Below are 69,971 nucleotides of genomic sequence, written 5' to 3'. Positions count from 1 at the left end.
CTTCAAAGATGAAGTGCTTGTTGAGAGGGGCTAGTTTTTATCGGTCTAGTATGATTGCCAACTGTTTTCACTAGCTTTTATTGGACCGGTATGATAGCTGATTGTTTTTTCTTCTACAAGATATGCAAGGAGTATGAACGGTTTGGTAATATGCAGTTGGTTGCAGTGATGCATCCCATTATTTAAGACATGGCCATTTCGAAGTTGGGGATTGGATTTCATGGGATAGATTCATCCTTCTTCTAAACATCTCTTCTTCGTAGTGACTATAAATTACCTTACAAAGTGGGCCGAAGTCAGTGCCTTTGAAGAACATGACGCATGAGGTATTTGAATTTATTGCTGAACATAATATTCATATATTCAACACACTTCAAACTTTAACTACAAATCAATGTACTTCTTTTGTTTCGAAAGAGGTGCATCAATTTGTCAAATCCTCTAGAATTAAATTCCTCAATTTATCTCAAATATTATGCTCAGGCCAATGGTCAGGTTTTGAGGGAGATCTAGAAGGACAAAACTTGTGTTGCCAAATCTTTAAACAAAAAGGTAAGAAGCATATAGTTTCAAGTTGGTTATCTAGTTTTGAAGATTATTTTGTCTTTCAGGACAAAGAAAAACAAGCTCAGCAAGTGGTTTTTAAGTTGGAAAGGACCATACAAGATGATAAAGGTTGATAAAACTTGTAAACGATCTCCATTCAAGATGATAAAGGTTGATAAAACTTGCAAACGACCTCCTTGCAACGTCTCTCTATCATGTACGCTACTTTTTTTAAGTTATAGTGGATACAATCTCCAGATTGATTTGGACATTATCTCCAAGAATCCAACAGCGCGTGGGACTGTCTGAAAGAGTACACCTCCAATTTTAAATAAGAAAGATGATAAAATATGGCCACCATGACCATATCCCTGCCATTGTAAAAGCCATGTTTAATATAATCGTGTATACAACTCAATGTGAATGCGAACCCCTGTTCTTTACAGAATTCTTGCACGACATCAAAATTTCAAACATGCCACAACTACTCAAGTGAAAGTCGCTTTGTTTGACATTTCCACAAGTTCCTACAGTAGACCATTCTTGTTCCTACAAGAGACCATTGAGAAGTACAACGCCCAACAGTCACCACATCTGTTTCTGAAAAATCCCGCATCTGTTTATCACAAGTCAGCTGAGTTGTATTGTTGTAAAGTTGAAAGGTGGCAATGAGTCAAAACTTCAACATCTGTCTTGTCTCAGTCATTGTAGCTCTGTTTGTTTATCTCAGCGACTCAGCCAGAGTAACTTTTCAATGCCTTTTTGCAACAGCTCGGCTTGCCATTTCGTCCAAGACGTCTTTAGGAGAATTATGTGATGGTTCTCTCCATAATCAGTGGCCAATCATGGTGACAACTGACAAATCAGACTGAATACATATTCTGAAGGTGGTTTGTACATCGCACAGGATTATAGTGCAGTATTTCAAGGTTAAAAAACACTCACCACGACGCAGCAGACCTGAGACCTGTTTTAACCAAATTCAGAGTACATACAAATTTTGCACATGAAACGAAGGATGTTGATACCGGTCTTTATGGCTGATAAAAGAACAATCACCTCTTAAGCCAGTAACTTTGCTAGTTCATCTACTCTTAAGGTACCTTGAGGAACAACATCAGATAGAAACTCTTGTGCATGGTCATTTGTCTGCATTGCCGATCCTCCATTAGCGATACATTTCTTTTCAACATGACTGCTGGACAGTTTATTTTCTACAAGATGTTTTTTAATTCTTGCATGATTGTCTGGCCCATTTCTCCTGGCACTGGACTTCCTTTGAGTATGCTCGAAAATCAGTCTTCGCGGAATTGACTTTGTAAAAGCAACAGACTTTTCATAGATCAGATCTGAATCAACAAGCTCATCTTCACTCAGAACAAGTGCCCTGCCACTGTCAATGGCCTGCTCCAGAAGACATAATAATCCCTCTATATAGGATGGAACTTTAGAACCACTACCTTTTATACCATCGTTTCTTTTCCTCTTTGTCTCCAAATTATAAGCATCCGGACAATGTTCTGACTTCTCTACCAGACCTCTATTTTCACTGTTGTTTGTTGGGATACTTTGGCACTTCAGGGATGGATCCATAATATCACATACTGGCTTTAATGGTGAATATTCCAATGGAGTGTCTGCTGAGGGTTCAGAATGGAACAATGCAGGAACTTCCTTTGCAGAATTCAGTACCATATCACTGGCAATGGAATCTTTAAATTTTTCTTGACCTTCACCCAAGTTGCAGTTTTTGTGAGATGTTGCAACACTGACCAACTCAATCTGGGTCAGAACATTTCCTGAATGTGTAACCTTTTCATTAGATTCTTTGCCACTTAAACTTTCTTGCACCTTTGTCACCTCAAAACTATTTTCTTCTAATGGAGGAAGAGATGATTTCCAATCACTTCCTCTCCACATCAGTATATGCTCAAACTCAAAAGACAGTAAGATACAGGGAACTAGATCCTGTGAAGGTAGAGTTCATCAACTTCTGAACAAAATAATCCATGACTAAAGAACATTCTTCAAGATTTATCAAACCTTTAGTTTAGCTCCAATTTTTCTGCAATCACTTTTGTTAAGACCTGAGCAATCAACACGGACAAGATCACATGCTTCAAATGCTTCTCTGACTTGCTTCACAAGGTTGGCATAAACACCATTTTTCCCTATATAAAATTGGACAAGTTAATGAGTGTACAAAGAGTTGTAAAAGTACAATTACTGAACGACACATTGCATACAAATGTGCTATGTTGCAGTTGGATATAAATATAATATGCACAGCATGAAAGAACTTCAGAAAACCAGGAGGAACCAAGAGTACAGGACAGCTATCAAATGTTCACCGCTCTCTCTCAACATGACAGGGAGCCATTGGGGGCCACCTAGGTGGCAAATAGGCCAGTGCCAGGCACCCAAGTCCCCTAAAATATTGCCAGATCCCCATGTGTGCACAATTCAAGGGCCCACAAAAAACCAACAAAGGGAGGATGCTCTTGACAACCCTCCCCTCCCTAATTGGTCGCTGGTTGCCTCTCTCCACTACCACCAGGACTGCAGTAGCTGACAGGGAGTCAGCTGCAATTACTTTTATTTAATTGCAGCCCATGAGGATTTGAACTCAACACATCTCGCTGAGATACCATATTGAATTGTAGCCCACCAGGATTTGAACTCAACACATCTCGCTGAGATACCATATTGAATTGTATGCACCAACCAACTCAACCCAAAAACTTAAGCTGATAGGAAAAGATGGGCAATTCACTTATATTTCAACAGCTATCCTCGCCAATCCCTGCCACAACATGCCTCTCGGCCATCACAAAACCAATGCCAAATCTCTCCACCACCACCGGACTCTTAGAGTTGAATCACAAGCTCGGTGCATGCTGATCTGATTGTCCAGTGCTGCTTTTGGTTGAGTAGTGAGCGCTTTGCTGCAAACTGCAAGAATGCATCTAGCTATTTCTGTTGTAAGCGTGAAGGTCACATAGCTCGCAATTACATGCAGCCTCAGTCTTACACGTGCTAAGTTGAATGGCCAGTCGTGTCAGCAGGTCCTCCTCCCAGAGCACCCCAATCAGTCAGGCTGTAGTAGGTGTCATTGCTTGATTCCTCTCCATCTACAGTTCTGTCAGATGCTGTGCCTTCATCTCCATCCATCCATGAGGCATCTGCTTAATTGCGAGAACTGGAAATTGCCATCCGCGCTCCAGGGAAATGGAATGCAGGGATACTCTCTCGCAGGCTTCAGTCGCCATCACCGATTCTCCTGTCCTTCGCGCTGTTGGCATAGGTGCAACGAATTGTTGTTCAGTTTGAAGAAATTCCATCACTTGTGACCTCCTTGGTGCGAAGGATTTGTGATCTCACCTTGAAGCCATCAATGAATTTCCTCGTCAAGGTTGCCATGGCGGATGGATGGGATCTGAAGATCCTTGAAGCATCTACCTGTCCACCTCGGTTGGCAGTCAAGGATCCTAGTTGCCAGGCCACTTCCAATGGGATCTATCTCATATTGAGGTCAGTTGGAGTCATTGGTTTCCATGTAGGCATTGTGTTGGTCGAAGAGCCATGTAAGGTGGTGTTCGGTCTTTGTTTTGGTCAGGTAACATGTTGTCTGATGATCATTGCTTTGATTGTGTAAGGTGTTTGTCAAAAGCATGCTTTGGTCATGTAAGGTCATTGTACTTGATTATTTTGGTCTTTCTTTCTCTCTTAACACAAAATCTCCTGCGTGTTTAGAAAAAAAAAACATATCTGTATATTCCATTTTTTTTTAATCAGCACACATCGTGTATGATCATATGGTACTTTTAGGCTTTTAAGAAATGGTGCATCTGAACAAAAACATGTTTTAAATTTAGCCAAAATACTTGTCAATGAGTTAAGCATCAGTATAAGCCAAAATTTAGGTAGTGATTTCCCTGAAACAAGGGGGCGTATGAAATATGCTGTATATCCAAAATTCAGAACAGTTCAAAGGAACCAATACTCCGAAAAAAAGAAACTAGCCTTACCAAGTTTGCAAATTGGTGGTAACTGATGTCCTCTCGCGCGCATTTCTGTGGCCTCGTCTGGAGTTAAGCCACCTGGGACCTTCGTGACAAGGCGCGGGTACACAGGTGCAACGGGTTTCCAGAGCATAAGCGGAAAACATGGGCGGGTCCTGTAATTGTAGTTTCTACCACGAAAAAGAAATATGACACCCCCTTGGCGGTGTATTACTTTTCCTCCAACTTTTTCCTGTTGAAGTATATGACAAAGTTGTCAAAAGAGAGAAACATGCAGTCAAAAGAGAGAACATGCAACCACAGAAATAAGTTCAGTAGTTACTATATCTAACTAAGATGACTTCTAAAAGTATGAATGATGTATTTGTTTCAAGGAGCAAACACGAGCCTCTCAAAGTCTCAAGAATGAGAGAATGTTAGGTAGGTGTATGAGTTTTGCATGCCTCTCTGGGAATTTACTTGTATCTTATTTACTTGTTTTCACACCTTGATTGGATTACATTTTATTTGTGTACTGATATCATTATTGATGCAGCTCAACTAATAATAATCTAAGACGATTAAAAAAATACAATCTAAGAAGTAGATGTGTTCAACTGTGTGATCAATTTCGGTGGCCAAAGATGCGAATGGCATCATGAAAAAGGATTCAGAATTTCTGTATTGGCTGTACCCATCAACTCCAAATCCTATATCTTCCAGAGAAAAGGTATGACATGTGTTAGGCTTCTTGTAAAGAGCAATGCAGATATGCTAGTATAGTTAACTTTGGAAAGCTGAATGTTACTGGTAACCTTCTTAATCATAGAAAACTACTTGTTCTACTTTCATAACTCCAATGTTTATGGGGTAAGTCAGATGTTTGGCAGTAAGTGCAATATCATTTAGTTGTTGACCCTTCAGCTTGAAGTCCACCATATATTTCAGCATCATCAATTTCTTGGGCTCATATGTGCTTGATTGTCATGCAAAATTCTGATCTGGATGCCTCACGTCAACCCCACCTACCAGTTATGCAATATTTGCGTTAATCCCCTCACACACAGCTCCTAGAAATTTACTACTACTTCTTGAGTCCTCGCCGGTGACTTGCCAGTAATGTAAGCAAGTAAAACAAAACTTAAGGCTGATTTCGTACTAAAACATCAAAGAACTTTGGAAATTCAGAGAAAAAGGGTTGGGGCTATTGGTCTTAACTATCCTACGCCCGCCCCTATTAAATCATGAAATTTTGTTGATGCATGGACATGGTCATAAATGCACTACTCTGCTGAATCACCATAGACCTCCACTTTTTACTGTGCTCTTAAATGTGGAAGCCTGGAAAAAGAATTATGGTTTAAACTCGGACACCATGGTTCTCAGTTGAATACATCATCTAGTGCTAGTACGAGTTCAAGCCAGAAAGGTACTCGTTCATGAAAAGCGATTTTTATTTTCAAGAAAAGTTTAAAAAACAATTGTGCGGGGTTGTTAGCAAAAAATATCCATAGAAACATTTTCCTCAAAAGCTTTAAAACTTCTAGAAATTTGACTGCTACATAATCTTTTTATTAGCCAAAGCAATCTTTTCTTGGTGGTAGTTTGGAAGTTAGCCAGTGAATACCATATAATCCTATTTTCATGGATTGTTAGCACCTGTCCAAGAACCCTATTCACATCCCTACTCTCCAGCATTAACCTGGCAGCTTGCAACCAAAATGCCTAGCATGTAGCAACTAGCTAACTATGATCACAACTGTTGACCAAGACCAGGTAAACAGCGAGATAAGCTTCCTATGTAACCATCTGATCTGATACATTTGATTTGTGTATTGATAATCATTATTCCTGCAGCTGGACTAACACAAACAACTGAACCAAAAGGAAGGAGAAAGAAGCTAACTACCTCTAGTTGCTGGCAGATATTATCCATATCCACCGTGCAGACACCTTTGCACTTTATCTTGCAAACTCTTTTCCTCTTCCAATGTGAATGAATGTTCTCCAACATATTGTGTGTCAAACCATCCCTACCTGCAGCAAGCCAACATGTACCAACAATCCACATTTTAATCCGGCGACACAGTTGAATCCACAGCAAGAGAGGGAACCCACCCATATTGAGTTGCCGTTTGGACTTGAGGCTTCCTTTCACGAGTTCGGAGACCTCTTCCTTGGTGAGAGGCTCCCCGAGTATGCCCTCCCTGGACACCGATTGGTACCTCGGCTCCATACCGGCGAGGAACGGCCCCGGTGACTGCACGGGCTTCACCCCCTTCTTGCCCGGTGGTGGCAGCACGAACGAGTCAAACTCCGGAAGCTCCTTGCGGCTCTTTGGCAGCGGCTTCCTTCCCGTCCACGGGCGTGGCGTGGCCTCGGGCCCGAACGGCAGGAACGGGGCCTCACGGAGCGCTACGGGGCGTGCGCGTGGGGCCTCAGTGTAGCTATACTGAAACTCGAATGGCGCGCCATCGAGGCGGTAAGAGAGGCCACGATCGGTGACGCGGACTCCGGCGGCGGGCTCATCCGTGTCCGCGATGGGAATCTTCTTGGCACGACCCCGCGCGGCTGCAGAGAAGGCCGGATGCGAAGTGACGGCGCGTCGGGGGCGCTTGGGGCCGGTGGGAGGTTGCTTGTGGTGGGAGAGGCAGAGGCGGAGGGGCGCGGGAAGCCGTGGATGGGATTGCTGAGCTGGGGCCAGGAGGGAGCGAGAGGGCAAGGGTGCAGTCGCCATGGAATGTTGGCAGTGCAAGGGGACGGCAGCTTCCGTTTCGACGCAGGGATAAGGTAGCTCGACAGCCGAGCGCGTCATAAAATTAGAGGTCACAGTCGCAGCCAGACCCAGGCACCCTGCTCGCCGCCACCGCGCCCGCCCCCTGCTCGCGCCTCGCGCGGTCGGGGCCGCGCGGCGCCCCCGTCGCCGCTCGCGGGTCGCCCACGCCCGTGCCGCCGCGCCGGTCCGCCACTGCCTCGGCGCCTCCACCTCCCGTGCGGCGTCGCGCCGTCGCCGCTGGCCTGCCGGGTGAGCCGCGTTGCCGCCTCCTCCCAAGGATAGGGTTAGGGTTAGCTGGTGCCGTGCGGCGTGCCTGGGTGTATGCGTGAGGCCGTGAGGGGCTGAGGAGGGCTGGGTGTATGTTGGATTGGTGGGCCTGAACTGGTGGGCTGGATGGGGCGCTCGTTTGCCTGGGCGGCTATTTGGACTGCCGTCCAGGTCGATAGCCCCGAGCCGTTGGATGAATGGCAGCTGGCAGAGCAAAATCTCCGCTGATTTTTTGTCTGGCCTATCCCTTGCATATTTATTTACGGACCGTCTATTATAGAGCATCTCCAAAACTTCTCTATTTTTTTCTCCTAAAAACTTTAGTTTAGTAACTCCTAAAAAAATTTGGGGAGGAAAAAAAAAGGTCTCCAAGAGTTTCTAATAAACGACATTAAAAAATTAAATTTGCTGCTGCTTAAGGTGGTCGCCTCGTCCTTCCACGTCTCCACCTACTTCGGCAGGATCCAGGAAGCGCTCTTCAACCAGTACGTCATCGAGACCCTCTCCGGCCCGCCACTAGTGGACGAGAGCCGGATGATGGCTGAGGTGCAGCCAGAGCGCAGGAGCATCCATCCCCAGTGAGTCGAAGCGACAGCGATGCCGGGCAAGTCTGGGCCACCCAAAGAGTGGGCGCCTCACGACGGTCGCGTCTAAACGAGGAGGAGCAGGAGGGACCAGCAAGCAGAAAATGGGGCGTGCGGCCGATTCCGACCAAGAGGACTGCCACGAGTGTGTCCAAATGGAGCGCAAGGATGAGGCGGCCCTGGCTACGAAAGGAATCAGACAAAGGATGAGGCGGCGAATTTCACGGCGGGGCCAAGTGCGCGGACGTGAACGGCTGGGCGGTGTCGGCGGGTGCTGCGGACGCGTTCGCTAGAGATGACAACCTTGCCCTCGATGCCATCGCGCTCACTGGACGACGCCGTCGAAGGATACGCGTGAGGCTGCGGCGCATAAAGTTACGCGGACGAGAGGGGGTTTTCCAACTCCTAAAATATTAGGAAACTGTATTAGGAGTTGTTGGAGATGGATTTTCGTGGATCTTTCTAAAAACTTAGGATTAGGAGTAGGTTTAGGGAACTTTTGGAGATGCTCTTAGGTTTCTTCCTATGTACCGGTTTTTCCATCCGCGTATCTGTTTCCCGAGTCCCGACCGTCTACGTTTGTGTTTCTTGCGGTAAACCATCTCCGTTCTCGACATCAATCCTTTAATAATCAATCCAATAAAGGAAAAACACATATCACATCTACCCTGCACTATTTGCCACGGAGTTGTTATCAGATTCTAACTTATGTCTGACTCGCCGTCTACACTCGGTGATGGTGGCCTCGAGCTCGTCACACGGTAGACAAGGTCACGGGACAACGATAGTTCAGTTGGCTTTGGTGGAGATGGAGGCGCATCGAAGGTGCAACTAAGGTAAACTGGACGCGGATCCCATTTGGTGGCTGCAACAGAGCCGGGGCCCCCTGAAAGCTCTAATTTGGTTTTGGTGAATTGATGAAACCCTAAGTGCTAACCTAGTTTATCAAAGTGATTATGAGATAGGTAGCACTACTCGAAGTGGTGAAGCAAATGAAGATCGTGACATGATGATGGTGATGCCATGGTGATGATCAAGTGCTTGGACTTAGAAAAGAAGAAAGAGAAAAAATAAAAAGCTCAAGGCAAAGGTGAAATTGATAGAAACTTTCGGTTTGAGTGATAGAGACACTTAGCGAGTGTGATCACATTTAGGATCGATAGCCGTACTATTAAGAGGGATGAAACTCGTATCGAAATACGATTATCAAAGTGCCACTAGATGCTCTAACTCATTGCATATGCATTTAGGATCTAGTGGAGTGCTAACACCCTTGAAAACATTTGTGAAAATATGCTAACACATGTGCACAAGGTGATACACTTGGTGGTTGGCACATTTGATCAAGGGTGGTGAAGTTCAGGGTCAAAAGGAGAAGTTTCGTATTGACCGGACTCTGCCTTGGGCAGTGACCGGACTCTGACCCCACGTCCGGTCAGTGGCGCGTAGTGAAGGCCGCCATCGGTCCCTTGACCGGACGCTGAATAGAAAGAGAGACCAAACGCATAGGGGGTGCGTCCGGTCACCTAGTGACGTACGCTAACGCTAGCAACAGAGAGAGAATGAGTTGACCGGACGCAGGCCTAGGTCCAGTCATGAGCCACCGAACGCTTCCAGGCGTGAATTTCCGCCTCTAGAACCTTACTGAAAGTGACCGGACGCTAGACGACAGTGCATCCGGTCCTACATTGTAGTGCGTCCGGTCGCAACTTAACATGTGGCGTGAAGCTGACTAGCCGTTAAGATCGGGCGCTCAGCATTTGAGGCTGATGACACATAGCGAGCATCGGGCGACCGGACGCTAGGGTCCTATGTTCGGTCAACCTGACCAGGGCATCCGATCAGCCCGTGTTTCAGAGGACTGAGGAGCTAACTACTCTATTTCGTTGGGGGCTCTATTTAAAGGAGTGTGGCTGGCTCTAGCTCACTCTCTTGGCTATTTTCATTAACTTAGCAACCTTATGAGCATAGCCAAAGTCCTCCCACTCATCTCTATCATTGATTCATCATCTTTGTGAGATTGAGAGAGAATCCAAGTGTATGATGACGTTTAGTGACCGGACGCTGGGTGTGTCCGGTCGAACATGACCGGACGCATCCGGTCGTGATTTCTCGTTTCTGGATGCTTACTGGAAACGACCGGATGCTGAGGTCCAGCGTCCGGTCACTTTGAAGCAGCGTGTCCGGTCACCACTTAAGTGTACTAGTGACCGTTGAGATCGGGCGATCAGCATTTGAAATCGATGACACGTGGCAAGCATCAAGCAACCGGACGCTAGGGTCCTACGTCCGATCACATCGACCGGCGCATCCGGTCGCCCCGTGTTTAGTGCAGTAAGGAGCCCAACGACTCTATTTCGTGGGGGCTTCTATTTAAGCCTCATGGCCGGCTCAAGCTCACTCTCTTGGCCATTTGCACTGACATAGCAACCTTGTGAGCTTAGCCAAAGCCCTCCCACTCATCTCCATCATAGATTCAATATCTTTGTGAGATTGGGAGAGAATCCAAGTGCATTGCTTGAGTGTTTGCATCTAGAGGCACTTGGTGTTCGTGTTTCGCTATGGAATTCGCTTGTTACTCTTGGTGGTTGCCGCCACCTAGATAGCTTGGAGCAGCAAGGATCATCGAGCGGAGGTCGGTGATTGTCTCCGGCTCTGATTGTGGTGCTCCGGCGGAGAGCCAAAAGGTACTCTAGTGAATTGCTCATGGCTTGTGTGATCCTCATCTTGTGTTGGTTGTGCGGCACCCTATTAAGGGTTTGGCATGTGATGCCAATTAGCGCGTGAACCTTCAAGTGAGTGAATCGCCACAATGCAGAAAGATATTAGTTTGATTTTGTCGATGTTAAGGTTAATTATTTAGTTAGAAGTATGTTTACCATGTATATTTTTGTTGCTATAAGTGTTGGTTATATTATTTTTAGTTGCAATGCAAATGATTATATTCTACATTAATTTGAGTTGTTTTGATTGATGTTTAATTTGAACCGTTTTATTAGATGGAAGACATGTTTCGGGAGCAGTTGTAGCGAAAACGGGGTCGTCCTAGAGAATTGTACTCCGATGAGTCTAGCAAAGATGCCCCCGTCCCTCCTGACCTTCCTGTCCCTAACTGTGATTGTGGTCGTCCGGTCGACGTGTTTTAATCGAGACATCCGGACACAGCGGCTATGGAGAAGCACTTAGCCGCAGTTACACGACTCGAGGAACCTTCTCTGTGCGATTGCGGAGATCAAGCTATGATAAACCCTGAGAATACGTTGGAGTTTATGTATCCAAACAAGCATGAAGTAAGTGCAAAGTGTATATATTGAAATGTTGAGCTATATGTGTTCATGTACTAATGTCACCTTATTTAGGTGTTTTCAATGGTGAAGTGTCATTTCAAGAAGTGGTTGTATGGTCCTAAGATCCAATGGCCGGAAGAACCGCCAAAGGTTAAGGAAAAGAAGAAAGAAAGAGCAATTTACAAAGCACCTCCTGTCATGTGCGAATGTGGTGTGAAATCCAACTATGGCCTAGTCCCTTCGGAGCTTGGAATAGGCCATTATTGCGGCCATATGGTTGACTATGATGAGGTTGGTTATTTTTGTGGTAAACATGAAATCGTATTTTGTTTCTTTTGCTAAGACATATATGATATAATTTTTCGTTTGAACAGAGCACTAGGAAATACAGGTGGAAATGTTATGATGGTCAAGCTAAGTTCTTGGCTGAACTAAAGGGATGCAAGTAATTGCACGGAAGAGGAGATATGGACCTAACTACATCAACCTATTCGTTAAACATCACAAAGACAAGATGCATGAGTTTGCTAGACAGCGCGGTATTCGTAACCCGATCGATGTTGGGCTTGACAAATGGGGATTGGAGAGACGGAGGGTGTTAGAGGAGGAGAGAGCAAGCAAGGAGGCAAGGGAGGAAACAAAAGTACAGATGCAGGTTTTGAACGAGCATGTTGTTGCATTATGTGCCAGTGAGTGCTTGAAAGCCATTTTTTCGTTGCCTAATTTTAAATGTAATATAATCATGTTGCTAACTAATTGTATTTTATATATGAAGAGATTAGATGCAGCGAGGACCATGACGGAGAGGTGGCTCATGCAAGGTATGAGGAAAAGAAGTTAGATGAGCACAAAACGCGAGCTGGTCGCACCGTTCAATCATCGATTGTGTTGTCTGATGAGGGGGACGAGGATGAGGATGACACTGCCAGACTAAGCGAGCTCATCGCTCTAGCAGAGATGGGCTTGTAGGCGGAGGAGGCTGAAAACGACACTGGCAGACTCAGCGAGTTCATCGCTCTAGCAGAGGCGGGCTTACAGGCGAAGGAGGCTGAGGACGACACTGGCAAACTGAGCGAGCTCATCGCTCTAGCAAAGGCGGACTTGCAGGCGGAGGAGGATGACGATGCATTTGAAAGCGCTAGTTTGGTTTTGGTGAATTGATGAAACCCTAAGTGTTTACCTAGTTTATCAAAGTGATTATGAGATAGGTGGCACTACTCCAAGTGATGAAGCAATTGTGAAGATCATGATGATGGTGATGCCATAGTGATGAGCAAGCGCTTGGACTTGAAAAGAAAAAAGAGAAAAACAAAAGGCTTAAGGCAAAGGTATAAATGGTAGGATCTATTTTGTTTTGGTGATCAAGACACTTAGAGAGTATGATCACATTTAGGTTCGATAACCATACTATTAAGAGGGGTGAAACTTGTATCGAAATGCGGTTATCAAAGTGCCACTAGATGCTCTAACTCATTGCATATGCATTTAGAATCTAGTGGAGTGCTAACACCCTTGAAAATGTTTGTGAAAATATGCTAACACATGTGCACAAGGTGATACACTTGGTGGTTGGCACATTTGAGCAAGGGTAAGGAACTTCACCAGCGGAGTGTTCGCCCATAGAGTGCGGACAATCCGATGGTGCCACCGATGCTCTATACAGAAAAGACGGAGGTCACTGTAAGTGACCGGACGCTGGTCTCGGTTGGACTGGCGCGTTCGGTCAGTGGCAGCAGAGGGCACGTGGTTTTGGTCTCATGACCGGACGCTGGCGCAAAAACTGACTGAACGCTAAGGGCCTGAGTCCGGTCACATATGATGACGTTGAGTGACCGGACGCTGGGTGTGTCCGGTCGACCATGACCGGACGCGTCCGGTCGTGATTTCTCGTTTTTGGATGCTTACTGGAAATGATCGGACACTGAGGTCCAGCGTCCGGTCACTTTGAAGCAGCGCGTCCGGTCACCACTTAAGTGTACTAATGACCATTGAGATCGGGCGATCAACATTTGAAACCGATGACACGTGGCAAGCATCAAGCAACCGGACGCTGGGGTCCTATGTCCGATCACATCGACCGGCGCGTCCGGTTGCCCCGTGTTTAGTGCAGTAAGGAGCCCAACGACTCTATTTCGTGGGGGCTTCTATTTAAGCCCCATGGCCGGCTCAAGCTCACTCTCTTGGCCATTTGCACTAACATAGCAACCTTGTGAGCTTAGCCAAAGCCCTCCCACTCATCTCCATCATAGATTCAACATCTTTGTGAGATTGGGAGAGAATCCAAGTGCATTGCTTGAGTGTTTGCATCTAGAGGCACTTGGTGTTCGTGTTTCGCTACGGGATTCGCTTGTTACTCTTGGTGGTTGCTGCCACCTAGATAGCTTGGAGCAGCAAGGATCGTCGAGCGGAGGTCGGTGATTGTCTCTGGCTCTGATCGTGGTGCTCCGGCGGAGAGCCAAAAGATACTCTAGTGAATTGCTCATGGCTTGTGTGATCCTCATCTTGTGTTGGTTATGTGGCACCCTATTGAGGGTTTGGTGTGTGATGTCAATTAGCGCGTGAACCTCCAAGTGAGTGAATCGCCACGACGAGGACTAGCTTGCCGGCAAGCAAGTGAACCTTAGTAAAAAATTAGTGTGTCATCATTTGATTCTAAGGTGATTGGTCTTCATTGGTATTTTTTCTTGTGATTGATTGGTTCGCTCCTCGACTTGGCAGTATAACCATCTTGCTTACTCTCTTTATATTACCGTAAACTAGTTATCAAGCTCTTTAGTGTAGCTAGTTGTGAGAGCTTGTTAGTTTGGTTAGTGTGGCTCTTTAGTTAGCCTTTGAGAGCACACTAACTTAGTATAGTGACATAGCCATTGTGTGGTTAGAAACTATAGAAACTAGAATTATGGTAGGTGGCTTGTATTTTTAGTAGGCTAGCGCAACACTTGCTTCGCCTCATAATTGGCTAACCGGTTTGCTAAGTGTTGTTGTAGAAATTTTTAATAGGCTATTCACCTCCCCCTCTAGCCATTAGGACCTTTCAGCGTTCTTCACTCAGGCCGCAGAGGCGGTAGATGAAGCAAAGGCCGCTTACTACAGGTGACACGCAAGTCAGAGCAATACAAGTGAGCCTAGCCACATGAACGAGAAGGAAGAGAACGCGTTCTTGTCTCAGACCGCAGATGAAGCGGAGGTCGCTTACTACAGGCGAAAGGTAGATCAGGGCAATGCAGGTGACCTTAGCCACAGCAATAGGGTTGTAGTAGAGGATTAGTACTCGGACGACGAGTTGCTTACTCAGTATGTTTCTAACTGAGGGTTTTTTATTGCACCATCTGTTAATTCCATGCTTTATTAATGATCAATGTAGCTATGTACTTGAACTTTCATTGTGTTGCCTTGTTTTCCTTTTGAACTATTGGTGTATTGTACCCATATATCATGTACTCGGATTACCCATGGTCCATCTTAAGTGATCCCATCCATTTGTCACCCTCTGACCCATCCGTTTGTCGCTCTCCGATGCATCCAAGTTTTTTTAATAATAGCGAATGCGTTGAGAATTTCTAAAACAAACAAAATTGAGAGAAATTATTTCGAATACGGTTGGCTGGCATATATATTTTGCATGTGTCCCATGTATTTTAAAATAGTAGCGTGTAATTTATGTTATTAGCATCAGATCAATGTAAAATAACAAGGCCCACGGCGCGGTACGTTTGGCAGATCGATGTTCTCATTTGGCACGCAACCCTAAGCCTAGGTTCTATCGCGCCATAGCTCATGGCGTGGCACTAACGTGCCAAGGCCCATGGCACGGTAAGACCTAGACACAGATAGAAGCCGACAAGTCTCAATTCCAATTGAACGGGAGCTACTATCGGTGCTGTAAACAACTACAAGGGCTGTCGCGACGCATTGAAATGAATATGAAGCAAATAACATTTTCATTGGTTCATGAGTCTGCAAGTTTTGGATGACAATATTCGTTCGACATCAGTTTGACATAACCAACTAAGTCCTAGAAGTGTAAGGATCCCTCGGACGTCTCTATCTCTTTGGATTTGTAGGCAACACAGTGGGAGTGTAGCCAATGTCGGTGTGAGGCCTTCAAAGGAGGCAAGGGCACCTCTGCATCAGTGTCAGTCAAGAAGTATGCTCAGTGCGGGTCGTCGTACTCTACCTCAAGAACGGGGTACAACTGGTGCTACATGGGAGGGGCCATCCTATTACAAATTTATAAACAAAGGGTTAGAGTATTCAAATTAACAATATTTAAATTAACATTATGTAGCATTGAAAAATTTGAACTTCTATGTATGGTCCTGTTGCCCTCGTCTTCTATGCCTGCTAGCCTTATGACCAGGGTCTTTGCAAACGAAACAAAAATTCCTGCCACGGGTCTCGTTGAAGTCGCCCCCTCCGTACATGTCTTTGTCGTACCCTCTCATAGCGTCCATGTCCCCCTTGAGTCGCTTCTTCTTCCTCCTACCCTTCCCTACCTTCATTAGATCTGGATGCGGCACGTAGTCATAACCATTATAAGGTGGCCACTATGTCAGGTCAAGGTATGGCACGAAGCTCATCTCCCAAATACTAACGATGTTCGAACAGAGATGCAAGGGTGACATATATGGTAGATCCTCATAGTTGTACCCGTGAACCCTATAGGCCGTGATCATATGAGAGTAAGGGGCATGCATGATCTGAGGGACGTTGCAACTGCACTCTACCTTTTCAAGACCAACTTGGTATTTTCATCCACCATAACGCTCGCCACCCAAGCTTATGCCACCCTTGCCCTGTACACTAAAGATGTGGCAGCAGGGTCCATACGGCTCGACGGTGTGCTGCTTGGCCAATTCCTCGGCCTCCTTCAAATGTTCTGCTCCGGCCTTTCCAAAATGCCCCTGCTCAGCTATATTCCTTTGCGTAAGTTTCCACCTCTTAACAAAATATTTGTTGCACTTATGAAAGGAGAACTCAATAATTCCAGACACAGGCAACGATCGAACTTCGGTGAATACATGGTTGAAGGACTCCGAGGAGTTAGTGGTCATGATGCCATACCTAAAACCCCCTCATCATATGCTAACACCCACTGAGCCTTCCGTTCTATCTACGCCTCTAACTAGGCCTTTCCCGCTTCATTTACCATCTTGTCTAGTTCTCTCTTTGTCTCCTTGAACTGGTACTTTGTACGTACACAACATAGAGCCTTTACCTTGTCACATACCTTCTGCTTCCTCTAACGCCGCCAGAAATTAGCGGCAAAGTGTCTCATGCACCATCTATGCACTAGAGGTGGGAACCCATCTATATGCTCAGCTGCAACATTAAGAAGCCCTAGGTGACGGTCCAAGATCAAACATATAGTGCGAGATGGGCCAAGCACTTATACGTAGAAGCTACATGAACCATGACCATGATTCATTGTTCTCTCCCTCTGTCAAAGCAAATGCTATGGGTACTATCTGGTCCTCAGGATCAACAGCAGCAGCCATCATCAAGGTGCCTCTATACTTTCCTGTCAGAAAAGTGTCATCAACAAGTATGACTGGCCGACAAAACTAGAATGCATGTTCCGTTTGCGTGAACGACCAGAACACAGGATAGAGGACATGCCTCAACAGGTCCCGAAAACATATCCCTCTGGTGTCCACAAACCATTTCAAGCCAGGGTTGTAGTAATGCATTGCACAAAAGATGCGGGGCACCCTATTGTACGCTTCCTTCCAACTACCCTAATGAATCGCTAGGGCAATTTGCTTAGCACGCCAAGCCTTTCCATACTTTACATCGTACTTAACGAATCTAGATATGGACTGTTGTAAAGAAGACACTGAAATGTCGTTATTATCATCAACGAGCCCCAATATACGACGGGCAAGGTAACGTGTAGTGAGCTGCTGATGATTTTCCTTCCCCCTATTTGTTAGGTAAGTGTGGGGTTCGATAACTTTACTTATCCTCCACTTGCCATCACTCTGTCTCTTTCATGCATTTAACCTCCACATACAACCATTTTTGCATATCACGTGGTACCTCAACTCCTGGTCCGAATAAGTGACGTTGTACGGTCTATGGTGATACATAGCATAGTCCTGAAGAAAGAGCTTCATCTCTGACATTATATTAAATATCATCCCCTTCCTGAGGGTTTCTTTCTCATAGTTATACAATGATTTCCTACACATCTGGAGACCGGTGTCACAAACTGTCATATCCGTCATGCTGACATCCCTATAGTTTAGAACGTCTCTGAAAGGTACGTTCATCGACCTTAGTTGCTCAAGCTTAGTCGCTGTGTAAGGTGGTGGTGGAACATACTACTGCGCTTCGCTAATTCTGCCCCATAAATCATAGGGGGTATCATCTGCTGGCAAATCTATGACTAGTCTATCCTGAGTCTGCATAGCATGCAAAACCTCAGTCGGTACTGGTAATGGCATACCATGACAGGTAATGGCATGGCACTAACCGGTGTGGGTATAGCATGTCTATCTGTCTGGTCATCATCTGAATCGTCCGAATTAGTGCTAACTACAAGTACATCACCGATCCTGTCCTCCTCCACCTGCTTCACCTCTTCCAGTTCGAACTCGTTCACATCGAAATTATTGCTTATATAGCCTACTTGACTTGAATGAAACTGTTCCTGCATTAACTGACCGTCTAAATCCATGTTATCCTGAGCTGCTTCCCCTTCGATCCCCAATTCTTGCTCATTGCCCCCAACACCATCAATGGGCGGCCCATCCTGAACACCCCGCATCCTGTACCCATTCTCCACCACCACCTCAGCCATGGGCACATTGGAACCTTGGAGCACCCTAGTGTAGCGGGACCAGTGAGTAGGGTCACGCAAGGGCATGAGGTCATAGTGTGCGCTAGTCTTCCCAGTATCAAACATCCCCTTCAGTGTAAAATCACCGCCAAGCTTTGTATTCAAATGGACACAAAGGTCGTTGAAGCTAGGAGGTTCATCAAACCATTCCAATTCTTCTTCTATATCCTCAAACATACCATCTTCTCTCCTAACACTTCCTCCGTAAAAAACTCTAACACAACAATCCATCTACAAAAGCATTTTAAAAAACTTCATCAATTCATCGCAATTGTCGTACGTATTGTTCATAGTAATATTAATGGGGCTATTGTGTTCTTGCCCCTATTTTGAACCTCAATTGTGATTTTATTCTCATTTTCTTCCACTTTGTGTTTTTACCCCTGCTTCTCCAAAACGAAGGTTTAGTTTACCCCTACTCCATGAACAGCAGGTAACGGTGTTAAAAAAGTTGAAAGATGACATGTTTGCCCTTCTGAATATTGCGTTTTTACCCCTATTTCAAACCCCAATTGTGATTTTACCCCCACTTTCTTCCACTTTGTGTTTTTACCCTTACTTTTCCAAAACGAAGGCTCCGTTTATCACAATTCTTAACTCAGTTATCTACATCCGGATCAAAGCAATTAAAAATTAACAAAAGCCCTATGAAAAGATAAACGTACCCCTTATCTCTCGGTCGTCTCTCTCAGGGTCGTCCCTCTCAACGCTAGCAGACAGCGGGTGGCTAGGTGCGGCGGCGGTGGCGGCGGAAGGACAGCGTCGGGCCGTCGGGTGCACGTGGCTTAGCCTAACGTGGGCACGTAGCCAGGCACGCGGCTCTGCTTGGCGTGGGCGCGCGCGGCTTGGCCGGGGTCGCGAGCGCGCGTCTCGTGAAAGCAGCCGACCATGGAGCCGAAGACCCGCCTCTCTCTCTCAACTCTAGTGGATGGCTGGGTGCGGCGGCGGCGGAAGGCCAACAGCGGGCCTGTCGGGCGGTGTGCGGCGAGTGAGCGTGTGCGGCCAGGCAATGGAGCCGGAGACTAACAGGTCCAGAGCTATGATTTACCTGGACTTGTAAAATCACAACTGAGGTCTGAAATAGGAGGCAAAAACGTAATATTCGGAACGACAAACATGTCATCTTTTAACTTTTTTAGCACTGTTACCTGCTGTTCACGGAGTAGGGGTAAACTGAACATTCGTTTTGGAAAAGCAGGGATAAAAACACAAAATAAAAGAAAAATAAAGGCAAAATGGGTTCAAAACCGGAGCAATAACACGATAGCCCCCAATAAATAACGGATCGTCCTCAATGGCTTTTGCGCACGTGGAAACGTCTGGCGCACAACGGCACATGTCACGCAATCCAACTGTATTCCTATTCGAGTACACACGACACAAACCTCGCACGCACCGTTAATAACGCATGCGGCCGCCGCTGGGCTTCCACGAATAGAATAGGGATAGCAGGCACGGGCACCGCCGCGAGGCTCGCGGCGAACCGAACGAGGTGGAGGGGGAGCTTCTGACCCGCAGAGCAAGCAAAGACAACAAGCGCAGCCCAGCCCAGCGTCCCCGCGCACGCACGCGCCGAGCCCGAGGCGAGGTGGCCGTGGCCCCGCCGAACCCATGGGGGGCTGCTACTCCGCCTTCGCCTGCTCGCGGAAGCTGCGCGGCCGCATCTCCTTCGTCCTCCCCGTCACCGAGCGCGACCGCGACGACCGCTCCAGCGACGGCGGCGCCAGCTCCGTCGCCTCCACGTCCCCGTCCCCGCGCAAGAACGACGCTGACGCCGGGCCGCTGGTGGTCCGGACCACCGCGGCCGAGTTCGCGCGCCGCTACGTGCTAGGCCGGGAGCTGGGGCGCGGCGAGTTCGGTGTCACGCGCCGCTGCCGGGACGCCGCCACGGGGGAGGCACTCGCGTGCAAGACCATCCGGAGGCACCGCCGGCCCCGCGGCGGCGACGGCGGTGCCGGCGTCCGCCGCCCGCGGGCCGGGGCCGGGGCCGGGAACGCCGCCGGTCCCCACGGACCGGCCGGAGCGCCCCCGGCCGCGGCCGGGCAGCAGGACGCGGCGGCGGCGGCGCATGCGGCGGACGTGCAGCGGGAGGTGGCCATCATGCGGCGCATGTCGTCCCGCGGCGGCGCGGCCGTGGTGCGTCTCCGCGAGGCGTGCTGCGAGGACGCCGGCGGCGGCGCGGTGCACCTCGTCATGGAGCTCTGCGAGGGCGGGGAGCTGTTCGACCGCATCGTTGCGCGTGGCCACTACTCGGAGCGCGCCGCGGCGGGCGTGTTCGGCACCATCGTCGACGTCGTGCGGCTGTGCCACTCCAACGGGGTCATCCACAGGGACCTCAAGCCCGAGAACTTCCTGTTCGCCAACAAGTCGGAGGACTCCCCGCTCAAGGTCATCGACTTCGGCCTCTCCGTCTTCTTCAGCCCCGGCGATCGGTTCACGGAGGTGGTGGGGAGCGCGTACTACATGGCGCCGGAGGTGCTGAAGCGGAACTACGGGCCGGAGGTGGACATCTGGAGCGCCGGCGTCATCCTCTACATCCTCCTCTGCGGCGTCCCGCCATTCTGGGGAGGTAGGCCGTAGGCGGCGTGCATGCTTTCACTTCGTCCTCCGATCCGGTTCTGATCTGAACAATGCATGCCATGCATGCAGACAACGACGAGAAGATCGCGCAGGCGGTCCTCCGCGGCGTCATCGACTTCAACCGGGAGCCATGGCCGAGGGTGTCCGCCAACGCCAAGGACCTCATCCGCCGGATGCTCGACCCCGACCCCTCCACCCGCCTCACGGCGAGGCAGGTGCTTGGTAAGCCACCGATCGTCCTAGCCTCCGGTGAATGCAGAGAATGCGCGGCACTGATGCTGTTGGGGCGCTTGCAATTGCAATGGCATGCAGAGCACCCGTGGCTGAAGAACGCGGACACGGCGCCTAACGTGTCGCTGGGCGAGGCCGTGCGCGCCCGGCTGCAGCAGTTCTCCGCCATGAACAAGTTCAAGAAGAAGGCGCTGGGCGTGGTGGCGCGGAACCTGCCGGTGGAGGAGCTGGACAAGTACGTGCAGATGTTCCACCTCATGGACAAGGACCACAACGGCAACCTCACGCTGGAGGAGCTCATGGAGGGCCTCCACATCAACGGCCAGCCCGTCCCTGAGTCGGAGATCAGGATGCTCCTCGAGGCCGTGAGTGCTTTGCTTGGTCGCTTCCTTCCTTCCTTCCGACCGGATGATGGACATGCATCCCTGCAGGCCGACACGGACGGCAACGGCACGCTGGACTGCGACGAGTTCGTGACGGTGTCGCTGCACCTCAAGAAGATGAGCAACGACGAGTACCTGGCGTCGGCGTTCAGGTACTTCGACAAGGACGGCAGCGGCTTCATCGAGCCGGAGGAGCTGAGGGAGGAGCTGGGCCCCAACGACCAGGCCATCCTCGACATCATCCGCGACGTCGACACCGACCAGGACGGCCGCATCAGCTACCAGGAGTTCGAGCTCATGATGAAGTCCGGCACCGACTGGAGGAACGGCTCCCGCCAGTACTCCAGGGCCAACTTCAGCAGCCTCAGCCGCAAGCTCTGCAAGGACATGTCGTGACGATCGCGATTCGCAGATACTCTAGCCACCACCAACATCTACGATCCACGGGCTCGGCGCTTCTTGATTAGAACTGCGGTGCATAAGGGAAAAACGCGTGCATGTACGGCTGCTGCTGCCCATCTGACAGAAAATCATTTTCAATTCGTTGGGTAATTAGAACTGCATTTACAATTTCAAATTCAAAATTTACAAAAGAACGAGTGCACAACGGGCGCAGCGCACAATTTCGATTTCAGAAGCTGAAGCAAAGCTGAGAACGGATTTGCAAACTGAAACCTGTAGAAAACTTGTAAAACCGACCGACAACCGTTTCAGCGTTTCTTGATCATCATATCTAACGCCTGGTTTCCTACATCAAGCCCTTGTATGGTGGCCAACAGCCACTTTCAAACATTTCACCCCTAACCGATAAGCATACGAGTATATTCAAATGAATAACAACTTCAGCCAACTTTTCAAACAATTTCTCCCCAGCCTATGAGCAAGTTGAAATGAAATCCAAAGTTTCCTATTACTCCAGGAATGGATGGGTAAAAGAGGCGAGCATACGGTAGAGGTGACACCGTGACAGTATATGGGAAAACATATATCACGCGATGTTCGGCTTTGAAGTAATATTGACCAGCACTAGCAGATGGCAACTAACCATAGTATATAAGTCCTTGAATAATAGACAAAAGCCCTGCCCGCAATTACGAGGGGATAAACAGAGCTACCTCCCATCAGATTCGTGAAATTTAATTTCACAGATTGGTCAGATGCAAAACCCACCACATAACACACAGGTTACCACTTCACATCTAATATTTACAAGGTACAACAGAAACGAACTAGAAAACCAAATGAACCCCCGCCCCCCCCCCCCCCCCCCCCCCCCCCCCCCCCCACACACACACACACACATGTAACCATTTGTGCCTCCACCCCGTTTCCAACCATTTGAGGCCCTTAAATAACTCTCTGTACACCATTGCTGCTGCTGGAAGCTCAGCATCTGATGCTAGATCTAAAGCGCCCCTCCTCTTCTCATGAACTTTGAGCTTTTCTTGGGGTGCCTGCCTTTGAGCTATTCCATCATCTAGTACCTACTCTTTTCGCAGACGCTGCACGCATCCACTGAGGCAGGGTTAAGAAATGTGCAACGCTCGCAGGGCCACCCATCATCAGTGTGGTCAGATGATGGCTTAGTGTGCTGCTTCTTCTTGGATTTAGTTCCTCCTTTCTTGGAGCTGGTGGCAGCGCTGGATGTACCAGCAGCCTGGGCAGTGGCGCGGACATCCTCCAACCCAGCTTCCAAAGCTTGAACAAGGTTCTCAAAGTAATTCCGGGTAACGCTGCAGTAAACAAAGCTCACTGGTAAAATTAGAGTAATGATGGAAGACTCCAAAACATCCTTCTATGATGTAGGGTCCACGAAAACAAGCAAAAAACAGAGCATAACTGAAATTATGGAGCGAATCATGCTAAATGACATTTTAGACATACTAAATCACTTGTTTCTGCCTATTTGTTTTGTTAAAACATCATGCTTTAGAGATCAGAGGTAGTAGTCATATCAACAAAAAGGTGGACAGCATGGTGAATTTACTACCTTGTGAGCCCAGCAAGCTTCACGCGGAATTCACTAAATTCATCCAGTGTAGGTGCCGTCGTTTCAGTGCTGTCAGATTTCACAGAAGGCAAAAAATTTTGCAAGTCTTTCTCAGCGCACTGATGCAGACGTTCCAAGCCAGACTCAGCCTCACCTGTCAAATACATAGAATTCACTGATGTTCCAAGAGTTCCCACAAGCAATTATAAACCCAGTAATAATGTCAACATGAAATAGAAATAACAAACCTTGCAGATACTCAAAAAATTCACTCTTGACCTTATCATCCAGATAGTAGCCATAAGAATATGTCCATTTCAGCACTCGCCTGCATTCTATAATCTGATGTACAATAGAGTGGTGAAAGCATCTGATATAAGAACATTTGTAAATCATAAAACCCATTGAAACCATAATATAAAATTTATGATGGCAAACCTGTGACCAAGCTTCAATTATGAACTTAAGCTGGGTCTCTGGTATCCCGAAAATATCAGTTAAATTTGCAAGCTGTGGCACAGAGGAACAGGGAAACAGCATTATAGTTGGTCCATCATGGAAGAAGAGTTAGGGCAAGCAAGACTAAAATATAGTCTAGCACAGCAGCTAATACAGAAAAGAATGACAAGCAGAGAAACTTCTACATGGCACGCTGAGAGCCCTTAAGGCCCATAACATGATTTATTTTCTCACCTGATCCTTTTCCGCTTTTAGCAGATCTGCTTGGGCCTTCTGCCTCGACTGCAATAAAGGCAAACATGAGAACAGAAATTAATGCGCTCAGTTCAAAATATACATTATGAAATGAAAGCATCTAAATACTCAAGCATAAAAATGCACCGGAGATCAAGAACATCAGGAATAAAAATATATCGTTGACTGCCAATAAGCATATTGGTAGCCATGAAATAATCAGATAATGCACGTACAAAAGGCAATGCGATTATTTTTTGACTGAGGAAATAATCACGAAACAAACCCTCGAACAACCTCAAAGCATATTTGGTTAAGACATTACTCTTCTTATTTGGTTAAGACATTACTCTTCTTATTTGGTTAAGACATTACTCTTCTTATGCACAACCAACATAATACTGAAATGGGTATCCCACCAAGAAGGCAAGAACTATAGCTGGCATTATATTATAGAGTAGCAGCACAACAAAAGAGAAGGTTCAAACATTACATTATGAGCACAAAACAGATGTATTTTGAAACTTATGTACATCGAACTAAGGTACTTGAACGTACTGTCTGATTGGATGCCCAGCGTTCATAGTAATGCATATATCTCTCAAGAGAGTTCTTAGCTCTTTCCCTCCTTGCTTCAGTCTCATCATACTGCAACAGAAGCAATTTAAGTTCAAGAAGAAAACATTCTTGGAAATCAAAAGAACATAGCATCCAGCACCACAGAAAATCACAACATCCCAAAGATGAGCTGCTGTTCACCCACCAAACACAGGCTTCTAATCCCATTGTAGCAGTAGTGGCAGAAATAATATTACAATTATACTAGGGTTCTACAAAAGGATTTCTCTGAAATGCATGAAGTAAAGAGAAGACATACAACTCCCTCTTTCTTTGCTGATTCATAACGATTGCAAGCATAAAAGCCACCTGTTCTCTCTCCATGATCTGACCATGCGCCTAGACATAACCTAGAATGTCCAAAGAACCTCAGACAAAAGAAGATAAACAAGGCATGTATATTAATTCTTTCAAGCAGTGAGTGAACTATACCAGCAAAATTCGAATTTGCAAGGAGGGGTGCATGTCATATGCATGCATCCCTGGTTTTTCTCTATTGGTCGTTTGCACTTTGGACAGGGCTTAGAATTAGCCAGTATCCTGAAAAGATGAACACAACATAACAAACCTTTTCATGCAATTTGGAGTGCCATAAGGAATAAAATAAAAACAATCACAATTATCAGCTAAACACATTGACACACTATCTCTATCTGAATGATATGTGAATCTAGTGCAGGTAATGCAAAGTTCAAGTTGAACAGCATCTTGGTTGCTTGTGCCTAGTTAGGGCTTTTTTCAAGAAAAAAAACAAGGCAAATAGATGAAAATTAAATCAATCCAAAACCTCTATAATCCACTTAAATCAAACTAGCTACCTCATCATCTTCTTAATATAATGATACGCAACTCTCCTACATGTTCAGAGAGAAAAAAATCTAGCTATCCTCAATCTACAGCAGCAGTAACAACAAAGCCTATTAATCCCATGCAAGTTACAGTAAAAAAAAAAAGCTATCTTAAAACTATATTAGAATTACTAGGATATTTTTCATAGTTGATGACACCTATGATTCAACCTCACAGAAATATTTGCCGTGGCTTCCCCACCCACTTCCAAGTCAACTTAAATCGCTTAAAAAATGGTAATAAAAGCCTGTGAACCTGAACAACTAACTTTAAGCACAATTTTTTTCACCATCTCACTTATTGTCAGCAGTCAAGGTGAATAGTTCCAGGACTGTGACATTTACATTGTTGAATAAATTGCTAAAAGTTTGGTGAAATAGGATATGAAGCTCCAACCACACAGGAACTAGTTATCACTGTGCTTAGTCTGAACTGATAAATGGCACATTACAAAACAAATAATCAAAATCAGAAAGTAGAATGTTGAAATAGGTTGTATCTTACAAAAAAATTAAAGGAACTCCTTATCTATATGCCCTGTCTTAACTAAAATATAGTATCAACAAAAACCGAAACTTGAAAACCACATCAAACGCTAGTGTTGAACCTGCAACGAACCAGTTCATGTTTTCAGATTCTGCACTGTTCTTTAATATCCACTTAGAAACAGTCTCACAGTTCACTGGTCGATGAGCTTCCTCAGTGCACTGCAAACAAGAGTAATGGATATTGATGAAGCCTTAGATGCTTGATCCCTAGGACTCGTGAAAACAAAAGCATAAAATCATTAGAAGAATGGAACCATCATACATTCCAGCAAAAGCTGAACTTGCAATTGCATGAGACATCATAGTTTTCATCACCAAGAAACTCCACAGCACATGTACAGTCAGGAGCTGGACACCATTTAGTCTGCATGAAATGAGGTTTCACAATTGAGTTTACGGTGAGAGAACATGATGCCAAAGCAGTGTAAAAACAAGGCAGGCCCAAAGAACTGTGAAATTGGAGAATCGGTCAAATTGTTAAAACCTACTACCTTCTTGCTACCTTCAACATATGCACGTAAGAGAAATCGTGCATATTTTTCTTTATCCTCATCTTTAGCTAATTCATTAATCATCCCTTGAAGAACCATAGCACTACATGATGGATCAGGACATCTCAATGACAAACATCCTGGACCACCACCTATTGCAGCGCTAATGTAGCCTACAAAATTTAAATTGATCCATCAGAAATCCCCCCTTTATTAGGAGGGAGATAGTCACGTACAAGGGAAAACAGGATAGTCATACGATGAATGTTACCAGCAGAAGCGATACTTAACATATAGAAGGCACCAGAAAAACCTGATGTTTATGTCATTCATATTGACATTAGGAAATTTACTCTGATGTGTCTAATGTAGTTCTATGGCGTTACAGAAGAAAACAGAAAAAAGTTTATACTACATTTAGATTTCTGGGTAATATACAAAACTAGACATGATTTGCTTCAATATCATTCTATCTTATGTAGAATATATAGGGGCATGCATAATACTAAACATTTAGTATTATCACAATCAAAGGATCACAAAACATGCTTGTGGGTAGTCAAGTTAAAACATAAATTTGACCAGTCAAACAATGACAACAGAACCTAATCATGCAAGCATAAAGAGCAATAACAAGGGAGGAAGGAAGGGAGACCTTCCCAACATTCATGGCAATAAAAATGAGCACAACCAGCGGAGCTCATCATATCAGAAGAATACCCTTCAAAACATATTCCACAAGTTAGCTGCAACCAAAAAGATTGTTAGAAGAAATTATGAATATATGCCAGAGCCAAAGGTTCTACCATATTACACATGCTGCTTTGATGAAAAAAAAGCATAAAAATATGAAATATAAATCTTGCCTTCCTAGAGTGAGGCTCATGATTTCCATTCAAAAGTAAGCCAACAGTATGGCGGACTTTTTCTTCATCTGCAAACCATTCGTCACTCAACTTGCTGATGTTCCTGCATAGTGAATACAGAACACACAGGGCGCAGATGTACATTAATTCCACTTCCACACCATCTAGCAATAAGAAAATGTCAGTGCATTGCTTCTAGCGCAGATTTAGTTTTATCATTCTAAATATATCCAAGTGCATAAAGTGTGCACTAGCTTTTGCGAACAACCAAAAACAGGGAAAATTAGTAGGATCAAACTGAAGGTAGCAGTTTTCTTGATATCTCATGTATAGACGCAAACATATGGAAAAATAGAAAATCATTGCCATGATTAGCATATGGTACATATCATGCAATGTCCTTTCCAGAGTATTTTGAGAGAATATTTACAGGTTCTATCTCGAGCTTGATAGAGGAACTTTCAACAATAAAAAGGCGGGGCTGCCAGCACCTTGGGAAGTAATTAAAAACAAGAAACAACATAGTGACCTACACATACTGTGGTATGATACTGTGTTCAAAGATATAGACATGAGTACCTGATTTCAGTGACTGTGTACTAACATACAGTATAATAAGGATAAATGCCATTACATTACAAGGTTGTTAAGAGTTTGCTGCCTTCAGAAAAGAATATTTGATGGAGCACTGACATAACAAACTCACCATTTGTAGTGGTGCAGGAGGGCACACGCCTCTTCCCTTGTGATCAACAACACGGCAGATACCTTGCTTACATCTTCCTCTTGACGCTCAGATATAACTTCTTCGTTTAAAACCACAAATGTCTGTTAATAGCAAATGCAACTCCCCTTTTAGCAAAACTCAAGAGTATCACATGGAGCAAAAATATGGGCAGAAGAGCAAAGCAACACAAAGAGACCAAGCGTGATCACTCATCTAGGATGCTTGACAGAGCCTACAAGAGGCGGTACATCACTCATCTAGGACCGTGATACTAACAGTTGATTAAGAAGCAAAGGAAGCTCATGCAGTGCTACTTTTAAGCCCAATTCAGCCCACACAAATCAATACTCAGATTAAGAAGCAAAGGAAGCTGCTGCAGTGCTACTTTTAAGCCAAATTCAGACCACACAATGACACAAATCAATACTCAGCGGTGCATATAAAGCAGGCATCAGCAGCCACAGCACTGAAATGATCATCAATTTGCAGCAGGCCACCAGTTCTAATAAAAGTCTATGAACCGATCTAACATTCCACTGATTTAAGAATGAATTGATCTAACCCGCTACCACTCTAGCGCTGCAGTACATCGCTACCACTCTAGCGCTGCAGTACATCGCTACCACTCTAGTGCTCCAGTACATGCACTGATCGCAAAAATCCCCAGCTCACTGACATGTCACATATCACATGAAAATCCCCAGCTCACTGACATCACATATCACTAAAAAATCGCTACCACTATAGTGCTCATGCACTGATCGCCCAAATCCCCAGGTTACTGGCATATCACATATGAAAATCCCCAGCTCACTGACATATCACACATCACTAAAAAACCATTCCATTCCGGCAGGAGCACGCAAGCTTTTCAGCCTATTCCAACACATCCGAACTCAAACCCCAAGGATTCCGGAGATAACTAAACATTCTAAGCACCGCACACGGCCCTATCCGCCTCATGCTCGCAGCATCGGCCTCACCTGCTCGCGCCTAGACACCACCTCGTCGGTCCCCTCGGCCTCGATGCCCTCGTCGTAGTCCCCGGCCACCAGCTCCTCCTCCTCGCTCCCGCCGTCGTCGTCGCCCATGTCGCTGTCGCAGTAGTCGTAGTAGTCCTCGTCGTCCATCACCTCCTCGTCGCTGGCGGCGTTCATCTCCACATCGGAGTCCATCCGGCCGCGGCACGAATCCGGCGATCGGGAGATCGGGCGGGGCGGGGAGGCTAGGGTTCCGGCGGGCCTGGGAGGGAGAGGGCCAAGAGGGCGGGGGGCTGAGATCGGCAGAGAGAGTTGCGTGCCCGAGTCGGCACCATAATGGTGGGGCGCGTTTTTAACGGCGTTTCTTTTGGGTTTTCTGTGCCGCGGGAGGAGGGGTGATTTGGGAAAAACGGGGTTAAAAGCTTTTAACTAAGGTTCGGTTAGGCATATGCCAGAGCAGTGGCACGCCAACTTTACGGGAAAAACAAAGTGTTTGGTTCGCTGTCACGCCAAACTTTAGATGTGGCAGATTTAACTCCGACAATTGTTTGGTTCATAGCCATATGAGCTGCCACATGTTCGGCAAATTATGTGGTAGGTGTTTGGTTCACGACCAAAGTTTATTACAATTACCTTATTCTAGGAAGAGGTGAGCTTACCACTTGAAGTCATCACACCAGAATTTCGACACTTTTCACTCCAACATGGTGGAAAAGAATGCAAGTAATTAGCACAAGTGAACATACTGAGCAATAATTAACAGTAGGATGACAACTTGACATATCCATTCTAGTTCCTAGCTATATTAGTATACACAAAAGCATGATGAGTTGCAAAGGACCACTTCAGTCTGTCCTACTGGTCTTCAGATTTGAGCTATATACAATCATACAGAACCATCAACTACTACCAACCCTATCCAAAAGCATAAGCACATAATTTACAGAAGCCTCAATGATCAGTAGGCTTAGATGATGAGCACTTCCATAGTTCCATGTGCAAAAGAAGCAAAAGAAGTTCACCAAAACACCCTTCAGCAAAAGTGCGACTATCATGGCTTATCATCTTGGTTACACAAGAACCGGTACACCCAAGTCTCCAAAGTCGTGTTACTGGAAGCACTGAGCCAACCGCGCATACCTTCATTTTTAGCTCGTGCCAAGTAAACACCAACGGTGATTTTATCATCTGCACAGATAGGCAAAGCTTCTAACCTCTTCCACAATTCAGTATGTGGATCCACGGAAATTGGGACTGGTGGTGGAGGAGGTGGCTGAGTAAGAGTGTTTACAATGACCTTCATAGTTGTGCTGATGTCTTCAGTGGTATCTGCAAAACGACTCTTAGACTTTGTTGGCTTCTTACTAGGCGACTTGACCCCTCTTGGTTGCTTCTTTCCAGATCGACGTGGGCTCTTTGAGCTATTTTCTCCACTGCCTGCATAGTTAGGACTAGTTTTAGGACCTTCAGGTGAGGGTAATGTGTCAGAGTCATCACCTTCAAGGTCAATTCGATGTGCATAACCAGATATATGTCATTAAGGCCTCCACTATCATCACTATCAGAGCCCTTATCATCATCCAAGCATGTTTCTTGATCCATGGTAAGAGAACCATCTACATGGCTACCTTTGAAGAGCTCTTCCATCTCATTATAGAATTTGATGGGCTTAGAAAGCAAGCGCCTCTCTACGTCCTGCATGTGAATACAAGACAATATTTAAGACTATGACCATGTAAATTCTGAATTTGTAATGCCAAGCAAAATTATGAGACATATCTTTAGCTTTTTCTTTTCAGATTCAGAAATAGTTACCTTGCACCTGATGGCATCAAATCCATTTCCACTGTTACTTAAAGCTCTCTCAACTATCCTCCACTTGTCCTTGTACTCCCTGTAGTGATGATTAACCTGTTCAATGGTTACACCCATGCCAAACTCTTTGTTTAAGGCATCAGCACACTTCGCATGGTGTGGCTTCTTCCACACAAAACCTGCATGCTGGTGTTTCCTATACTTAATATACCAATTCAGCATGAACTTAGTCTGGTCCTCCTCCCAAGTTATGGTTCTTGCACGGATAGGCCCATCAACATCCAACTTTCCTTTTTTCTTCACCATCTTGCCCAGCTGCAAGAAAGATGCAACAACTACAGGTATGCACGGGCTACAGACAATCATTCAACAAGAAAAAACTAAAATGGAAAAGGGCAACAAAAATTATTCTTTTATCTATACTCTACAATAAACAGAAAGAATTGTATAACTCCTTATAATTTTCAGGTTCTCTACCACCTTTATATTCTTTTAGGTGATAATGGACGCCACGATATGGAGGGAGTATACCAGGTCTTGCTGCATATCCAACATCTGCCAGAAAGAATTTTCCTAAAATATGAACATGTTGCTTAAGGTTAGAGATGAACTATGTATTGTTTAATTTGTCAAAAACATGGCTCCCTACCTTCAGGTATTTTTAGGCCAGTGGGGCGTCTTAGAGCATCTTCAAGTACATAAGAGTCATGAGCTGATCCCTCCCATCCAGCTAAGACGTATATGAACCGCAGGTCAAAATCAACGGCTGCAAGAACATTTTGAGTCGGGATAGACTTTCTACCCCTAAACCTGCCTTGCATGTGTGCAGGGACAAATGCTGGTATATGAGTACCATCCAAAGCTCCTATGCATCCCTAAGGAAGACAAATGATGTTTTGTTAGACTAATTAGCATGCCTCTCCTTTATGTTTCAATATCCTAGCTGAAGGTGTTTCATGACTATACCTCAGAGTAAGGGTGGAACCTTCCTAGGTTACTTGTGATCTTTGGGTGTGTTTCAGTGGTCCTGATGTATATGAGTTCTCTAGCAAGTATTGCACACGCATCTAAAACCTCATTAAAGTACCTACTAACAGTCTCACCTGATCGAATGAACTCAAAACCAATAGCTCTATTAGACCATTTATGACCCACAACATGCATAAACATTGCCACTTGTTCTTTTACAGTCACATTCAATGTGTCCATCAAAAGACCACGTGATCTGAGACTTTGACAGAGCATATGAAAAACATTCTTTCGCATGCGCAGTTCAGAAATACAATGGGCCTCCGTACCATTATACAAACGATTTAAACGGGTTTCTCTTGAGATATCTCTGTCCAACATGGGTCCATATGTCACAGCTTCTCTGTCTCGCTTTTGCATGTTTAGCAGATAAGTGTAACTAGCTAGACACAAAGCAATAGCAGCTAACAACCTTCTCCTCCAAATGTAGTACTGGTAGTAGTAACTGAAGTAATAATGTATGAACTGACTCATCCTTCGATCCATCTGGTTAGCAAATATTTCCAAAAAAATAAAAATTTCAACACACATCGGATTGGGGAAAAATAATTTAGACAAATATTACTCACTTTTGCTAGATGATCTCTACCAACAACTCATCAAAAAAAGAATTTTGAATGTCATATGTTTTTCATATGGACTCAATAGAAATGCATTTGTCTTTTAGCAAAATAAGCCACAAATAATGATCAGTACACAAGCCTCTGCAATCAGCTACCGAGAAAACTTTCCTGTTGGGAGATGTGCAGATGCACGTACCTGCATACAAGATGGTGTGACCTCGACACCGTCGCCCTGTGGCAGCGATGCGGAGGAACGCGACGCCGGAGGCAGAACCTCCTTGTCAGGCCAACGAGCCGCGCAGCGTCGGATGCCAGGCCCCGCGATGTTGCAATGGGAGAGCGACGCGCCCTCCGTGGAGAGCCGCGGCGGTGGCGGGCACGGTGTTCTTTTCCCCCCAACAACGAACAGATAAGGAAGGATAAGGATAAGCGGTGAAGAAATATCCAGGAAAGGGTCCGCGCTTAGTTTCGCGCCATATATGCACACGCGCGGCAAAGTTACGCGCCATTTTTTCCCGGGCTGAAGGCAGCTCGCGTCAGCACGCCAGAGTTGCGGCGAAGGAATCGTTCGCTGCACTTTCGGCAAAAAATCCTATGGCAAAGCACTATGGCAGCGCCGGAGATTCTTTGGCAGCCTAACCTAGGGTAGTAAACCAAACACCTACCTAACTCGGTTTGGCATGCCTAAAATGCGGCGCGGCAGATTATGGACACGAACCAAACGGACCCTTAAGCCTCTTCTTCGTTTTCTTCACACAATTGATTTGACCCATTTGATTCGCATTTAAAACTCCATTTATTTTGTGCCGTTGTGTTGCTATAAATAAAAACTCAAAATGAAGTAAGTACATGTAACACCTCGGTGTTACGAGCTCGTTTAGCACCGTGATTTAGGTCTAAGACAACTTTTTAAAACGGTTTTCTCGATTTTTAACATTAAACTGATGTTTAAAAGTATCACTCATGGCCGAGTTATATTGAACTAACTAGTTGGGTAGTTCTTGGATGTTAGTTCGAAACTAAAAGTTATAATTTTTTAAGTTAGAAACGATTGGCAATGACGTGTTAGCAATTAAATTCTAGCTAAATTTCTTAAACACTAACTTTATATTCTTGTATTGCTAGTTGCTTCATGGTGAGTACTTTGGCGTGGAGTGGATCATAGAATGGTTTGATGTAGCGGGGTTACCCCCAAGAATTTCTCAAAAACTCGTTAGAACACGCGAAGAACCACGTTCGGTGTGTTGTTCGTGAACCAGCGCGCTGCTCGACGAACTCATCTTGGCCTTTCCGTATCTTTTTCCCTAGTCACTCTTGGGTCACGCCAAATGTTTCCCTAGCTAGCTGGTGGCATGGACTTTGGATTAGTGAGGTTGGTCGAACCTTAACTACACTGGTGGGCAGCCTTGGCTTTGCTTTCATAAACGTGCACGTCACTGGTTTTGGCTGCTCAGCCTGTGGCCGCGGTCACCACGCGTCTCAGCACGTCTGCTGTCTGGCCGTGCCGTGGCTTGGCCCACCGACTGAGCGCCTGGCCGAGCCAAACCACCTTCGCCATGCTACCGTCCCTGATCGCCTAGTTGTCCTCCTACCGTGCCCTGTCCTGCTGGCCAGCCTGATGGCCGTCGACTGCACGCCGAGCCCGACAGGGTCGCATCTGCTCCCTGCGGTGCGCAAGCTATTTCCGACCGTGGTGCTACTCACTCGCATCGGCGTAGGTCTGCGCCTTACCCTCTTGTCACCTTGGACGCTGTAGAGCTCGTCCTTTGCTACTAGAACCGCCTACCTCGCCCTATTCTCGACGTTGTCTCGTTGCCGGCCGTGTCGCTGTTGCAATTGACCGTGCACAGACGCACCTTTATGGTGCTGTCCGTGCCAGCTGACGCGCCCTGTCGGCCACTCGGTGCCACGAGCGCCCTTACCCCATGCCCTGATCGCTCGACCAGTTAGCTCACTGACCCACTCAGCTATGCGCCTTTAAGTCATGTCGTCGTCGCTAGTCACCATGACCGCCCTCCCTCTCCTCCGAAATTCATCGTGCACGAAGTACCTCCCTCCAATTCCTTGTACTCACTGGTGCCCAAGGTCCCTAGCTTGCCACTGCAGTCAACCATGGTGGAAATCGTCCACCAGAGAGCGCACGCGTAGCATAGCCGTCGCCGCCGGTCAGTTCGCCGCTGGAACATAGCGCGATTGGGGGTAAGGTCTTATCCCTCAGTGGGGCTCCAATTAGTTGTTCATATGAGCTCACATCGATCCCCTCGTGTTTTTGCTCATCCCCGTCTGGCCAGCGACCTCTCCATTGATGACGTGACGCGATGGTGCCAAGCTGGGGCACGCACAGCCTGCCGGTGCACACGTGGTCGACTACATTGCTAAGCCTTGCGACCTCGACCGGTCCTTCCTACACGTTTCTGGTGAGGTCCTTCTGCTTTTGTGGTAGTTGGTTTGACTATCTAAGCTTCGTGCTCACCGGGACACTTTCGCCGCCGCCGATGAGCTCGGTTTAGATGTCGTTTCCGGGGCTAGGCCGAGAAGGAGTAGTGCTAGTGCATCTAAGGCTTCTAGCATGTTAGCAGTAACTTAAGGAAGGATTTCTGGTGATGCAGCGCAGCGGGTGGGCTGTTACCGCCGGCATTGACGTACCCACGGCCATACCCCGCCACGACACGTGTCCCCACTGCGGTACCGCACCATTTTGTGTGTGAAATACCTCGATCGGTTGATCTAGACGTGTGTAGTCGTTTGACAGTGTTGGTTGTCGCGCGGTGGGGCCGTATACGTTGGTGTTTGGCCGGAGTTGCGCGGCCTCTGGTTAAGTCTGGCCAAGGACCTTTGAAATTAAGAATTCGAATACCTCTAGGGTTCCTGATATAAAGCTCTTAACTCAATTGAATAGTACTATCGGTAACTTCGCGAATAGAAAAGAAAACGAGGACCATTTAGCAAAACGCCAGCACCCGCGCTAGATTCCGTCTTGGGGAATTGCTGGGTCGGCCCGTTACTGCGCCGTGCTGGGCCGGTTTGTTGCGCTGAGCTGGGCCGGCTGGTTGCCGAAGCGTCTGGGCTGCTCGCGCCTACGCTGGGCGGGCCTTGGTCCGCTTGCGCCAGGGCATGTTGGGTTTCACTGCCGCCTGGGCCTCTGGCCCTCTTGTTTCCGCGCTGTTGGACTGTCGTCGCTGTCTGGGCCGCTGCCCGTGGCCTGCTCGCTGCCCGCGCCTGGGCGCCATCCTCCACTGGACCGTGCTTCGTGTTGGGCCAAGATCATTGACGCCGGCCCGTTTCGATTTCTAGAGCAATTTATAATTTAGCTTATAAAGTAAATTTATAAAATCAATATAAAATTGTGTAGGTGTCCAAAACTGATGAAACCAATTTTATTAGGCTCCTAAAATCATGAACTACCTGCTAGTATAATTTGTTCACATAGTTGGGTAATATTCTTTGGAGCCATATAATTAATTTAGGCTACTTAATATTATAAAAATATAAACTTGTAGGAATTGTTGTGATAAATTGGTAATAGTGTTGGATCTAAAAATTTTATAGTAGGTTCCTAGTAATATTAGCTGCTCACTGTAATTTTTGTAGCTGTAGAATAATTAGTTGCTAGATAGATAATGATGTCTTATTTCGAATAATGATTAAGTTGATAGGATGAAATAAAGAAATAACTTGGGTTTATATAACTAAAATAATTGTTGGGAAATAACGTCTTATTCGACAACATGGATACGTATACCAGCGTTAGAGCTATCTCGTTAGCTTGTGAGGCGTGATCTAGATTTCTAAGCATTTCGGCCGTCGTTGATTATTTACATCTATGCATTTGCATCAATGCATGTCATATAGGTATGATGATGGGTCAACGGATCAATTGAAGGATGATTGAGAATTCGAAGATAGTGTAATGGTATTCTCTCTAGGAGATGATACAATGGGCTTTCTATTCATATGATGTGGATGATCTGAAGATGTAGATACTAACTTTTTAATATATATCTTACCCAGGCAAGCCCCGGTGCATAACCCCTACTTTTCTGCAGTTTAAATCATATTTGTGCATTAAGTTTTAAGGAGTTGAATGAAACCCACTTGCATATATATATATATATATTTATGCTATGAGTCTTACTAGTATGATAGGATCATATAGAATGCTATGCTACAGGACTCCGGTAGAAGTCGAGTGATTGCCTGTCACTCACGAGAGATAAGAAATATATTACTGTATTATCATCACTTGGAAAATATAAATGGTGGAAAGGAAAATAGTGATCGGGTAGGGATATGGTTTGAGTATTGGTGGATGTAAGAGGTTGTGTCGCCGTGGATGCGGGGCATGGATTGGTTACACTGTTTTCCCTATCTGTGTCGGTTAAGGACCGGCCGTTGTATAAGACTCTTGGCAAGTCACAGACTTATTATTCCGAGCACATACTTGGGTATGGACGCTTGGAAGACTTGTTGCTCTCTTGTCGTGGATCCGGCTCTTTCCAGACCGACTATCAGGGTTTCTTTTTGGTAGAGGAGGTCCTTGAACCGTACTGAGTCCGGGACTCAGGGGCGAGGGCTTGGAGTCCTAGTTTAGACTGGGACCTAGACACCCAGGATAGAAGGGTGATGAGTTGGTCCTGATGGTGCCTTGGGTACAAGCGGGGCGTGTTTTTTCGGGGTACCCAGCTGGGGGCATTGATTCGTGAATCGCCGGACGATCCGGTACGGCTTGTCTGCGGTTTAGCATCGTAGTAAGAACTTAAAGATGAAAGATGGAAGATGGAAAAAAGAAAGTCTGATTGCTTACCACCTGCTTGAAAGTAGTACATGTGCTTACATAGAATGGTTAGTAATGAACCAATGTGGCTATTAATAAAAATCGAATATAAGGACGCACGCTTAGTATTGCTTCCTGCAAATGCAATAAACCCACCAGCCAAATAGCCTTGCATATCCTTGGAGTCTTTTTTTCCCTCCTATCGGGTAAGTCTTGCTGAGTACAATTGAGTACTAAGGGTTTTATTCCCCCTGTTGCAGGTGACAGGTGGATGATAGAGCTGACTCTTATGTGTGGATCCCTCCTGGTGGGCTCAGAGAGGATTTCCTTTACGCTGCGATCATAGTTTTTATTTATAACTCTCACCAACTATTTTTATAAATGAAAGCTTTATAATCTGTTGTCATAGCTTATATACTAATGCTTCATCATGCCATGAATATCTATTTATTTCCGCTGTACTTCTGATCACATATTTATATTCCGCTGTTAAATTAAATTGCTCATAACTCTGATAATATGATTATATTCTACTGTTATAATAATAAATATTATATTCTAATGTTGTATTAAAAGTGAAGTAAGAAATTGTTAAGAATGATTGTGGGGGGTATACCCACGGCAGGCCACATGGGCTACGCCTCCAGGGACGGCCCAGCCCACGAGAAGGAGCCTTGCGGGGCACGATTCTGCTCGGCGACTCCCGCAAGGCACGGGGAGGATATCCTGAAGATGTTACGAGATCTGATAGGATACGTACGATCCCATGTTTCTTGTAATCTGTTATTACTTTCCGGTTATCTCTTAGATCTAACCGACTTGTAACCTTGCCCCCCGAATTATATAAGGCGGGCAGGGACCCCCTACGAAATCACAGCAAATCATACAATAACTAATACAAACCAATAGACCACAGGAGTAAGGTATTACGTCATACTGACGACCTGAACCTGTATAACTCGTGTGTCTCTGTTACCTTCTTGTTCTTGATTACACGCTCCTCTGCCGATCAATCTACCATCGCGGGATACCCCTCGGTGGACTACCGACGATATTCTGTCGACAGTTGGCGCGCCAGGTAGGAGTGTGCGTGCTGTTTCCTTATCGAACAAGATGGCTTTTTCCGCAGGCTCTTTGTCCCTCCCGCAGCCCGGCTAGATCTTCACGGTCGGATCCATCACGTGGGTCATCAACACCGACGGAGTTGGAGAGCTTCTCGAGCCAACGCAGATCCGTTCTACGCCGACCACCCTTGCACCTGCAACCGCATATCCAATCTCGGAACCACTTCTGGGGTCGACTTCATCAGCCACTCACCGCTCGCTTCCTTGCTACCAGAGGAGGAATGCCAACAATGATGATCTGATCGAGTCTATCGATCGGGTCAGCCTGAAACTCGCCGATTGCCCCTCCATTGCTGAGTTGGCTCTGGACACCCTTGTTCAGCACCGACCACCCTCCGATCCTGATCTATCGGTGTTCGGTGCTCGGCAAACCTCAGGGCTCGCCGCCCTGCCCTTCAGGCTCGTCAACACCGCTACTACGTATCAGGACGCCCTAAGGGGCAAATTCGCCGACCAGCTCGTCGACCAGCTCCCACAAACCGTCAACATGCTGCACGCCAGCCGGGGTCCCGGAACATCCCTCCAAACTATCCTAGAAGAAAATCCAGACTCCGAGTCTCAAGGGTCCACGGAGCCCCTCGCCGAGACCTTCACCGGGCAACCCCCTCTCCCACCTTTCTAGGGTGGCGCAATCTTCAACGTCAGCATCGACAGCCCCCCTCAGAACGGCAAAACAGATGAGGAACGCGCCGCCTGAGAAAATAGGAATGCCAACCGCGCGCAACGCCATGATAACGAACGCACCATTGCGATGGCCGAGGCCACTCGTGATAACCAGTTCGACTCGTAGGGAAGGCCCCTCCATCGCAACCTCAACGAAGAATTCCTCTGCGTTGATGGCCACGACGTCTTCAAAACTCCGAGCGCTAATCTGGCGGTGGCCGCCAATGAACTTGCACACCTACCGCAGACGCCCGAGCTTGCCAAGGTCGCCGCTATGCTAAAAGCGGCACACTGTCAAGTTAATGAGATCCGAGAGGTTCAGAGACCTTCATGCTCCACAAGCGTGATTCGCCGATCAGCCGATCCTAGGTCTAATCGCCGCCCTAGTCAAAGCCGTTTCGCCGACCAATCACTACCTCCCCAGGGGGGAGTTGGAGGCCACCACGCCAAGCATCATTGCCAGCACGACCAAGAGGTCGAACAAGATGCCCAAGTGCACCTCAGTAACCTTCGGGATGCATGACGGCGTATCGATCAACGTCGCTTCGGGCGCCATGAAGATGAAGTGCGACGTCGCCAAAATTACAAGCAAGAGTACGGTAACCCGGACTCAGCTCTGGAGCCGATCATCGCCGGTAATATGCTGATATCGGCGCCGACAACCTGGAAGGGCCCCCTACGTTCACCAGGGCGCTTCGAACGCTCCAGTGGCCCCGTGGTTTCAAAATCACCGGAGTCGAGCCCTACGAAGGAAGGATGAACCCAACTCAGTGGCTGTAGGCTTATGCCACCACCGTCCGCGCCGTCGGAGGAGACACCAACATCATGGCGAACTATCTCCCCGTCATGCTCACGCCAGCCGCCATGAGCTAGTTCACAAGCCTCGCCCCGGACTCCATCGGATCTTGGGAAGATTTGAAGAGAGTCTTCACCGATAACTACATGGCCACATGTAGGCGGCCGGGCACCAAGCACGATCTCAACCGCATCAACCAAAAGCCGTCCGAACTACTCCACAGCTACATCAGACGCTTCTTCGAGATGAGGAATTCTATTCCCAACATCACGGAAGCCAAAGTCATCACCGCCTTCGTCCGAGGACTTCATCACCGTGAACTCCGTTCTAAGTTCAACAGAAAGCCACCTACCGGCATCGGCAAGATGATCACAACCGCCAACCAGTACGCCGACGTCGAGGAAGCAGAGGTGCGTTTTAATGAAGATACGGGCACTAATCGCCCGCCTCGCCACCACGACGACCGCAACGACGATCGATAGCACAACGTTCGCCGCCACGACGACCACAACAACAACCGACAGTACAACGATCGCCGCTACAACGACCGCAGTTTCCATCGGGACAATGGACGAGATCGGCCAGATGGATTCAAACCTGGTCAGAATCGCCGCCGCCGACCAGATCACTTTGTTGCCAACGTCAATGAGCCGCGCGCAAAGCGTAACTATGATGAGCAGTACAAGAAGATCCTCGACGGACCGTGCCCCCTACACAAGAACGCCAAACACAAGATGAAAGATTGCCTTGGTTTGGCTAAGGAGTTCCAGGAGAAAAAGTACAATGACGACAATGGTGGGAATGGAGGACGCCGACCACCTAGGGATAATAACAATGCCTTCCAGGACCATGACAAGGTGGTCGCCACCATCTTTGGGGGTTTCACCTCTAACGAGAGCAGAAGGGAACAGAAGCTCGCCGCCCGACGAGTGCTCGCCGTCGCTTCAGAGGAAACTACTGCCAACCCTAGCTATCGCCCGTGGTCTGAAATCCCCATCACCTTCAGCAGTGCCGACCAGTGGGTGGCATACCCTACACAGGGCATTTTCCCCTCATCCTTGACGCGACTGTCTAGAAGGTGCTCTTCAGAAAAGTCCTTGTCAATGGTGGAAGCGCTTTGAATCTACTCTTCGCCGGGGCCTTAAGGGAGCTCGGCCTCGGGACAATAGACCTCATGCCCTCAGACTCCTCCTTCTGGGGTGTGGTACCTGGCAGGGCATCCAGACCACTTGGGGAAATTACCCTACTGGTACAGTTCGACATGGCAACCAACTACCAAGTGGAGCATATCAACTTTTATGTCACCGACTTCGACACCGCCTACCATGCCATACTAGGGCGTCTAGCTCTGACCAAGTTCATGGCCGTTCCGCACTACGTGTATTTGGTGTTGAAGATGCCTTCGCCTGTAGGAGTCCTGTCTCTGTGGGCCAACCTCTCCATCGCCTACGCCTGCGAGACAGAAAGTCTCGCCCTCGCCGAAGCCACTGACCTCTCCATCCAGATGGCTAGCGTGGTCGCCGAAGCCAAGACGGCATCTGCTGACGACATGGAGATCCCAGAGCCTCCCCGTGCCTCCGCCAAGTCCAAGGAAGTCAAGGAGATCGGCCTCGGCCTCGACGACCCTTCCAAGATGGTGAAAATTGGGGCTCACCTTGACCCCAAATAGGAAAGCGCGCTCGTCTCCTTCCTACGTGCCAACGCCGATGTGTTTGCTTGGAAACCTGTAGACACGCCGGGGGTACCGCGGGAGAAGATCGAGCACTCCTTGAATGTCTCGCCGACCGCTAAACCGATCAAGCAAAAACTTCGCCGATTCGCGTCGGACAAAAAGGAGGCTATTAGGGTAGAAATAAAACGGCTCTTAGCTATCGGATTTATAAAAGAAGTGTATCATCCAGATTGGTTAGCTAATCCTGTTCTTGTTAAGAAAAAGAATAAAGAATAAAGAATGTGTGTTGATTATACTGATCTTAACAAACACTGCCCTAAAGACCCCTTCGGCCTGCCTCGGATAGATGAGGTTGTAGACTCCACCGCCGGCTGCGAGTTGCTCTCCTTTCTTGACTGTTACTCCGGCTACCATCAGATCTCCCTCAAGGAAGAAGACCAGGTCAAAACATCGTTCATTACGCCTTTCAGTGCATACTGCTACACCACTATGTCCTTCGGACTAAAGAACACCAGCGCGACCTACCAAAGGGCTATCTAGACGTGCCTCGACCAATAGATCGGCCACAACGTCGAAGCCTACATCGACGACATGGTCGTCAAGACTAGAACCGTCGACAATCTTATCACCGACCTTGAAGAAACTTTCTCCAACCTAAGCAAATACCGATGGAAGCTGAACCCTTCAAAGTGCATCTTTGGAGTTCTATCCGGTATCCTGCTGGGCTACATCGTCAGCGCTCGGGGCATCGAACCAAACCCTGACAAGGTCTCTGCCATCACCAACATGAAACGGCCGACGTGTGTCAAAGATATACAAAAGCTTACGGGTTGCATGGCTGCGTTAAGCCGTTTTATCTCGCGTCTCGGTGAAACAGGGCTACCTTTCTTCAAGCTCCTCAAGGCCTCCGAGCTTTTTTCTTGGTCAGAGGAGGCAGATATAGCTTTCGAGCAGCTCAAGTTGTTTTTAATAAAACCTCCAATCATGACAGCGCCACGACCAGATGAAACTCTGCTGGTTTACATCGCCGCCACCTCTCGCGTTGTCAGTACGGCTATTGTCGTCGAACACGAGGAAGCCAGACACGCCTACAAGGTGCAACGTCCGGTCTATTTCATCAGCGAGGTGCTTAATGAGCCCAAAACTCGTTATCCTCAGGTGCAAAAGCTGTTATATGCAATTTTGATTACCTCACGCAAGCTCCGACATTACTTTGAATACTACAAGATTGTCGTGGTCATAGAGTTCCCTCTGGGGGATATTCTCCGCAATAAAGAGGCCAATGGTCGTATCATCAAGTGGGCCGTTGAGCTCGGCACTTACTCCATTGACTTCAGAAGTAGACCAACCGTTAAGTCACAGGCGCTTGCTAATTTCATCCCCGAGTGGACCGAGATCCAAGAACCCATTGCCGCCACTTGCCCCGAGCACTGGGTGATGTACTTCGACGGCGCCCATAACATCAATGGTGCTGGTGCGGGTATTCTGTTCATCACACCAACAAAGGATAAACTCTGATATGTTCTTCGCATACATTTTCCGGCCTCAAACAATGCCATGGAGTACGAAGCATGTCTCCATGGTCTCTGTATAGCCATCGAGCTCGGCGTCAAACGCCTCATGGTATATGGGGATTCCGCGCTGGTTATCAACCAACTCAATAAGGATTGGTCCTGTTCTAGTGAGAAAATGGACGCATACTACGCCGAAATTAGAAAAATTGAAGGGAAATTCTACGGTATCGAGTACCACCACGTGGTACGGGATCAAAACCAACCAGCCGACCAGCTATCAAAGATAGGATCTTCTCGCGCCGCGGCTCCGCCAGGGGTTTTCGTCCAAGACCTCCTGGCACCATCTATAAAAGAGGATAAGGAAGTTGTAGAAGTACCCCCCGCCGAGCAGTTGGTACTCGCGGTACCTTTGCCGGTCGCCGATTGGAGGGAACAGTTCATCAAATACCTCTCCAGCGACGAAACACCCGCCGACAAAATCAAATCCGAACGACTAATTCGCCGAAGTAAGCATTACGTGCTGGTAGACGGTAGCCTGATGAGGAAAAGTGCCAAGGAAGGAATACTGCAAAAATGCATCATCCAAGACGACGGTGTGAAGCTACTTTCCAAAATTCACTCTGGTTCCTGTGGCAATCACGCGGCTTCGAGAACACTAGTCGGCAAAGCTTTATGGGTAGGTTTTTACTGGCCCACGGCCATTACCGATGTAGAAGATCTCGTTCGACGATGTGAGGGGTGTTAGTTTTTTTGCCAAGCAAATACATGTACCGGCACAAGAATTACAGACCATTCCAGCTTCCTAGCCATTCGCATGCTGGGGACTGGATATGATCGGGCCTTTTAAACCAGCGCCAGGAGGTTTCCGGTATGTGTACGGCGCCACTGATAAGTTCTCCAAGTGGATCGAGTACAAACCACTCGTCGTAGCTACTGCTAAGAAAGCAGTCGAGCTCTTTGAAGACATTGTACACAGATTCGGTCTTCCGAACAGCATCATCACCGACCTCAGGACAGCTTTTACTGGCCATCATTTTTGGGACTTCTGCGAAGACAGGTGCATCTCTATTAAATACGTTTCCGTTGCTCATCCTAGAGCCAACGGCCAGGTCGAGCGGGCTAATGGTATGATCCTCGACGCCCTCAAAAAAAGGCTCTATCAAAGAGAAGAAAAGCATCCGAGCAGATGGCTCAAAGAGCTACCAGCTGTGGTCTAGGGACTGCGCACTCAAGCTTGTCGAAGTACCAGCGTATCTCCATATTTTATGGTCTACGGCTCAGAGGCCATACTCCTAGTGGATATTGCATTCCGAGCACCTAGAGTAGAAAATTATGATGAAGAGCAAGCCACAGCTGTTCGGACAGAAGACATTGATCGGGCTGAGGAAGAACGTCTGATTACTTGCGTTCGCACAGCCAAGTACCTCGAAGGTCTGCGGAGGTATTACAACCGAAACATCAAAGGACGTTCGTTCGCGATCGGCGACCTCGTCTTACGTCGGAAATAAAAAACCGAAGGGCTTCACAAGCTGTCTTCGCCCCGGGAGGGCCCTTACATCATCAAAGGTGTTACTCGGCCAGGGTCTTATCGCTTATGTGACTTAGATGGACTCGATGTTCCCAACTCCTGGCACATAGAGCACCTTATACGTTTCTACCCCTGAAATAACACCGATATGTATTCTTTACTTTCATATTAATAAAGTTTTGGTCTCCATAATTTTCCTCCATTTTTTCATCCATTATAAGTTTCACTTATCGCTATCGGGCTATACGCCACGTCATGGCGATCTCCAATACGTTCGCCAAGCACGCCCAATTCGCCGAACACGTTAACTCCAAAAATCGTCGAACACGTTTTCTCCAATTCGCCGAACACGTTAACTCCAAAAATCGCCAAACACGATTACTCCAAAAATCGCCGAACACGATTACTCCAAAAATCGCCGAACACGATTTCTCCAATTCGCCGAACACGTTAACTCCCGATCGCCGAACACGACTTCTCCAATTCGCCGAACACGTTAACTCCCAATCACCGAACACGATTTTTCTAAAAATCGCCTACTGTGTTTTCTCCGGGTCACATAGGTTTTTCTACTAAAACAACGACGATCTTGCGTTCCAAATTTTGAAACATAGCCCGCCGATCGTCGAGCAGCACACATTTTTCCTTCTATTTTTTATGGAGCAGACCCAGTCTCCGACTACATCCTACACGTGCTTAGGGGCTCCGTGCTCTGCGTTACGGTTGGTCGGCTGCGGTTCCTTGGCCATGCCTGTTCATCCTACATGTGTCAGGGTCTGTGCGCTCGACGTTATGAACTATGGGCTAGTCAAGGCCTAGATTTCAGGCATGAACTAACTGCTCGGACGCCACTTTAGCTATTTTTCTCGCCAAGTTACTCAAGTTGGCTGCTAGGCAGCATGTTTTTTCGCACTGATAACTCCGGAGGACACCAAGGCTCTAACATCTCACCAAACGTGCTATGAGCTCCGTGCTCTGCGTGTTGGGCGGTAGGCCACGGTCTTATGATAACGCTTGTTTTTCCAACATACGCATGGGCTCCGCGTTATGCGTTACGGATTATGACTTAGCTAAGGCATCAAGTTTAGTGAAAACTAACTGATCGAACAATGCTTATATTATGCATAACTGCATCGGGTTGATAATACAACGATTCTTCATCGCCAGATAAATCAAGTGTTACAGGTGGTAATATCCGGGCAGTTTGTTAAGCTTCGCCAATAGTTTCTGTTTCGCCAAATAGGTCTATATCGCTGACAAGCATTTTTGCTACATCCTCAACATCATCCTCCAGCTGCTAGGTTTGCGCGTCGCTAAGCCCATCGGCGAACCCACCACCTATCGACTGGATGTCGATAGACGGATAATGGGACCAAACCACTGCAAGGGCATGAGTAGCGGCGGTCAAAACGGCGTCGCGGTTGAAGTTTTTAAAGTTCTCCCACGCTGCCTTGCATCTCTGAACGATGGTGTCTGGCCCTTGCTGCCTACTGTCAGGACAGGGCGCCGGTTCAACGTCGACGTAGTCGAGCACTGGTTTTATTGCGGCAGTTATAGTGTTGAAGTTGTCCTTCTGGACTTTGGCTTCCTGCACCAGCACATCGAACTGTGCCTTGGTTTTATGTCGATAATCTACAAGAATTACAATGGTTCGTCACGACAAAAAAGTATTACGACATTACTTCCGATCAGGGGGTACCTATCTTTCAATTCTTCGGCCAGTTTATCTGCTCGCTCCGACTCCTTCATTTTCTCTTATCGGATTTGCTCGACGGTCTGGCGAAGCTGGTTGAGTTCTGCATCTTGCTCTGCAAGCACAACAGTTAAGAAAAGAAAAAAAACGAACGGCCAACTACTGCAAAGTACATTATGTGAAAAAGAATACCGGATTTCAGCTTGGATACATCCTCGAACTGCTGGCACTTCCGGTCGAGCTGCTCGGTTTTACTTTTGAGTTCTCCGTTTTTCTTGCCCAACTGCTCGGACATATTTTTTAGTTCCTCAGATACAATCGCCAGCTGCTCGGATGTCTTCTTCAGCTGCTCGGACGCAGCCGTTAGTCGATCGGACAGAACCACCTTCTGATGTTCAAGGTCCCGCGAGTTCGACTCCGCAAGGTCCCGCTCGCGCTGGGCCCTCTGAATACTTTTCTCCGAAAGACTTAACGCCTCCTGGAGTCTCTTATTTTCCTCGGCGAGGGGCTCCATCCTCTTCATCAGTTGGTGCCGTTGATCGGCTGTTCGAGCTATCCCCTGCGGATTAACAATGCAAGAGATAAACCTTGATCTCCAACAACATATATCAGTGTTCCAGGTGCGGTACTCACCTCGATTTGAGTCATAACTCCAGCAACGATGGATTTTAACCTCTTTATTTCCCTGGTGGTGTTTTCTTCCTCGACGACTACTACCTCTTCCCCGCGTTTTCGGAGAATCCGGACGAACTGGGGTTTAGGTGCAGCACGCTCGATCTCCACAACCTCGTCCTTCTCCGCCGTCGCTTGAGGCACCACTGGGGGGCTCTGTGGTCGGACTGCTGCTCCGACCACTCCTGGCATCCCTGCGGGTGACGACGTTTGCTCCTCGGCCGTTGATGGAGTTACATCCTTAGCCTCCGGCGCATCAACAACAGCTGCAGTTTCCGCTTCCAAAGTATTGACTTTTTCGGTCATAGCCTCGGTTGTGGACGCCGACGCGCCCGTCGTGTGCGCCAACGATTCACCATCGACAGGACTGCCGGCAGCGGCGGCTGGCCCGTCCTCTGTTCGTCGAGCACTCGGGGACTCCTGGACGAGAGCAGTTGTCATTTTTTCTTATGAGGTCATGGGCCTCGGCGTCGCCCTGCGTAACATCGGCTTCTCAGTAACCAAGAGAAATCAAGGAACAATATTATTACTCCAAGGCAAATATACTTACGGTTTGGTCTTCCGATTGATTTTCTTGAATCGGCGATGCCTGCCTGATCCCCCAGGCGCGGCTGCTTGGTCTGCTTTATAGGAGGACTCCCACGCCTCTGCAGCGGGCTGCCACTCTTCTTGGTGCCCGACCCCCCCCTTCTGTGCGTTGTTCTGCGGTTATCCCCTCTTGTTGCTCGGGGACTTCGGTAGTTTGCATTGCCGGGACTTCCGTCGTTGCCCGAACATAACTTTCCCTCGCTTGCTGCTTGGGAGCTTCAGCATCTGCCGATGCCTCCATCATGCTCGGCAGAAGCGCTGACTGGTCGTTGTCATCGTCCGACCACTCCAGCACAGCCGTTCGTCGTGGCCGAACTATTCGGTCTTCACCAAGAGAGATGCCGCCTGGTTTGTGTGCATGAGAGCTTACGGTTTTTCTCCTTTTTTGGACCGGCTCATCTACTGCCGATCTTTTCCCGTGGACCTTCTCTGATACTGGGGATGGACTATCCGACGAGGAGCTCGGCTCCTCCTCTTCGGGCTGTAGCGGCCGCCGAACGTCTACTCCATTAGGCCAATCGGCTCTTGGCACGTTTGAAAAGTATATTGCCCTATCCTGCAAATGGATCTTTTCATAAGTAAGTCAGTCCTATGCTCGGCAATTGATGCCTGATCGATGCGAAGTGAAAGGGTTACTTGAGGAGGTGGATTGCCGCAGTTGAAAGCCTTCGTTCCTTTTGGCCAGCTAAATGAGACATTGAAAGTAAATAGATCCATGGCACGGTCTATTACTTCTTTCTTCGTCAGACGGTCCGTGTTTTCCCGGGTACCGTCGTTATCACCTTTAAAGTCGAACGCCGGGTGGGCCCTCTCTTTGCAGGGTTGGACGCGCCGCACTATGAAGCTAGCTGCAACCAGTTCACCCCTAAGCTCCACGCCCTTAATCAAGTCCAGAAGTTCCATTACTTGCTCCATGTCAGCGTTGTTGGGTCTCTCCGACCAGTTACTATGGTTAACCGGGATGTGATGGACGTCGCATCGAATCATTGGGTGACTTTGTTTGATATAGAACCATCTGGCGTTCCAACCTTTCAGGGAGGTATTCAGCGGAACGTTGATGTATTCGCTGGCCATCCCTTCCCTGAGCTGTAGGTACACGCCGCCGACCACCTTTGAACCGCTGCCCCCCTTCTTCTTTAGACAGAATAGGTGCCTGAAGAGGTTGAAGTGTGGAAGAATACCGAGAAACGCCTCGTAGAAATGGATAAAGATGGACACATGCAGTATGGTGTTGGGGTGCAGGTTGTAGAGGCTAATCGCCCAAAACTCCATAAGATCCCTCAGAAAGGGGTGGACAGGAAACCCTAATCCTCGCCAAAAATAATCTTCAAATACTACAGCCTCATCAGTATGAGGTGTTGGGAAGGGCTCACCAATAGCCGGCCGCCATCCGGCAGTAAGGTGGTCTGACAGCACGCCCGCCGCCACCATCCTGTTTAGATCCACCACCCCCGTTTTCGACGGCACCCATTCCTTGTCGCGGCTGGCTCCGGTGGCCGCCTTCCTCGGCTTTGCTGCTCCTTTTTTCGGCGCCATTTCCTATGGATTGGTCCTAGGTTGGAGGCGAATGCTCGCGTTGGTGCGGAATGTGGAGCGCAGGGAGTGCAAAGGCAGGAAGCAGGGCGGATTGACAGAGGTAGGAGGCGATGTGTGTGGCGGCGCGGTTATAAAGCACTTTCCCCACTTTCCCTTGAATCTGAGGGTTTTTGGGAAACCGTTCCCGCGATCAGCGCTACTTCGACTCCTCCAAAATGGTTTAATGGGCCGCAACTTAGGCTATCGCGTCACAGTAGCCCACGCCGCTCATTTGTCGCCGCCACCTATTCTCCGATTTCTCTGCATTTTAATGAGGCTCAGTAACCGATACTGCACAACCATTACTCCAATTTTTTCACCACGACTTGATTTATCCGATATCTACGTCAGAAACACGGGGACTGGCTACTTGCTCGGACGGTTTACTAATTTCTGAGCCTGGCACCACGTGACTACGTCACCTACTGTCAGGCTCGAGAACTAAGTGGGCACACTTCACCTTGCGGTGAATGTGTTTGTTTCTCATCTCGAGGCTACGCTCAGGAACTGGCTACCTGCTCGGTTGGTTCACTATTTTCTGAGCCTAACACCACGTGACTACGTCACCTACTGTCAGGCTCGGGGACTAAGTGGGCACACTTCACCTTGCGGTGAATGTGTTTGTTTCTTCTGAAAGACTCTGAGCCTCTAAAAGATAAAACCAGGTATCTTTACCCTCGTTTTCGGACTCTAAGTGGGCACACTTCATTTTACCATGCAGGAATTTTTAATTTTGGACTTGAGCTCCTTACACCCTTATGACAAGCCGTGCTCAGAACACACTGCTTGGCGATGCTGCACGCTGCTCGGCAGCTGCTCACAACTGCTCGGCGACTCATTATGGTGGTCGGACCATGATTTGGACAGCTCGGTTTTGGTTCGCACCTGCTCGGAAAAGCTCAAGACGGCGTTGCACAACGGGTACAAGGTGCTCGGGGACTAGCTGTGGGGGGTACGACCCCGGATACCCACGGCAGGCCACATGGGCTACGCCTCCAGGGGCGGCCCAGCCCACGAGAAGGAGCCTTGCGGGGCACGATTCTGCTCGGCGACTCCCGCAAGGCACGGGAAGGATATCCTGAAGATGTTACGAGATCTGATAGGATACGTACGATCCTATGTTTCTTGTAATCTGTTATTACTTTCCGGTTATCTCTCAGATCTAACCGACTTGTAACCTTGCCCTCCGCACTATATAAGGCGGGCAGGGCCCCCCTACGAAATCACGACAAATCATACGATAGCTAATACAAACCAACAGACTACAGGAGTAAGGTATTACGTCATACTGACGGCCTGAACCTGTATAACTCGTGTGTCTCTGTTACCTTCTTGTTCTTGATTACACGCTCCTCTGCCGATCAATCTACCATCGCGGGATACCCCTCGGTGGACTGCCGACGATATTCTGTCGACAATGATGTAAGCTTTATTCTCTCATTTGTGATTCTGATGTAAAAATATGGATTTTCGGATTCTCCCCTGGGGTGTGCCCGACGGAACCGAGTAATTTTGTGTTCTCCATTGGGTGCTTAGTGTCTAATGAAAGACGAGCACTCCTACGAGGCATTAGATTAGGCGGTTCTGTCACAGTACACTTGCTCCGAGTAGTAGTTGATTGTTTTAAAGGAAATGTCAAGAACATGCTTGGACTTAAAATATAAATACTCAGAAGCGGATCTATGATTTTATCTAAGGATATGCCGCAAAAAAAACTACATTCAATTCGGTAAAACAATTTAGCAATTCGGTAACAATTAAACAATTTTCAATGTAATTCAATATACATGTAGTAAATAACACAATAAGTCTTAAATAAATTTGAAGATTGAATTGAAAACATCCGCAAATTATTAATATAAATGGTTCAAACGACATATTGTTGATAGTTCAAAATATAGATATAAAAGAGAGCAGGAGACTTACAATACTACTTATTTGAGTTTCACTGCGGACACTTTTATATGGGAGATGATTCAATTATACCATCTTCATCTCCCTTAAGAAATATTCCGCTCAATTAGTATATTGATTTGCTGATCAATCTTGATTGTCTCTAATGTTGGGCGAATCCCAAATATCACGGCACGAGGGGACAACTAGGCTCAGTGCATTATGCGCAGCCAGCAGTCCGGATAGATTAGATCCTCAATCTTGGTCACGATCGATTAGTTGCGTACTCGCAGCCAAAGCTGATCAAGATAGTGAATCCACGAGACTACATCATCGGTGCGGCGATACGGCCGGCCGCCGGCGGTCACTCCGAGTCACCGATCTAGGGTGTTCCGCGTAGACGAGGACTGTTCCCATTAGTCAACCTATCCAAGTTGAGGTTCACGCGTGGCCAAATTTTTTATTTTTAGTCATTTTTTGAAAAATATTCATAAATAGACCTTTGGTGATTTGATTTTCGTTTATGAACCTGACCTCGGTGCCACGACTTTTGGCGCCGAGAAAACACGTCTCGGCTCCATAGCAAATGGCACCGAGGTCTTAGTGAGGCGTCGGACGTGGCGGTGACCTGGAGCCGACGTGGACAAGGCCTCGGCGCCGAGCTGTTACCCTATAGATCCTAGCGTTTGAAATAAAACAAATATAATTACTCCGAAAAACATGCAACAATATCAATGTGATTCATCTGGTTACAACGTGTTTGACTTAACTCAATGGCCTGAGTTCAAAACCTAGTGCTAAACCTTTTTTGCTATATTTTTATAAGACAAGAACTACTCGTGCGTACATTTTTATAAGCAATACAACCAGAACTACTCGTGCGGCCGGCAGACACGACGTCCTCGATCTCCCCTTGCTCGTACTTCTCCCACGCCCACCTCGAGAACCACTCCTTGCTTTCGCCGTGGCCGGGGTCGTAGTTCCGGCGCCGCCCCAGGATCTCGAACAGCACCATCCCGAAGCTGTACACGTCGCACTTCTCCGACGCCGGCAGCGCCATCCACAGCTCCCGCGCCGCGTACCCGGGCGTCCCGCGGTCGCCGCCGGTCAGCGACATGTGCGTGTTCTCGCGCTCGCCCAGCCGTGCGAGCCCGAAGTCGGCCACCTTCGGGGTGTAGTCGGCCGTGAGAAGAATGTTCGCCGGCTTGATGTCGTAGTGCACGATCCGCTGCTGGCACTCCTCGTGCAGGTACCTGATCCCCTTCGCCGTGCCGACGGCAATGCTGTGCAGCGTCCCCCATTCCAGCCTTGTGCTTGTGCTGCCCTCGTCGCCGTGAAGGTACTTCTCGAGTGAGGCATTCTCCAAGAACTAGTACACCAGCGCCTTCGTGTTCGCGTCGAAGCAGAAACCATAGAGCCGCACGAGGTGCACGTGGTAGGTACGTCCGATGGTGCCGATCTCCGCCATGAACGCCTCCTGCACAATCTTGTTCATAGACACCTTCAGGACCTTCGCGGCCACCAGCAGGCCGTTCGGCAGCTCACCCTTGTAGACCACGCCGTAGCCTCCGGACCCCAGTTCGCACGAGTAAATAGAGGGCATGTTCGCTTGAATTTACGAGTCAGTTATAGTATTTTTTTCTAATAATAAAGTTCAGTCGACTTTAATACTAGCCGAACGGGTTCATAAACTCCAGACCTCAGTTTGTTTCTTGAAATATTTTTTCTTGTTCTATTGCTTATAAAAATGTAGCAAGAACAAACCCATAAACTCCGAACCCCGGTATGTTTCTCAAAATAATTTTTCTTGTTTTATTGCTTATAAAAATGTAGCAAAAAAAAGATTCAGCATATATTGGAGTTCAAACCCAGACCTTTGAGCTAAGTCGCGCGCGTCCTACCTAGTTGAACCGCAATGGTGTTATTGTATGTTTCTCGGAACAATTATACTTATTTTGTTTCAAACGTCAAGATCTATAGGGTAATAGTTCGACGCAAAGATTACGGCGTCGAACTCAACGTCAAGATATATGGCGATGAGGTCTTGTCAACGTTGGCGTCAGGTCACCGCCATGTCCGACGTCTTTCCAAGACCTCGACGACATTGGCCATGACACCGAGACGTGTTTTCTCGACGTCAAAAGACATAGCGCCGAAGCCAGAGTCCATAAATAAAAATCAAACCACTCTAAACTATTTATGAATATTTTTTAAAAAAAGACAAAAAAATAAAAAAATTCGGCACGCGTGGGCCGTGGACCCTCGTGGCTTCGCCCACATGCACGGACACGCTCTCTCTTCGCGTGGCCGCGTGGGCCAGCAAGGCTGCAAGGCCTGTTGCGAGTCACAGCGGTCGTTCAGCTTCTATAGTTCTCCATGTAAGATTTTCCTGTTTTCTAAAAAAAAAATACATATACGTATATACTCAACTTGCTGGGATCACAGGGTATGCCGGGGCCTACCTGGCATATTCCGTTGAAAGTGCAATCAATTTCTAATCGTAAGCTTTTTTGATAATGACTATACAATTAGAGAACTAATGAGATTTATCGAGATAACAAGTAGGGAATCTATATTCGAGAATGTTACCCGAAACGAAGGAGCCCCCAATTACAAATGTTGATGGCTTCAAACTTAAAGAAGATTTAAATTCTTTTATATTTTTAATTTAAGTACAAGAAAAACCGTACTATAAAAGGGGACACGATGTTTAAGCCAATATGTGCTATCAAGTGCTCAATCCTATACATATACCCTTAGTTTCACAGCTAAAATAGCCAGCACTTCACTCTTACCCTTGCTGTCTTGCCTGGTGCGGTAGTGTCGCACATGAAGAGAGGCACTGCCGCACTTGAGCCGCGGCACTGCCACGACTTAAGTGACCGTTGGAGGCTGGGGGTATTTATACCTTTCCTCTTCCTTTCCAATGTCTCTCTCTTCTTTCAACCGTTCAGTTCGACCAGAACACAGCAGAGTGCCCTTCTCTTTCTCCTCCATTGGTGACCTTGAGCTCCCAAGCTTCTCCATTGATTTTTCCATGGATCCTTGAGAGAAAAAGGTCATAAACTCAATTAGAGAGCAGATCATTTGATTCCCCAACTCAAAAGAGCACTTGGTTCACGTTTTGACCGGTGGTTGTATTTATTACTCTTGGAGCTTTGCTCTTAGCCTGCTAGAGCGTCGCTCTTGGAGCTTGCCAACTTGTGTGGCAGCCCTGAGAGGTTTGTAACCATCTCTTGAAGCTAGTAAACTCACCCCTAATCTTAAAAGTTGAGTCTCTTGACTTGAGAACGAGAAAGAGTTGCAAAGCCCTATGCCTCAGTGGCTAACCTCAACAACGTAGGCTTAGGCAAACTTTGGTGGTGAGCTGAATCACGGGATAAATCATCGTGTCACCTTGTGCTTGATTTACATCATTTGTATTTCATATTGTTGATGATGTTATTTCTAGGGTTTATAACCGATCTACTTTTGTGCGGTGTTCCTATAACTTCTAACTGTTGATCTATCTTACATATACCTGCAGGAAGCTCAGTAATTTATCCGATTCAAGTTTCTATTCATAGTTTTTGAATTGTGTCACGAAGTTGTCTGCAGGTGTAGCGGTGCCGCTGTTCTGGCTTGGTAGTGCCGCAGGTTGAATTTAATGAAAGTTTGAATGTTTGTTTCCTACTCACCCTTCTTTAGACTGATCAGAGATCCTACACCAGTAGATCCACCACTTAAAAAGGAAGATCTACTTATTATGTTCCTATCTCTTCCTCCTATATATATTTCCCTCATTTTTTTATTTCAAAATTTCAAGCAACAGGCACCGAAACCACGCAATCTCTTATTATCAATCCGGGGAGCTTTGGCCGCCTCTCAGGGTGGCCACGTCGCCCCGAAATCCCCCCACCGTCCGATTCTGCGATCGACCGTCCAGGCTACGCCTAGCTGCTCGCTACAGTCAACGCCCCCGCGACGAAAACCGCCCGACCCCGACGGCCTCGTCCTCTCCGCTCTCTCTCTCTCGCTCTCCCTCCCTCGCTACCGGCTCGCGGAGCGGCTCAGGCAACGGCGCGGGACGACCTCGCCGGTGGCCCCCCATCCGCGCGGCGGAGACTACCCTCCTTCTCCTCCTCCTCCTCCAGCACCACCACCACCACGCCGCTTCCTCCCCGCGATGCGACGCGGCGGGTCGCGCGGCCTAGGGTTTCGGCCCTCCGTCGCCGGTCGTCCCCACGGCCGCGCGGCCACCCAGCGGAAGCCCTGACGCCCCGGAGGCCTCTCGCGGCGGAGAAACCTCCGTGGTGGCCGTGCATGACCACGGGGAGGTCACGTCGACAACCTCGGAAGTGGATCTGGAGGGGCCGCTCGCAAGGCCCCTACCGGCAGCCGATCTGAGGCTGGACCACGCCGTCGACCTCCCGCAGCCAATGGACGCGGTGGATCTGCGGCGAGCAGCCGGATCCAGCGCGGGATGTAGCTCCTTCGACCTCGCCTCGCACCCGGACCTCAAACTCGCCCGCCGCATCGGGAGCGGCCCGCTCGGGCCCGCCGCGGGCTCCTCAATGCCTCCTCCAGTCGGGGAGCCTGCGCTACTTTCGTTGGCCAAAACCTAGGTATGGACCAAACCCTAAACAGCAGCGTGCGCTCTCTCCCCTTCTCCCTCCCCTTCCCTAAACTCCCTCTCCTCGCTACGGGGATCGTGCCCCCCCCACCCCCCCTGTTGCCTGCAGCGACCAAGGTCGCCCAGTGTCCATCGTCTCCTGTTATTCTCATATGCAGAACTGATATCCTTACCTGTACATTGATGGTTAACTGTTTCATTCATGCCATCTACTGAGGCTTAGGGATTGTGCGATGATGATTCTTTAAAGACTGAGACAATGGAATTGTGTAGTGATGATTATATAGCTATTTCATTCGTCCATGAATCTTGCTATTTTCGGTGCCTTGGTGGCCACTGTGTCCTTAGATTACTTGCACATTTTTACCCGTTTGTTACTCAGTATACATCCATTGTCAATAATGTCTTTGCTTCATATGATTGATCGGTTGTCCTATTACTGAGCACACACCCCATTGCCAATGATGTATTACCAGTTGGCCTTACTAACAAGCCAATTTATTACTTGCTGAACTACGATTTCAGGGTCATTTTTTCCTTAAATTCCTAGGCCATACCTATGCATTGCCTTCGGTCTGTAATTCATATTCTATGGTTCCCACAAAAAAGGGTACCGTTGCTTACCTCTCTCTCAGTTTTTTGGGGGATTGTAGACTGCTTTGCTCCATTTCATGATTAGTTGAGTATGCAGTTTAGGGGCTACGCACAGAAACAGTCTGGTATTCCCTACCTCGTACGTTGATGATTAATTGTTTCATTCATGCCATCTACTGAGGCTTGGGGATTGTGCGATGATGGTTCGTTAAAGGCTGCGACAATGGAATTGTGCAGTGATGATTATATAATTATTTCATTCTTCCATGAAACTTGCTATTTGCGATGCCTTTGTGGTGACTGTGTAGTTATATTACTTGCACATTTTATCCATTTGTTACTCAGTTTACATCCATTGTCAATGATGTCTTTGCTTCGTACGATTTATCGGTTGTTCTATTACTGACCACACACCCCATTGCCAGTGATGTATTACCAGTTCGGCTTACTAGGAAGGCAATATATTACTTGCTGAACTGCAATATCAGCCTCATTTTTTCCTTAAAATGCCTAGGCCATAGCTATGTATCTAGACAGTGTGTCTAAGTGCATAGCAAAAACAATGTATATCTACAAAAGCCAAAACATCTTATAATTTGGAATGGATGGGGTAGTAGACTTGAAGGAATGAGGGTGCCTCACAATCTGATACATATCAAATGATGAACAAGTGGTTGTTGCTGTAGTACACCTGTTTACATGAATCCTCATTTTTTGGTAGTATTGTATACCAGCCAGTCAGTCATTCTTTCTAACCAAACACCCCACAGTCCTATGTATAACAAATTTACTGGAGTCATACCACTTGCAATCTTTTATGAATCCACTGAAATAGCATTAGAACATACAGGTCATTTAGTACAAGAGAAATACAATTTTTTATGATACAAGTCAGTGAGTACAAAAGAGTATCTTTGCAACAGAGATGATGTGCCTTCATTGTTGTTTTTTTACAGGAATTTTACCATGCTTATTTTTGTACTAGATTAACCGGTTTTCCAAGCCTTTTCCTTCTGAAACAAGACAGAAAGGTAGTTTGCTCTGTATCTAGGTACCACGATCTTGTGGATTATGAAACTGTTATATTTATTTTAACAAGAGATTAAACGTTCTGTATAAATGAAGAGGGTAGGATGTTAAGATCTGGAAATAGTTAGTTAGTTGCTTCTATATGGATTTACAATATTCAGCCAGCTTCACATACCTCATCAAATTTCACAGGTTGGCTATTTTTATTCCAGATTTGTTTTTTCACAAAGCTGCTGTACCTAGACTTAACACTAAATTTATGGCTGATGGCTTAAATGCAGAATTCATGGGTGTAGGCCACGAAGACGCAAATACACGGGTAAGGTAAATGCCATTTCCTTACTTCTTCCAGTTTCTAATCTCTATGTGACTCTAGAGAGGGAAAAAATGCTTCATGCTCAGTGTAAATTTTTTTTCCTTTAATTCCTAGGCCATACCTATGCATTGCCTTCGGTCTGTGATTCATATTCTATGGTTCCCACAAAAAAGAGTACCGTTGCTTACCTCTCTCTCATTTTTTGGGGGGTTGTACACTGCTTTGCTCCATTTCATGATTAGTTGAGTATGCAGTTTAGGGGCTACGCACAGAAACAGTATGCTATTCCCTAGGTCGTACGTTGATGATTAATTGTTTCATTCATGCCATCTACTGAGGCTTGAGGATTGTGCGATGATGGTTCTTTAAAGACTGAGACAATGGAATTTTGCAGTGATGATTATATAATTATTTCGTTCTTCCATGAGACTTGCTATTTGCGGTGCCTTTGTGGTGACTGTCGTTATATTACTTGCACGTTTCTTTCAGTTGTTACTCAGTTTACATCCATTGTCAATGATGTCTTTGCTTCATACGATTTACCGGTTGTTCTATTACTGAGCACACACCCCATTGCCAATGATGTATTAGCGGTTCAGCTTACTAGGAAGACAATTTATTACTAGATGAACTGCAATATCAGGGTCGTTTTTCCCTTAAAATGCCTAGGCCATAACTATGTATCTAGACAGTGTGTCTAACTGCATAGCAAAAACAATGTATATCTAGAAATTCTAAAACATCTTATAATTTGGAATGGATGAGGTAGTACAGTTGAACGAATGAGGGTGCCTCACAATCTAATACATATCAGCTGATGAGCAAGTGGTTGTTGCTTGAGTACACCTGTTTACATGAATCCTCGTTTTTTTTGCCTAGTATTGTATACCAGCCAGTCAGTCATTCTGTGTACCCAAACACCCCAAGGTCCTATGTATAACAAATTTACTGGACTCATACCACTTGCAATCTTTTATGAATCCACTGAAATTGCATTAGAACATACAGGCCATTTACTACAAGAGAAATAACATTTTAGGTGATACAAGTCAGTCAGTAAGAAGAGTATCTTTGCAACAGAGATGATATGCCTTTATTGTTGGTTTTTTTCAGGGATTTTACCATGCTTAGTTTTGTAGTAGATTAACCAGCTTTGCAAGCCTCTTTCCTTCTGAAACAGGACAGAAAGGTAGTTTACGCTGTATCTAGGTAGCACGATCTTGTGGATTATGAAGGTGTTATATTTCTTTTAACGAGAGATTAAACATTCTGTGTAAATGAAGAGGGTACGATGTTAACATCTGCAAATAGTTAATTAGTTGCGTCTATATGGATTTACAATATTCAGCCAAGCTCACATGCCTCATCGAATTTCACAGGTTGGCTATTTTTATTCAAAAAATGTTTTTTCACAAAGCTGCTGTACCTAGACTTAACACTAAATCTATGCCTGATGGCTTAAATGCAGAATTCATGGGTGTAGGCCACAAAGACGCAAATACACGGGTAAGGTAAATGCCATTTACTTCTTCCAGTTTCTAATCTCTATATGATTCTAGACGGAAAAAAAACATGCTTCATGGTCAGTGTAAAAACAGAAGCTTTAGAATATTTCTCATACAGTGTAAAGACCTGAAATAGTTTATTGCATTGGCTCCTATGTTTTTGCTACGAAATGTCATCTACCACATCAATCATTTCATATTTACAATTCTGAATACTATTACCATGCTAGGTAAAAAAATAGCTCCAATCGTTCAGCTCTTGTGCATATCATAGCTACAGTACTCTCCTGATATTGTTTCCGTTCAAATATTAAGCATCTTTTTTACATGCGTCTTAACCAGTTGGTTTGCCGGCGCGCGCGATGGCACGCGTGATGAACTAGTTTACCCAAACAAGCCCGAAAGGACTCCAAGAAGGAGACACCGGCCACGTCGCTCTAATTTTTTTCCGCCGTCGGATTCTCGAATCGATGGCCTAGATCTCTTGAAGCTGATTCTCGTCCGGCCAGCTTCCCGTCGTCCTCTCCGGCTTCTTCGAATTCTTCGCACTCTTATTTACCTTATACGGCTTCTTCTCAGAATCCAGTGAAACGAATATAATACCCAGCTTCGGATTTCCCTTCCCAAGACTTCTGCTGCTTCTTCCCCTTCCTCGCTCTCTCTCGTCCGCTCCCTCCCTCTCCCGATCCCCTTTCCTCGCTCTCTCTCGTCCGCTCCCTCCCTCTCCCGGTCTCTCTCGACGCGTGGCCAGGGTGGCCACCAGCGCAGCAGCGCGGCGCGGCAAAACCTAGCTGCCTCTTCTTCCTCGCCGGCCCCCCTACGCTGCATGCGGTCTGTGCCCGCTCGATGAAACCCTAGCTGTGTCTTTCTCGCCGGCAGCAACGGCGGCCAAGTTCGCCAGCTTTGTATGGCGGTGCATCACCATCTTCTTCCCCTACTCCTCTCCTTCCTCTCCCTCTCCGTGTGGTGCCGAAGGCGCGGTACGAGGCGAGCACCCTACCCGGTGCGAGCGCGCACCGTAGCGTAGCGACGCGCACGTGCGGTGGCGTGGGCAAGCGTGCGCCCTCCATGCGTGGCCATGGGGTGGCGCAGGGCCGGTGCGCCCTCTGGCGGCCCACGTCGGTGAGCACGGCTTTGGGGCAACTGGGCGGAGCGCGCCACGGCTCCAACACGAGCAGACCAACAAGGACCACCTCGTCGCTTTCCCGGCTATTCCTCTCTCGCCCATCTTCCCCTTCCTCCATTCCAGATACTTATTGGTGAGGCTCCATTTTTCTGCCTCCCCTCGTGCTCTTCCTGCTGCACACCACAGATGAAATTATTTAAGGGGTATTTTTCACCTTTGTCCCTTTCCTCTTTGGTCTCGAGGATTCCATTCGAATCCTCTTCGATTCTTGGTGATTCGAACTGAATCTTCTCCGATTTTTGCGGATTACAGGTGGAACACGCTGACTGAGAAACGAGGTACTGACCAATCAGTTCTTTTGAGGAAACATATAAGCTGATGACTTTCTTGTGCTTTTGTCCAATCTGTAATTTTCTATGTATATGGCCAGATACTCCTACAACATGATCAGGTGATGATCTATAATATCTGATGATTACAGCATAAATTATGTCTAACTTTTACAGTAATGATCACGGGAGATCTTTCCTTCTTGTGTTTTTCTTTTTCTAGAATTCACCGTATTTTCGGTGAGTTCCGTTCTTAATGTTTGACTGATTTGGTGTGTTCGAGTTTTATTAGAATCAAATTGGGTTTGAACCCATTCCTGGTGAATTTTTTACAGCCTCCGTTTGTACACTGCATACTATTGTGCTTTTGAAACAGTGGTTTTCACATGCACAGCAATAGCAAAAGCAGCACTCTTCTAATTTTCAGAACCGTGACTCCTTCCCAGCAACAGTTACCTACTCATTGTCCTTATCTAATTTTCCCACCTTTTATTGGTTTGTTTTTTTTGGTGGATTTAAGAGTTGTTTAGTCAGCAGGCTTATGTACTGTTCCAAAATTATTGAGAAGCAATAGTTGGCAGGCTGCTTTGGTTTCTCAGTCTAGCTGCAATGCAGCGTGTGCTATTCCTCCGACCGCCAGATAGCTGCTGACTGAGTTTGGACAACAGGTTCAATCCGCTGAACCTGGTAGCTACATCTCCTTTCAGTGTTTTAGTCATCGGGAGTAGTAGGATTTCGGTGCCTGCAATCTACCAGGAAAACATCAGTTGTAGCTAGGCCAATATTATCTATGCACTCCGTAGCTTGTGTAACAAATTTGTATTATTCTGCAATTCCGAATACAGGTATCTTATTTGCATTTGCTTTTTCAGTTCCTAATTCCCATGACTCTACACAAAGGAAGTTATCAGTCATGGTTGATCCTATCCGTTTTACCTTGAATCGTTGCATCCATTGTAAAATGCTTATCTACTTTTTCCTGTTTAAAACTGAAAGCTGAGTGCTGATCAGGTACTTCTTTGCATCCATTTAGAATCCACTGTTCTCTATTTTCATACATAAAAATAAATGTATTGTCTTCTATCTCCTGCTTGTTTCAAAGTTCTGCTACACACATATTAGAGGTTCATAGTATGATAGTACAAGTCTTGAATTTCCATTGGTAGTTCTAGATTTGCTTACCACATTAACAAGCAATTTATCCATTGCAAACTTGGGATCAAAAGAACAAAATCAATGATCCTTTGTACATTCACTAAAATATTGTGTTTCTTGTGCTTACTCACACTTAAATTTGAAGCTCCCTCTTCATGACACTGCTTAACTGCTAATGTCGATTTATTGTACAGAGTATTGCTTCATCTGCTTGATCTGCTATTTTTTTTATAATGCCTCTTCTGAGAAGATTACATTTTAAGTTTACATAAGCTAGCCTTGTATCTTGCTTCCAGTAATTTGTTAACATGGTGATACACTCTATTTTTTCAGAGAAACAAGAGCCAGTGAGGAAGCTGATGGAGACCTCAGGTATCTATGAATCTTTTTTCTAGATCTCTGAATGTCTTCCCTCCTAATGCTACAGCTGTCATATCCTCCATTAATTATTATATGCCTTTAATACGTTGGGGCTAAAGAGAATTCAGGGTGTAGCTTTTTTAGAGCAAAGTGGTGCTGGAGGTTTTGTCGGTATCAAATTGAAAAATCCTGAAATGAAACGTGTGTGTGCTTCTATGGAATAATTGCATTATGGTTCTACCTCTGCTTTCTATTAGGTAACTAAAGGTACCTGTATAGATAAAAAGTGGTATGCATTTCCATCAATTTTGTACCATTAAATGGTGCATTAACAACTGTGTTCCCTGGACTAGATATAGTGGCCTGATCCTATTCATGGCTGCTGATATGCAAGTTTTTTCCCTTATCAGGATCTCGGGTTGATGATATTTGTAGCTCATTCTAAGGTATCCTGTTTCTTTGATGTTAGGTTCTCATAGTACATGCTCATTTCTTTTTATTAATCTTACATATAGTGCCATGATCCGTTTCATGGACAAGTGCTCTGCCAATTTGAGTTTTTCAATGGTTCTTCCATAAACATACCATGTCACAATTTTTTGAGTGCCTCATCTAACCCTCTATTCGGCTGGGGCCTCCTGGGCAGCCAGCCCGGACACGTCGCCCCCAAATCCCTGATTGGTCCAGCCGTCAGCTCCAGCCTCTTCTATTGGTCCACCTCCGCTGCTTCCTTCACTTGGCCATCAGCCGACCACGTCGCTAGAAAAACCCTAGCCACATCTCCACGAAATATCTCCCGTCTCCCCCTCGCATCGGCAAAAAAAAGAACCTTCTCTCGCTCTCTACGTCTCTCTCGATGCCCCAGCAACGCTGGAGGACACCGGCCGCGCTGGCGCCTCCGCCTCTCCACTTCCCCTCTCCTTTTCTCCCTCTCTCCCTCCTCACGCGCGCGGTGCAACGATGGCGGTGGCGCGGTTGCCGTACGGACGCGGGCCCTGCAGCGCGACGGTAGCGCGAGGCGGCACGCACCGGCAGGCCAGCGGCACGGGCGGTGGCCGCCCCCTGCGACGACGGCGCATCGGCGTGGCTGTGGCCATGGTGCTGCACCCTGCCGCCGGCCCGTTTGTGGTCCACAAGTGTAAGTAAATGGTCTTATTTCTTTGCTTTACGGTTAGGGATTCACTAAGATTTGGGGATTTTGATTTCTATGGTTGTTGTTCTCAGTGTAGATGTGCTTTCCTATTTAATTGTGGTACGAAAAAAAACCAGTATGTCTGGAGACTGAATATGCATGGTTGCCTCTAAAACTTTTTCTAGTATTATGAATGATGAACTTGCTAGGATCACGCAAAGCAAATGTTATATTTACATAGTCTACTCTACGAAATTGATGGTAAATTTATTTAGTTCGTCTTTGAAATTTCCAATGCAACATATATATGTTCCATGGTCTACACTTGCCGTTTCAGTTTCTCTGTAGTTTGTATAGCTGATGTGAGGTTTAGCCCGCAACTTAAGTATTTACTTCCTGTTGTGTTTTTATAGCTAATATACATGCTCTTCGTACAAATTTATTATAGCACTACAATATTTTCCCATCAATCTATCTATTTGATTTCTCATCCAATGTTGACTTCTCTCTTATCTGTGCACTCTATAATCATAGTCATACTACTTTTCTTTTTTCCTTCTTGTGACGTATAAACGGAATTCACCCATATATGCTTCTGTGCAGAACCTCCCATTTTTTTAAAAATTTGACACGTCGCTCATTTGATTGACACCAGCTTTATGTACTCTAATTGTTTGTGTTTTTTTATGTACCTTACGATCCGAAAGGTATGCCACTTCATGGTTACAAAAATGTTGCTCCATTTTTTTGTATAGTGACTCTTTTTTTTTTTGGCTTCCAGCATGATTTAGATTCAGGTACTTATAACAGTTGTTATGCCTTTTCATAGTCAACATTGATTTTCTTGTGTAGTTTCCCTTTGTTGATATGTGTAGACTGACTGTCAATGTATTCTTCTTATATACGTATATAGGAGTAGGCCATTTCGGGTGATATTGTAGGTTCAGAGGTAGACACCAAGGGTCAGCACATACGACAAGGTGCTGCGTTTGTCAGATAGGACAATGTCATTTCTGCTGCAGTTTTAGATTGCTACTGTCCAGCTTCCAATTGGAAGAACAAACATATGACTTCACAAAAAGATCTGACAAACTGACTGTGATATTTATTCTTTGCATTCAGTTCCAGTTCATCTTGTGGTTCGTACTAATTAAGAGAAAAGAAAAAGACAGTTCTTCAGCCAATACAAATACCTTCATGCCATAGCCCAACAAGTATAAACCAAATTTGCGCTGAGCTTAAGCATAGTGTGAACTTACCTATCCCTACGAACGCGCGCAATGGCCGCAGAAGGTGTGCGCGACGGGATGCTCCTGCATCGGCACACCTCCCCACTTCCCACGCGCCGGTAGCGCGCGGTACGTCATCGTCACCCCCCGCATCCCGACGTGCCAGCTAGGCCCGCGCCTTGGTGGGGCGCGACGGCACCCCTGGGCTGCGGCACAACCCGCCCTCTGCTCCATTCGCTTCTTGCCGTCTCTCAGGTGAGACAAGACACATGTTTCTCTCTTTATTTCCCTCTCTTGATTGCTACAGGTTCACAGGTTCATTCCATTTGTACCAAAGCCAGGTCCTTTACATGCTTTTGGCTTCGACATAACTAGGTGTGAAGTGTAAAAAAGAAACCATGGATACGCTGTGTTCTTTGCTTCGATTTACTAATGTGTTTTATACTGATTTGTACATCCTAAGATTAAATTACCACATGTGGCTATATGCTTGCCGTGATGTGGTAATATGCCTTATACTATACTGAAGGATTACATCAGTTGAATGCCTCTAATTACCGTGTTTCCTACTACGTAATCATACCATTGTATTTATTACAGTGATGTTTTCCTGCCAAGGATATTGCATTCTTAGTTTATTAGTCACATCGATTTGAATTTACGAGCACGTTGAGGTATGGAGCTAATGCACACCATTTTTTTTCCCAGTGCTGCATTGGATCAGCGATGATGTCAACTCTCCTATTTTCAATTGAGAGGGTGGCATATTTTCTTTCAGTGATCAAAGTAAATTATCTGAAGCCATGCAAATCTACTTCTATCATGAAAAAAGGGGGCAGAATGGCCACTCTTGGTAAGAAAAACTCGTCCAATGTTTTTTCTTAATACCTCTAAGTCCTACTGTGCACTCTGCTTCATAGATTCTATTTCTTCTGTTATTCAATAACATGGGTTTACAAAATCCATTTGTCCTTTTCAAATATATACTGATAGTTTAAAATAGTGAGAAAGTTATCGTAGCTTATTGACTTATCTGAAAACCATTGTTCCATTCTTTTGCCAAAGTAATTGTTATTTTCCTGTGAGATGACACAAATGGTATGGTAAATGCTTCCAACAATTGTTTCTGTTCATTGCCGCTTGATTGCTGTGCTTCTCCTATGATTGTGTCTGTGGGATGCCTGTTATTTGAGATCTTATAACAATTTGTTTGGTTCAGTAAAGCTGTTTGGGCCGTTTACTGCAAATATATGCTTACTGCTTGAGCTCAACACATCCGGTGAAACAACAAGGGTGGCTTCTAATCCAACAGCTATGTATTCTAATAAGACAACAGTCATGGTATTTAACTATAACACCATCTTGCTACAGATTTCTTATACATTTACTCATTATCATACTGGATAACAAATTGTGTGGTTGGCATCGTTCATTTCGATTAAGCTATATACCTATACACTATGATTTGCTATTTTTTAGATGCTCTTTCTACCTAATAACTAGGTCTGTTGTGTACGTAGTTCTATTTGTCAGTGCAATTATCTATTTTAGTACTATGTGGGGTTTCTTTTATCTCTTTTCGAAGATATTTATATATGATTTACAATATTTCTTTCCTATGCTCCATGTAGGTCTGAATCATCTGGAGTTGAGGTTTGGGTGGGTTCTCTGCACCTAAATTCTCTAAGATTTGGTTAGTGCCTTCAAGCTTTCTCTCATCCTTTATTTTTTACTCTTGTGTGTGCTATTGTCAGCTTAGATGTTTATTCTTTCTTTCAATAGTTCTTCAGGACCAGCTTGTTTATTCTTTCTTTCAATAGTTCTTCCTCTACTGTGGGTACCAACAACAGCATGTAAAATGCAGAGTAGTAGTGAATTTCAAAACTCTCGTTCGAGATTCCTATACTCATGCTCAGGTAACTGAATGATCTAATGTTTTGGAATTAATGATCTGCTCCCTTGTCCTACACTTCGAATGAAAAAAACTACGTGCTTTACTGCTGTGACAAAACTATTTACCCTAAATGATTTTTTGTAATCTATACAGCACGCGTGCCTGCTGTGATTTTGAAAGGATAAATTTTCAAACTATAGTGCAATGTTTTCGTCCTGTTGGTTCCCTTCTTGGCAGAGAAGTTGTTACTGGCTAGCTGGTAAATGTCTCATTCCACAGATTTATCAAGTAGAAGTATTTTGTTAGTTACAATTTCTTATGAACATTGATTCATTAAGATCAGAGGTGCAGTGTCATTTCAAGTGTATAATATACCTACTATTTTTTTCTGGCATTATGCTATTCATCTATTTCTCCATGCTTATGGTAATTACTGACGCCACATATACAGGCCATTTAATCATACGATATTTTATATTTAGCCAACATATGCAGGCTAGGTTACGATACTTATGTTCGTTGGTGCTTTAGATAGTGTAAATTGAAAGCATGAAAAAAATCTCTCTTGCAGCATGTCTCTTCAGTTTTCCAAAGTTAATCATCTACAGTTAGCTTTTAATATTGCAAGGTAATTACTCTCCAGGTTGCTACCATGTGCCAGTTGTTTGCATATATTGGGGAAAGGAAAGTGACATCATTTGTGTTGCTTCCTTTCCGAATCATAGTGTTCTTCTTCTGTATTTTATGTGCCTTGCTTTTTGACCCCCGTGCTTTATCCTTGAGGCCGCGGCCTGTCACCAGCTAACATGCTTATGAATTCTATGTGTTTGTGGAGCTATTCCCATTCCAGGTAAAAATTAACTAATCCTGTTTTTTAGGACGCCTTCCTCTTTGTCGGTTTTCGATGTCTGAGTTAGTGCCATTCATCATATGTGCCAGTTCATCTTTTGGCTAAATATTTTTGTCATTCGTTACTTGCAGTTTTTGGTTTAGGTTCCCTTTTCTTCTACCATATATATTAGTACTTCTTAGACTTTTAAAAATTCACACTTCTACATTTATAATAGAAAGCATTCATCCCTACAAAAAATTATGTCAGCCTAAGTGTTAAAAACTATCATGTGTAAAAACAAAAAAAAGACCCATCATGACACCTTAATGACAAAATGCTGCTCTCTTCCTACCCAGCCTGCTACTGTGCTTTGCCCCCCCACTCCCCTCCAAAAAAGGGAGAAGATATAATTAACCTATTTCTTCCCTAACGTTTACTAATTCGTTATGTTCCTTCCTATAGCAGGTGACTGACGGCAACCAGCAAGATGCCTGCTCCAGCGTTTTCAAGACATGCGAATGGTTATATTTCCAACGGCAAAGGCACCCGTCGTTCCCTTACCATATCCACCCTATGTATATAGGAACAGTCCCAGGCTAAAAAGAACCCAGGCTACTTAAAAAAATGACGCTCGAACTGATCTTTGTATATCATATCGCAGCTTCAGGTGCAAGTAGCCTACTATGGCTGTGTAATGGCACCGACTATGTACCAGCTGTTTACTTAACCACTCTCCGTTCATTCTTTAAAGAACTACATACATATGTTCGGATGTGAACTACCAAGTACCATGCTCAAACTGGTATTCTTGTGTCTTTTTCATACATCCAGCATATTTCCTCCGTCTTCGAAATGTTTCCTGGTGTCCCCCTACGCGCGCGATGGCGCGCACCTTCTACTAGTAGGTAGTACACACGCACATCCCACCGCGTGCACACGATTAAAGCCATGCTTTCCTGATGTTGTGGACTTTTGCAGCCTGGAGATTGTAAAAAAAAATTGGCAAGCTCAAACGTCCCAACAATCCGGTTCTCTTGTCATAACAGCCTGTAAGTAACAATCCACAAACTGGGTAGTAGTCGTTTGGCAACTATCAAACATAACAGCGAAGAGCTGAAATGACTATGAATGCCTCTGTTTAATAAACTATTCTCAGTGGAGAGTTTGCTTCAAAAACGTAAAATGCAATGAAACATAGATGAAACATTATCAATACATAGTTCATTCTTTTGTTTCGTAGACCTTTAATTCTATGACTCATTTTGAGTTGGTAATCAAACCAATAGAGTCTTTTAGAGCAGTCTCAACCAAGGAACTATGAAATAGTTTTCATACTTGCTAATTAATATAAACACAACATGTAGAAACTATCCTCTCGATACTTAGTTTCTACAAATAAAATATTCATCCAATTATCTATCTTTTCTCTCATAGTATCTACCAATAACATTTCTTTATATTTTGGTTCTCACGTAGACGTGGTTTGCTATATAAAAAACCATTTTCTTCTTTCACTTCAATAGTTATAGTGACACATCAACATTTTGCTTAGTTGTCACACTTCAATAGATATAGACTCATTTAATTTCTGGGTTGCGAGCGCCCTTAAAACAGTCAAGTCATAAAAATGCCTTTTTTTTGGGGGGGGGGGTCATAAAAATGCTTATGTTGCAGCTTATTAAAGGCAAATGATACTCTGATGAAACTTATACTAAAACTGACCTTAGTTGCATTTGCCATTTTAAGGGTTCTACCCTTTGGGTAATCTTCGACAATTGTTATGCAACTATGGACTAGAATAATACACATATTCATTTATAATTTTTTGTTATGTCACATAAAGACAATAATTGTCAGTGTTTTGAGTAAACACTAACGAGTAAATTTGTATATTGCGCGTCTGGCCCGGATGGTGTGCTAAGAAGACACCAGGTTTATACTGGTTCGGGCAGAATATCCCTACATCCAGTTCTTGGCTGCTGCTAGTATTACTTAGCACTGAAAGTTCGTAGTAAGGGTTACAAACGGGCGAGAGAGAGACTGGTCCCAAGTCTCTGGTGATGTGCTGTTCGTGATGAGGTGCGGTGAACCAATGCTATGTGATGCACTTGTTCGATGTATCCGTCCCCCTAGTAGGATGCCCTGCTTTCCCTTTTATAGTCCAAGGGAAAGGAGAGGTTACAGCCGAAGGGAAAGAGGATAAAAGAAAGAGAAATAAGGCTCCCGGAAGTGTGCCGTCCTCCTCTTCACATGGGTCTCGTTGACCCTATAGATCGTGGTGGCAGCGGCGTCGCACCGGGGTCCTGTTGGCCACTGCAGCATACGTGTGGGAGTCGTGTGTCGTTCTTGTCTTCCATCCTATCTGAGCGGACGGAATGGTCAAAGGGTACCCTGACAGAGGCCGTACGGGGGTTGGTGGTATAGTGCCAACCAACTGACACTGGTTGACTAATGTTGGACGGTGGTCAGGCAGGGAGTTGGCAGCACAGTGCCGCCCTGTTGATGTGGTGGGCGACATGAGTCTCCCAGCATGGCCTGATGCGACCGCCAGTCGCATCAGGATGCGTCCGAGACATGCTCCCAGGCGCGCACCTCCATGTCATAGTGGTCGAAGCGGTTTGGGTCCCACCCTAGGGCTACTGCTTTTGTCCGATAGCAAATCCGACCCGCAGGGAACGGACGAGGTAGAAATTCATCCTAG

General features: G+C 46.3%; 5 protein-coding genes and 2 pseudogenes across 18 annotated transcripts; 2 read left to right on the top strand and 5 right to left on the bottom strand.

Annotated features, from left to right (window-relative positions):
• Positions 1-848: 848 nt before the first annotated feature.
• LOC136476967 (CRS2-associated factor 1, chloroplastic-like) lies at positions 849-7,662 on the bottom strand. Of its 2 annotated transcripts, XM_066474946.1 has the most exons (5): positions 6,666-7,661; positions 6,457-6,584; positions 4,575-4,800; positions 2,590-2,717; positions 849-2,514 (listed from the first exon to the last, which is right to left on the bottom strand). In XM_066474946.1, the coding sequence occupies exons 1-5, from the start codon at positions 7,360-7,362 to the stop codon at positions 1,609-1,611; spliced, it is 2,085 nt and encodes a 694-aa protein (XP_066331043.1). In that variant the 5' UTR covers positions 7,363-7,661; the 3' UTR covers positions 849-1,608. The 2 variants fall into 2 exon arrangements, with proteins under 2 accessions (XP_066331043.1, XP_066331042.1); XM_066474945.1 differs by having other exon boundaries at positions 6,457-7,662.
• Positions 7,663-19,601: 11,939 nt separating this feature from the next.
• LOC136472924 (calcium-dependent protein kinase 21-like) lies at positions 19,602-22,130 on the top strand. Its single transcript, XM_066470625.1, has 4 exons — positions 19,602-20,871; positions 20,952-21,104; positions 21,195-21,478; positions 21,545-22,130. Exons 1-4 carry the CDS (start codon positions 19,914-19,916, stop codon positions 21,890-21,892), a joined length of 1,743 nt encoding a protein of 580 aa, XP_066326722.1. The 5' UTR covers positions 19,602-19,913; the 3' UTR covers positions 21,893-22,130.
• A 654-nt stretch (positions 22,131-22,784) lies between these two features.
• Positions 22,785-29,615, bottom strand: LOC136476966 (probable E3 ubiquitin-protein ligase ARI8). Its single transcript, XM_066474944.1, has 15 exons — positions 29,262-29,615; positions 28,258-28,379; positions 27,552-27,654; positions 27,341-27,431; positions 26,686-26,858; positions 26,457-26,558; positions 26,265-26,353; positions 25,230-25,337; positions 25,057-25,147; positions 24,738-24,827; positions 24,180-24,227; positions 23,925-23,996; positions 23,735-23,828; positions 23,487-23,640; positions 22,785-23,229 (listed from the first exon to the last, which is right to left on the bottom strand). The coding sequence occupies exons 1-15, from the start codon at positions 29,451-29,453 to the stop codon at positions 22,974-22,976; spliced, it is 1,785 nt and encodes a 594-aa protein (XP_066331041.1). The 5' UTR covers positions 29,454-29,615; the 3' UTR covers positions 22,785-22,973.
• A 529-nt stretch (positions 29,616-30,144) lies between these two features.
• On the bottom strand, positions 30,145-31,379 carry LOC136469578 (uncharacterized; annotated as a pseudogene).
• Positions 31,380-31,497: 118 nt separating this feature from the next.
• Positions 31,498-32,588, bottom strand: LOC136469577 (protein ALP1-like). The gene is made up of 3 exons (XM_066467714.1): positions 32,040-32,588; positions 31,723-31,948; positions 31,498-31,646 (listed from the first exon to the last, which is right to left on the bottom strand). Exons 1-3 carry the CDS (start codon positions 32,586-32,588, stop codon positions 31,498-31,500), a joined length of 924 nt encoding a protein of 307 aa, XP_066323811.1.
• A 19,380-nt stretch (positions 32,589-51,968) lies between these two features.
• Positions 51,969-52,760, bottom strand: LOC136469576 (G-type lectin S-receptor-like serine/threonine-protein kinase SD2-5; annotated as a pseudogene).
• Positions 52,761-59,863: 7,103 nt separating this feature from the next.
• On the top strand, positions 59,864-68,048 carry LOC136476963 (uncharacterized). Of its 13 annotated transcripts, XM_066474942.1 has the most exons (12): positions 59,864-60,542; positions 60,652-60,677; positions 62,157-62,197; positions 62,579-62,629; positions 62,834-62,991; positions 63,181-63,321; positions 64,438-64,799; positions 65,253-65,397; positions 65,764-65,885; positions 66,176-66,460; positions 66,592-67,376; positions 67,733-68,048. In XM_066474942.1, exons 1-7 carry the CDS (start codon positions 60,526-60,528, stop codon positions 64,463-64,465), a joined length of 462 nt encoding a protein of 153 aa, XP_066331039.1. In that variant the 5' UTR covers positions 59,864-60,525; the 3' UTR covers positions 64,466-64,799; positions 65,253-65,397; positions 65,764-65,885; positions 66,176-66,460; positions 66,592-67,376; positions 67,733-68,048. The 13 variants fall into 13 exon arrangements, 1 of the variants encoding a protein (XP_066331039.1); XR_010763794.1 differs by lacking the exons at positions 62,579-62,629; positions 62,834-62,991; positions 63,181-63,321; positions 66,592-67,376 and having other exon boundaries at positions 60,652-60,790; positions 62,157-62,195; XR_010763793.1 differs by lacking the exons at positions 62,579-62,629; positions 62,834-62,991; positions 63,181-63,321; positions 66,592-67,376 and having other exon boundaries at positions 60,652-61,679; positions 62,157-62,195; positions 64,606-64,799.
• The last annotated feature ends 1,923 nt before the right edge of the window (positions 68,049-69,971 follow it).

This window comes from Miscanthus floridulus, chromosome 8 (genome assembly GCF_019320115.1).
Source record: "Miscanthus floridulus cultivar M001 chromosome 8, ASM1932011v1, whole genome shotgun sequence".
Taxonomy (NCBI): domain Eukaryota; kingdom Viridiplantae; phylum Streptophyta; class Magnoliopsida; order Poales; family Poaceae; genus Miscanthus; species Miscanthus floridulus.
Note: the sequence above shows the minus strand (reverse complement) of the source record. Positions and strands in the feature narration are given on the sequence as shown.

Excerpts from the sequence above, each read along its gene's own strand:
- LOC136476967 (XM_066474945.1), bottom strand. The coding sequence starts at position 7,362 with ATGACGCGCTCGGCTGTCGAGCTACCTTATCCCTGCGTCGAAACGGAA. Across the intron at positions 4,801-6,456 it reads ATATCTGCCAGCAACTAGAG|GAAAAAGTTGGAGGAAAAGT; the intron begins GTAGTTAGCTTC and ends ATACTTCAACAG. Across the intron at positions 2,515-2,589 it reads AAATTGGAGCTAAACTAAAG|GATCTAGTTCCCTGTATCTT; the intron begins GTTTGATAAATC and ends CTACCTTCACAG.
- LOC136472924 (XM_066470625.1), top strand. The coding sequence starts at position 19,914 with ATGGGGGGCTGCTACTCCGCCTTCGCCTGCTCGCGGAAGCTGCGCGGC. Across the intron at positions 20,872-20,951 it reads CGTCCCGCCATTCTGGGGAG|ACAACGACGAGAAGATCGCG; the intron begins GTAGGCCGTAGG and ends CCATGCATGCAG. Across the intron at positions 21,479-21,544 it reads TCAGGATGCTCCTCGAGGCC|GCCGACACGGACGGCAACGG; the intron begins GTGAGTGCTTTG and ends GCATCCCTGCAG.
- LOC136476966 (XM_066474944.1), bottom strand. The coding sequence starts at position 29,453 with ATGGACTCCGATGTGGAGATGAACGCCGCCAGCGACGAGGAGGTGATG. Across the intron at positions 28,380-29,261 it reads TGGTGTCTAGGCGCGAGCAG|ACATTTGTGGTTTTAAACGA; the intron begins GTGAGGCCGATG and ends TGCTATTAACAG. Across the intron at positions 24,228-24,737 it reads GCTGGGCATCCAATCAGACA|TCGAGGCAGAAGGCCCAAGC; the intron begins GTACGTTCAAGT and ends CCTTTATTGCAG.
- LOC136469577 (XM_066467714.1), bottom strand. The coding sequence starts at position 32,588 with ATGGATCGAAGGATGAGTCAGTTCATACATTATTACTTCAGTTACTAC. Across the intron at positions 31,949-32,039 it reads GGTTCCACCCTTACTCTGAG|GGATGCATAGGAGCTTTGGA; the intron begins GTATAGTCATGA and ends TGTCTTCCTTAG. Across the intron at positions 31,647-31,722 it reads TGGCCTAAAAATACCTGAAG|GAAAATTCTTTCTGGCAGAT; the intron begins GTAGGGAGCCAT and ends TTCATATTTTAG.
- LOC136476963 (XM_066474942.1), top strand. Across the intron at positions 60,678-62,156 it reads CACGCTGACTGAGAAACGAG|AGAAACAAGAGCCAGTGAGG; the intron begins GTACTGACCAAT and ends CTATTTTTTCAG. Across the intron at positions 62,198-62,578 it reads AGCTGATGGAGACCTCAGGT|TTTTTCCCTTATCAGGATCT; the intron begins ATCTATGAATCT and ends TGATATGCAAGT.